The following is a 72,089-nucleotide window of genomic DNA, read 5'->3' as shown; positions in this document are numbered from 1 at the left end:
ATCCTCACCTAAGTGGGACAGAGAGGACGGAAAAAAGAGGGACCCAAGAGAGAAAAAACAATGGGCACCGAGGCAGGATGTTAATGCTGTAACCTTTAGTGATTATAGTCCTTTTAAGAGACGGCTGTGTGGCTACATGTACTGTACATGCCAGTTACAGGACCCTTTTATTCAGACTGATTTAAAGACCTAATGCACCACTAACTTATGATCTGGATATGTCTGCCTGTAGGCTTGAATGTAACAGACAGTCACTCGCACAGTTAGCTGTTTACATGCTCTACACCTGCTAACAAAAACTTTGTATTTAGCAAAATGTTACTTTTCGCACGATACCAAGCATACAAATGGGCAGAGAAGAGGTGGATTATGCAGCCTGAGAGGCTTGAAAAGCTTTTATAGACACTTTTACACCATGAAACTGGGTCGCTGTTGGAATCCATCAACTGTTGTGACTCTGTGGAGGAAACTGCAAACTTTCCAGAGCCACTATTTAACATGCAGGGGGCTGAAATGTCGGTGGAGTGTTCCTTCAAGTGTCTATGGTTCTAATGGTTATTGAGATGCATATGCGGGACAGGACCATCATTGTTTTTATAATTTCTGTTAATTATAAAGAGAAAAACACATCGCTTACTTTGCTGGACTACAATTTCATGCCAATGTAATATCCAATATAAATCAGAAAAGGCTGTTTTTAGGGTCTTAAGTTCAGACGAAGGTTTTGTTACGTCCTCTACGAATTGGACACTTTAAAAATCATAATTTACTGTTAAAAGGGTCATCAGTGAATGCATTATAATGTGATAGGCCCCCCGAAAATATTTGTACATTGAAGATGCTACAGTAAAGCTGAAATTTTGTACATCTAAAACCCTTAACACACTCCCAACATGGAGGCCATGGGTGCCAAAGGTGGAATTGCTTTTTCAACTCACTAAATTTGTTATATTTGCTTTGAATGCCCAAGGACGATACATAATGGCAAGCATGCAGGAGCAAAAAAAAAAAAAAAAAGGAAGATGAGGGGTGATGAGTGAGGCGGAGAGAACAGGCGAGTAAACAATAGTGTCTGTCTGAGATTCTCCGCTGTTTCAAGGCTCAGAGTGGCTCCATGGTTCGCTATGGCCTCAGCCAACCTCGTCTCCGTACAGTCTCAAGGCCCGGCTACAGTCGTCCACACACACACACACACACACACACACATATGCATTGAGGGAGCTATTGCCATGGGAACCAACCCCTCTATGACTATTCCCTCCTCAGGAGAATAATAGGCACCAATCTTTCTCAACCTCTCTCTCTCTTTCATCCTCAGTTTGCCTCTTTCTTCTCTTTTTCTGGTCGCTATAAGCTCTCGTCGCGCCTCTTCATCACTAGGACCGGCCCCCTCTTTCCCCTCCTCCTCCTCCTCTTTCCTCTCCTCCATGTGCAGAAGCAAACACTCATGTCCTCCTGTTCCCCTCCTCTCCTCTGCGCACGTCTTTGACAGTCATGAGTTTGATTTGTTATGCATCATCTATCCACGCTGGGATTTGTACAGTTCTCACAAGTGAAAAGCAAAACATTATCTCGACCCAACCTGCACAAACACTACGCTGGTTGTTTTCAAGCTGCAGCCACAGAAACATGGTGAAAGACGGATTGTTTGTCACTTCAAGAAAGCAGGAGTGAAACTTGGTTGCCCCTTTTGCTATATTTCTCTAAAACATGGAGGGGGTTTCAAGAGATTTCCCGTGAGTGACTCATTGCTTTCTGTGAACTTGCTCCAGGCAGGTCATTTTTTATTAAAGCCAGCCAAAGCCAAGATCTTAGGTTTTCAGATACGCTATCGACATGTCCGTGTTGAACATTACCCAATCAATACTGCTGCAATTTTCTTGACCACCCATTACAACAGGAGTCAATTTGCCTTATAGAAATATCAAGGGGGATTCTTTTTTCCCTTTTCTTTGGTTCGAGGCTAAGCTACTGCACAACTGGCTGAATATTGCCTCTTTTGTTTTCCGTCTCGCCTGGAGGATTCATCCTAATATGCCGTCTCAGGTCTAGGGCAATGCCAGAGGCTTGAATAACTTAGTATCTTCAAAAGCACGATCACTGTCACCTTGTAGGAGAGTAAGGGAAAAATAATCTTTGCCCGAGATCTTGTAACTGAGCGTTTCAGAGGGAAAATATGTGAGACTTGCAGCGGAGGCTGCAATCAAGATGACACCCTGTCATGAGAACTGCAAAACTCACGCCTTATCTACCAGAATGTGATTCAGCCATGTTAACTGCCCAAAGTTTATATTAGTGCCAATGATTATTCCAAATCGAATTTCTGTTTAACAAAGGACACCAGAGTTTGTATCCAAAGTGCACCAAAACTTAAGAAAATACCTGGAATTAAGCACTGAATATCTCCAAAATACAGATAACTCTGTCAACCAGAGACTTATATGTTGTATCTAATTTTTGTACTCCCTTTGATTTTGCAAGAGTAGACGTCACCTTCCGGCAAGAATCAAATCCTTCATATGTTTATATTTCATCATGTCCCAAATCATAAGCCTGTGCTGAGTTTTTCTCTGGCATCAAACAAGCGCCGCATGAAATGAGGGTAGAATTAAATTAAAATGGTTTAAAAATAACTACCTTTCAATTAGATGTAGCCTGAATTTTTCTGAGTATAAATGTTCTGGTATTTTGTTGTGTCTGTCTGTGGGTGTTTGTCTATACATACTGAGTGGAGAGGAGTACACATTATGGTTTATACAAGCAAACGCTTGCCAATTACCTTAATCAAATTTCACACCACACAGGGGGATTCACTGTGCCCGGATCAGATAGCAAACATAAGTTGATTAAAATACATGTTTGCTTAAAGACTGGAGTGAAAATCAACACAGGCTCAGAAAATACACAAACTGATGGCTGGAAGTAAGGATTCAGAAAGTAAATGAGTAACATCTGAAACACTACGACTGCTACTGTGTGTTGCAACAGACAGCTGTATGTCTTGTGTGTTGAATATACAAGAAAATAGTCTTGGAGAGAGTTTAAAGGGTCTTTTCAGCCAAATTACACATATTTTTTCACTTACCTCTAGCCGTCAACAAAGGTTATTATTATTAATAAATCATTAATAAAAGTTGTTGGGTTTTTTTGTTGTTAAAGATCCAGATATTTCAAGTCTATCTTAATATAATACTTATGTATAAAGTACATACATTGAGAGAGTTCCTGGTCGCTGTTATCATTCCTCCTGTCCATACTGGCCGTGAAGTGACTCCTTCCTTGCAAGACTACAGAGGAAGATTACAATCGCAGTGGGTCACTTTACCGCCAGTCTGGAAAGGAGGAAGGATTACATGTGTGAGTATTGTATGAAGTAGACTTACAAAACTCTGAACCTATTCTTTAATAACTTCTTGATAAAAGGATTTTAGTCCCAGTAAGGTCAGTGGTTGAACGGACCATTGGAGCAAGAACAAATGTCATGCATGAGGATAAATACCAGCCAGAGCGATTTTTCACAACCTGGCAACCCATACATTGTTGTTATTAATGGCTCATAATGGATCTACACAGCATTAGTAAATCATTTCTCAAAGCCACGATCTGCATGGCCACATACCATCAGAGATAAGGTTTTTTTTTGTTTTTTTCCTTTTTTTTGGTAATTTGGGTGAATTAACCCTTTAAGGTAATGGCCTCTTCACCTTTTGCCCTGCGTAATTATTCGTTTTTCAAAGTAACATTGCAGCGCAGCGAAGCCCAAACCACAATCACTTCCACATTTCTAACAGCCGAGCTGCACAGCGGCCAGTGTGTGATGGGATTTGTGTGTGTGTGTGTGTGTGTGTGTGTGTGTGCGCGCCTATGTGCTCATGACATGTGTATGTGCAGCATGTATGCATGTGTGGTACTGCATGTGTTCATTGCATGTTACACAGATTCACTACATTTACCCTTTGATATACACACTTGACAAAGAGCACATGGCTATCTGTGAATGTGTGTTTGTGTTTTTATTTGTATGTGTATTCATGTGTTTACATCTGTTTTCAATTTTTGTTTTTTATGTTTGTGAAGCTACATGTGTGCATACTGCATACACGTGCTGTGTGTCTTTTTACTGATGCTTGCCTTTGTGTGTATGAATTTGTGTGTATCATGTTTCAATATGTGTGTTTGCAGAGCTGCACATATGCTGTATGTCTTAATGTAATCTGTGTATGTTTTCCATGCATGCATATCTGTGTGTGTGTGTGTGTGTGTGTGTGTGAGACAGACAGACTGAGACAGAGAGAACTCCTGACCCACCAACACTGTAGAGCTAACGCAGACCGACGCTCCACAGCTCACCAGCTGGAACTAATTAACAGCAGTTGAGTCAGACTGAGCTCTCTCACTCACTTTCTCTCTCTCTTACACACACACATACACACACACACACACACACTGTTTTCTCTCCTCTTCCCTCGGCTTTTCCTCTCTCTCATGCCCTTGTCTTCCTCCTCCCTGACATCCCCCCCGCCCTTCCTTTACCTCCTGCCATCGCTGAACTTGTTTTTCCCTTTAAACCTCCTTCTCTCGTACACACACACACGCATGCTTGGATGAACTCATGTGCCAGAGCACATAGTATAAGCATGTAAGCATTCACTTGTACACACCGGCACGGACATATCGGTACGCATGCTGCACAAAACAAAAAACACACGTTGAAACCCACACTTTTACCCTTCATGCGTACAGTACAGTAGCTCACAAATCACACACTCCCCTCTCTCTCCTCGTAGTGGGAGTGGTGTGATACTGTACGCCGGGCACATCTTGAAACGCTGTCAGGGTTTGGTCTGTGATTGGATCCAGGTAGACATTTTTGGCATTCTCAGCCCCACTCTGTACCACCCATCACACATGTGACTTCAAAACAAGCAGACCTATTGATGTGCATGATGAATGGCCAGAGTGTGTGCAAACATGTGTGTGTGTGTGTGTGTGTGTGTGCACGGTAGCAGTGGATTCAGGGCTAGTTGTCGAACACACTGCTCAGAAGCCAAACTTGTGGCTTGCGGCATCGTCTAATGAATCAACTCTCTGTGGTAAACAATTGCCGCCACGCAGTCCAAGTTTAGAGTGGCTGCTGTCCAGAGAGTACAGTGACACATCTGTTCGGGAAGTTCAAATTCATACACATGTTGAGAAGCTCTTACACAAACAGGAAGCAAAACCTACCTGTTTCACAATCTCGTTAAAAAAAGTTCACTGCTTGGACGCGAAGGCAGCAACTGGACCAGAGCTTCCAGCAGAGAAACGCATTCTACTTGGAAGAAGACCAGCACAAAGAGGGGATGGAGGAACGGGTTCAGATCCTGTCCGGCAAGCTGACAGAGGTTGATGTGGAGCCGGCTGGCTAAAAGGAAACACAATCCTCCGGCAGGCAGCTGAGAAACCAGAGCGTCTGTCGGCTCTACAGGCACAGCAGCAGCAGCAGCAGCAGCAGCAGCTCCAGCGGTTTGCTTCGTCTTCCCCCCTCGCCACCTAACGGAGCTCAAACACACTTGTAAGCTCGGTGTGTTTAGGTCATGCTCAAAGTATGCCTGTGTACCGATGTTCTGCAAGCTCAGGGAAACCACATCCTGTCACATATTTACCTCCCTCCCCTGTCTCTCACTCCCTTTTCTCTCTTTTCAAGCTATCTTTCTGTGTGGTGTTCTCTCTCTCTCTCTCTCTGTCTGTCTGTGTCTCTTTTCCTGTGTCTCTCTCTCCCTCCCCTGTGATTGTCTGAAGCAACTGAGCGCTCTGACCCAGCGTCTGCTCAGCACAGCCTCCCTGCCTCTCTGCCTATCTCTCCGGCAGCCGCACCAGTTCCACTCGGCTGACTGAAGAATCCATCTGAGGAAAGGAGGGGGGAGAAAAGAGGGAGAGGAAGAGGGAAAGAGGGAGGGGGTGACAGAGGGGAGGTGTGGTGGGGGGGCTTCACTGGGAAATACCAGATTTAGCGAGAGGGAGGAGGAGGAGGAAGGGTGGTGGGTGTTGTTTGGGGGAGTGAAGGACTAAAGAAAGAAGGGCGGACAGAAATAGTAATCAATAGTTTGTTTGAGAGAAAGATGGAGAGAAGTAGAAAGAAAGAAGTGTGTGTGTGTGTGTGTGTATAGTCAATACACACACACACACACACACATTACACGTGCATGCAGTGTTTTTGGGAGCTGGTGATAAGTTTGACTAAAAAAAGAGTAAGGAGTACAAGCATGATGGTTGTTTTGTTGAATACAGATGTGTGTGTGTGTGTGTGTGTGTGTGTGTGTGTGTGATTCTCAGTACGTCACTTCTCTGTAGTGGTTATGCATATTTAATACGTCCGGGTCAGGACCCCCTATAGCTCTGTATTTATTATTTAAGCTGGTTTGTATGAAGGACCACCACTCTGGAGGAACACCATGACTTCTGACACATAAACTGTTATTTCCACAACAACAACAACTACAACAGCATTGATCCATGTTGGTACACAGAATCTTTCCTGGATGCGAACACAAATCTACACCACTGCTGACATCTGGGGAATAGTTACCGTCAGTGTCAGTCTGTACCATTAACTCTCTGCAATGCTTAAAATCTATTGATGGATACAGTAAATGACTGCATGGTTTGATCCTGTTTGAACCTGCCCAGCTCCAGTTGTTGGACCAACAAAGTTAGCAACTAGCTAGTGAACATTGTGGAGCATTTAGCAGTTAAAGAACCAGATATTTACCTCAAAGTAAACACTAATGTTGCTCCGTATCTGCTTGATGTGTAAGTACATAACTTAAAAGGTGATAATATGTCAGTGTTGTGTTTACAGCTTGTTTCTGTTGCCCCCAAGTGGCCAAAAAAATCAGTTATTGTAGGTTTAAAGTTGAAATGGATAGGAAAAGCATGGTTGGTTTATTTGCTGTTTCATGCTTTATTTTTGCAAAAAGAGTGCGTGTGACACACTGACCCTTGTGTCTGGAAAGAGGCTCAAGGGTTGGACTGGATCCCGGTGGGTGAAATGGTGAAAAAGGAGAAGAGAATGGAACAAAACTAATGAAAGAAAAGGGATTTGGATTATTATTTATGTGTGAAAAGTCTTCATCATCATTTTCTAAGTAAGTAACCATTGAGCTTGAAGCTTCATTCTTGATCTTGGAAACAGCAGTTTAACGAAAACAGGGTTTATAATCTCCCCCTCCATATACAACCACCTGTTGTCCTGCTGAGTAAAGTTCAAGTTTTAGCTTAACTTGATACTAACAGCAACATGTACAGTGTGAATCTCATCCTGCAGCCATGTGCAGCCTCTTTTCAGCCGTAATTATTGACAAGGACGATAAAGAGACAGATTTTTTGTTTCGCCACAATCCATTTGGTTCCATTCCAGCGCGAGTTGGCCTGGTCACTGATTCAGAATAGGTGCTGAATGAGGATCTTTTAAAATGGTGACTAACAGGCCTTGGCATCTGTTTCTCAAGGATGTTGAGAAAATATGAAGATATTTTTTAGCCATGCAAGCAGTGTCTGTCTGACAGACAGCAAATGAATCCTAATAATTTTGGTGATCCCCCAAATGTTCAGGTTAAAATTTTGATTTGTCCAATATTTTGGTTTATGACCAGAAACTTGTAAAACTAATGACTTTCCCATCAGCCTCAGCTGTGTTGTGTTTAGTGCTAATTAGCATATGTTAGCATGCTAACATGCTAAACTAAGATGGAGAGCATGCTGTGGATTATACCTGCTAAGCATGTTGGCACTGTCACTGTGATTGTGTTAGCATGCTCATGTTAGCATTTGGCTATACTAAGTACAAACTGACTGTAAATCTGCAACATCTGCATCATAACACTTAGACAAAGATGTGGTACATTTACCTATTTCCTTTCATTCAGAAGCAACCAAGTACTTATAAAGAGTATGAGAGAATTGTGAAAATCCTTTCAAGAATTATTTTAAGATATCCTGCAAGCACATCCTTCTTAATGTGGTAAATATCTATGTGAACTTAATCAGATGATGAACTGTGAATAAAAATGTTTCCTGGTCAAAAATATGAATAAAATAGGACACAGCTGATTAACAAGAGAGACAATGGATGACTTGCCTTTTGATGAGTTGCCATAATCACCGTTGAAGAGCACCGTGTACTGTGATTAGACTTACTAGCCCGACATAATGTGATCATGACATTGGGCTCTTCTCAAAGTCATTTTTAGCCTGACAGGGGATTCACTCGCTCATTTGCCAGGGTTGTAGCTGTCGCTGCCTATTCAAGGGGAGCCCTCATTGTGTGGCTTAGACATTGCTAGGAGAATCTAACTCCAGGCTGCAAATTAATGATATGTCTCTTTTAGAGATGGAGATTTCCTTCCTCTGTTTGCTGTCACATCAGGAGCCCCATTAGACTTTAATCACCCTTCCTGAAAGCACGAGCGGAACCTGCCAACACGTATCTAGATCTAGAACGTGTATCCGATTTTGGAAGGGCATTTTTCAGCATCAGACCACCTCCACATGAAAAAGCTTCAATGCTGGAAGGGAAAAGGGTCATTCTAGCAAGCCTTATCTTTGAAACACCCGTGGAGAGACCTGAGGTCGGAATTAAAGAACAAAAGAAAGGGAAATAGTTAACGTTGGGTGGATGCTTGACTGGTTTTCCAGCTCTTTAAACTGAATGAAATCAAACAGATGCCAAAATGCTGAAGCCGTCCTGACTGGCGCTGAGGCTTGAATGCCACTAATGATCACCCACAGTGTAATTGCCAATATGCTTTAGCTTTGGATAGCAGCTAAAAAACGTGCCAAAAAGTGAAAAACATACACATGGTTGGAAGACATTTACATGATGTCATGTTCAAAATCCTACATTTCAATGGGTTTATTGTTTAGGTCCAAATTACATGTGTTTAATGTTCTGTAACTTGGTGGAAACTTGACCTTACTGCTGAATGGGCACGCTGCTGAATGTCTTCTGCAGAGACTTTCCCACTAGAGAACTGTGGGACAACTGAAATGGGACAAATAATGTGAGACAAGTTTTAAAGATGGGCAGTCAAGCATAGTGTTTGTGCAAGCTGGTGTTTGTGGAGTCATCAGTCTTACATGAGTGGCTGAGGACTGAGACTGACAGCTGATTGGACGGGAGTGTGAGTGGAACAAAACACATCACTGAGGGAACCTAAATGGGTCTCTTCATTCTGCTGTTAAATGATGGCAATGTTCAATCACGTGGGGTCAATTATATTCAAGGTTTGACAGAAAGGGCACAGTCGTGTTCGGTCATCGGAAACCTCAGCCGCCTCCACAGCTCCTCTGTGACTAGAGATGTGACAGTGCCCCCCAGTGTTTAGTGTGGAAAGTGAGCTTTCTGTTTTAAAAATGAGTCAAATGGTAAAGAACATGGACAGGTCTTTCACTGTGGCCTCGCTTTTACTGTGCTGATTGTGTCTTTTTTCGATGTGTGTCTTGCTCTGTGTATAATTTGCTTCTGGGTTGCACATTTCAATTCGCACCAGATAATGAAGCATAATGATGTCCTGTACAGTAGATATAATGTTTACTTAATCTATGTAACATCCCCTTTTTATTACTGCTCTGCTTGCTTTCACTAACTGTTGGTGACTCCTGTACGTAACATCTGTCCAGGGACTACAGATGAAAATGGCCTTCATGACTTATGTGTCACTGAAAGTAATGATGCAAAATGACAATGACTCATAAGTTTATGCCTGAAATATGAGTTCACTCCACACTATAAAGTAAATCACGTACTGAATGAATTGGACAAAGCTCAAGTCGATTAGCATTCTGTGCTAAAATATTAAAATGCTGAAGACTAGCATTAGCATATTAGCAATCTTTTAACATGGATTTCAATAATGACCAACAGGGAAGGAAGCTACAGTGAGATCCAATTTGTGTGCATCTGTTGATTGCTTACGTCAAATGTCTCAAAGTTTGTTTGTAATAGTGTTTGTAATTATAATTATAAAGAAAGCTTATGAAGCTACAAAAGCTGCTTTATAATTCAGTGTTTCAGAACGTCTTTTATTATTCATTTGCATGTTGGCTGTATGGACTCTTGGGCAGTGTGCATGCATTCAGTGCTATTTTTCTTTTTGCCAATTGTTAGATACCTGAATTAAGCAATAGCGGTGAACAAGAAAAGATTTCCAACAAAAGACTTCAACCTTTCTCACATAATTTCCACAGTCATGCTGCATTAAGCTGTCAGTTTTCTGCCCGGGGTGTCCGCCTGTAGCTGCACTCAGGGCTGTCTAGCATTTTGTTTTATAATGGCTACTATTACTTTAAATGGTGTGCCTTCATACTTACTTTTGTTCCAAGAAAACACATATCTGCATGTATACAACGCCATTAGTACATAGAGTACTACACCCATGATATCCATCATCACATAGGACGTTTAGCACTGTTGACAGTGGAGAGCAAACTGACTGCGGTTTGCATTTGTATGCACACACATACACACATACGCACATCGCAGCTTTAACAGATATCTCGTGATTTATCTCTCTGGACTTGGCATTAAACTTGATATCTTAATTCTTAGCTGCGCTAGCAATGTGGATCTAGAGATGTCCATCTGTCCATCAGTCAGTCAGTCCACCACTTTGGTCGAAACTGAAATATCTCACAACTATTGGATGGATTGCCATGCAATCCAAATTATTTTGGTCATCCCCTGACTTTTCCTTTAGCGCCACTGTGAGGTTCACATTTGTGGTATTGAGTGACATACATTCATTACATTACATTATATTCATTTGGCAGATGCTTTTGCCCAAAGCAACTTTGTTCAAACAAGAGCTACGAACAAACAGCTATCAGGGTGTTAGAGAGCTATAGAGCTGTGTTTAACTCCCCAAGAAACTGGAAAGAGAAATATTTATGTGCCATCATCAGATCAAACTTTTAGATAGTTTGGTTTATGATCAAATACCTGCAAAACTAATGACATTCCCATCAGCCTCAGCTGTACTTTGTGTTTAGTACTAATTAGTTGCATGCTAAACTAAGATGCTAAACATCTGAGTCATCATCATTGTCATTGTGAGCATTGTTAGCTTGCTGATGTTAGCATTTAGCTCAAAGCTTTTTAAATCTGCGCAATTTTACAGTGACAGAACTAATTCTTTAAGGGTCAAGTAAAGAATAAACAGGTGGAAAATGCAACCAATGACAGTAATGAGACGATGTTCTCAATGTCTAAACAGTTCATAAGACTGAGAAACATGAGAAAACAAGATGACCCAAAAGTGAGCATGCTGCAGAAAGCAAGCTCAAGTAGAATTTGTCTTTGACCACTGAGACTGTTTGACTCCAACTACCCATTGTACTGTATAACGAATGACCCAGAAATGCATTAAGCAAAGAGGCGATAGCAGCATAATGCTTATTGTGCATTAAAACGCGTAATCAAGAATCAACAGAGAGGTTTGTCTTTTGTTCCGAACAAGCAAGGTCGCTCCAAAGATAAAATTCTGCTTAGTTCACACATACATACATCGTTTCTTACAGTGTCAGCAGTCCTTGTCATTTCTTTGTTTCACACAGTTAATCTACTGACAAACGATAAATTCATTCCTTATGCTTCCTCACAGCTACGGCTGGAAACGGGGATGATGAGAGCAGTGAGAGTGAACCAAACCCCCCCCCCCCCAAAAAAAACCCCAAAACAAAACAATGAGCTGAAAGACACTAAAATGTTTCGTAGAGCAAAGGAGGGCTGCGAAGTCAGATCTATTGTGGAAATATTGATTTAAAGACCTACTTTGTCTGTCTTATCTCTGCACAAGTTAAGAAGACTTAACTGATCATTTAAAAGTTTCACACCTGAAGCCATGTTTTAGCACCAGAAAACAAAACAAAAGAATATGTAAGTTATGTTGAAGTACCTACTCAAATGATCCATTTTGTCTGATCAGTTATATTTTTCAAATAACCTTTCCAAAGTTAGCAACAAGTCCTACATTTAAGTTTCTGATTATATAACTGCTATTTCAGGACAATCTTTTTGCATCTTCCTGTGTTTCCTTTATAAAAGCAAACAGGCCACACACACACACACACACGCACACACACACACACACGCACACACACACACACACGCACACACACACACACACACACACACACACACACACACACAGACTTACTACACTGGTTGCTCATGATAATACACATAGTACAAACAAATGGAAAACAATTATAAATCATTTTCTTGTCCCTTTTCTACATGTTGGTCAGAGTCACCTTTCTCATATGTTGCATTTTGTGCCAAAGCAAGCAATGGGTGCGTCTTCGGCCCACATGAGCTGTATTACTGTAATCCATTTACATACAGGACCATTCAGCTCTATCTTGTAATCTACCAATGCTCCTTTTTTTATTTACCTTGACCTCAGACATCTTTCCATTTTATGCTGTGTAAACTGGAGCCAATACATCAGGTAGTCAGTTAGTCACTACACCCTAGGGCTTAACTATTCCATGTTTACTCTCTGTCAGCTGCACTCTTTTGAAGAAAAAGCCTATTCAGTGCTGCATGATAGACTTGTTTTTGGTGTCCATTGTGTAAAAGCCCTGGATACTGCTGCATCATCTAAGACTGAGCTGGGTCTATAAAAGGAGGCAGACGAGGAGGCCAACTCACCTACACCTCCTGAAGACAGGAGCAGGTACGCCTCGCCGGTATTTTTATTACTTTCTTTTCTTTATATGCATTCTTTTTCTTTTCTTTTTTTTTAAAACTTTTTTGGTTGACAGTCCATTTCAGAAGGGACTTCAAATAAAAATACGAATACAATTATTCTAATAATAAAACTGGAATGATATGTCAAAGTACCTTGTAAAAATGTCTCAGTTAGTCTTTTCAGTAATTTTAACTTGTTTTTAATCTTTACTGTACACTATCTTCACTGTGGCATCTTCCTTTTTGTCCAGCAAAATGTTTGCACTCCTGCTTTGCATTTTGACTCTGCGTCAAGTGCATTCTGCCTGCAATGTGGTAAGTACAACCGTAAACAGGTTTTTGAATATTACAGGACACTGTTTGTCACGGGCTGGAAAGTCTGTTTACTCAAGTATTTGAGTACAGTTTTGAAGGACTAATATAGACATAAATATTGTGTATTTTACTGTTACTTCATTGAGTGTTTTGCAGAAAAAGGTTTCACATGCAAAATAAATGACCAGCTGATAAAACTCCATTGCAAGAGTTGAATCTACATAGATAACCAGATGAACTTCTTATTTTATTTGCTATTTCTTGGTATGGAAATATTTATTATTGATATAATCACTCTGAGCTGTGGTTCGGAGACATTACAGTTAAATTACATTTTCAGCTGGAATTCATACATTTTCAGGGAGCAAATGAACTCACTAAAGGTTTTGTAGTGTTAATTTAGACAGCACCAGAACTCCCACTATTCCAAAGAAATATATCATATATTGCCATGTCCTACTTTAAACTAGTCAGCAGTATGTGTAGCAGGAACAACTAATGTAACACTGTGAAATAACCTTTTTTTTTTTTTTTTACAATTAGTGCTTCAGATACTTTCTTTGTACTGCTAATGCTTTTAATTTTAGGTAAATTAAAATGTTCAGTGCCTGGCTTTGCTCTTAATGTGTATTTACATTATGGTACAAATACTCAAATACCTCTAAAAAAGAAAAGACTATTTGTCTCTCTCCTGGTTTACTGATGATAACTTCGATTTCTTCTCATTTTCAAATCTACTTTTCTGCGTGCCGCGGTGTGTCCACAGCAAGGTAAGCGCAGCGTTAAGTGCATCAGGTTTGTTTAACTTTACGGAGGTATTTTACTTTCCAGCATCAACTCAGAGACCAAGCCAATAAGTCTCCCAGTAAGATTATGGGATTTGGCACAATCCTCTCTGTATGTTCTTTTGTTATGTCAAGCTATTTCAGAGTAATTAAACCAGGATAAATTTGTGAGTCATATCGTGGGTATTAAGCCACCAGAGTAAATATCACTCTTTATTATGTCTTTAATCTGTTGTTTACCCGTTGGTTTTAAGTGTGCGTGTGCATGTCTGTACCTGTGTGCGTGCAGACATTTGTCCAGAAAACACGGCGGTTCAGGCTGAGATCGTTGACCAGCACAATGCCTTCAGGAGAGCCGTTCAGCCCACTGCTTCTAACATGCTGAAAATGGTCAGTCCTGCTTTCTACTCGCACAATGAAGGTGGCTCAGATAACATTTGCAAATATTTCTCAGCAGTTGTTTTCCCTCGCTTGTGGGAAGGAAAAAAAAAACTATTAAGTGGGTGAGGAGAGTTGATGCAGTGAACTTCCTCTAATAGATAAAGAAGATCAAAACCATACACTATATTGATGTGGTCTGTCACAAATGAACATAATCCCTCTAAAATGCCATTTTTTATGTTTATTACAATTGAGTAATTCATTTCCTTCATTGAAATCATCATCTTGTAATCTATTCAATGCAGGGAGCCAAGCCCAACCACTACAAATGCATTGTACACAGCCTGTCAGTCAACAAGAGAATAAAGATGATTTATGAGTTGGATGTTTTGGCTTCAGTTTTGGCTTTGGGCTGTATGAAAAGAACACCAGCTGGTCTCGAAGGGGAAGGCCAGTTCAATCACAACCTTTTCATATTTTAAGACTTCAAGTCTACAAATGATGTAGTTTTCAAATATACTGCGAGAGAATTGGTCTTTTTCTATATTGTGGGTGTCAGTTTGAAATGAAACTCTTGGTTTGTTATGTGATTTTTCCTTTTACAGAACTATAGCGAGGAGGTAGCAGCCAGTGCTCAGACCTGGGTTGACAACTGTGTTCTGGCTCATGGAGCACCCAGCACCCGCATGCTCAATGGTATATTTCTTCTTCCTTTATTCCTCCTCTCTCATTTTTACCTTGACCTGCATATTCCAGGACCATTAATAATACCTCAGAGAGACATTCAGTGTACAGGTTTCCTGAGAAGTGACTGACCTTGTGATTGATGGTCAGAGTCACAGCGAACATTATCTTATCTCTATCTTAATGCCTTCTTTTAATAATAAATTACACAGAGTAGGATATGTTATCATGAAGGAGATTATCATCAATAGGCATTTTAATGAATGAATGTTTTATCAGAATAACTTAATCTACTGGGACATGGAAATAAAATTGTGCATTTGCAGACACCCATTAATCAGCGCTGTCTTGTGTTTCTCCCCAACGAGCAGGATATGAACTAGGTGAGAATCTGTTCTATTCATCCTCACCTTACTCATGGACGGACGTCATCAATGCCTGGCACAGTGAGGTGTCTCGCTACCAGTATCCATATGGCTCCACCAACGGCCAGCCTATTGGTCACTACACACAGGTAACACCGAGAATTATCACCCTTTACAGAGCATCTTTCATCTCATTGTTTTGGTTCACTATCACTGATCTCATGGCACTGTTTTAAGCTGCAGCTGGCAGCTGTTTCAGCTAAACTCTAAAACAAAGTAGAGCATATAGCAGCTAAAGAGCCAGACATTTCATTTCACATTTCTCAGGAGTAAGTGAAGACCAAAAACAGAGCTAAAAAGGGGAGTGAATAACTCATTTTCATTCACTAGGTGACCAGAATGTGGCTTCATATCTGCTGGATGTGTAAATAAGAAGCTGTTTGCCAACAAGTTTGATAGTAGTCAGAGTTGTGTTCACAGCTTGTTATTGCAGGTTAATTGCAAATCCAATACATTCAGGATCAATATTCCCTCTGAGTGTCTTGTTGCTTTCTGTGATATGATATTTTTTGAGTTCATGACAGATGAGGATTCCAGGCTTCGAAGAGCCTTTTTCATTTTCCTAAATATTCATTTAATGGTGAATTAAAATGAGTGTGACCAATCCTGCTTTCACCGAAGGATTCATATCCTTTAAAAAAAAAAATGGAGAGGTAGCTTTTGTCAAAAGGCAGTTACTGTACCATCATAAACAGGCATTATTGTGTTTTTAAGAATATATATTTATTAAATTTAGTATTTAAGAGTTTCCAAATAAAAGTGGCAGTGAACAATGACTTTTTGTTTTTGTTGTCAGGTGGTGTGGAACAGCTCCTACAGAGTTGGCTGTGCAGTGAAATTGTGCAAAAACATCTATTTTTATGGCTGCCATTATTATCGAGCGTACGTGACCCTCATTCACCTTCCATACTCATAAAACCCATGACTGAGTGCTTAACTGTCTACGTATTTAATCAGAGGTTAGCTTCGAGTCAAGTGAAGCTGAGTAAAAAAAAAAGTTTGTAATTTGTTTAACAGAGGAAACTTCAGGAAGTGGCCACCTTATGAGAAAGGAGCCCCGTGTGCTTCCTGTCCCAATAACTGTGAGGACAAACTCTGCAGTAAGTAACAGATTCACACTGTGGGTTCTTTGTATGGCAAATAGGATGTATATTACAAGGAACAGAAAAAAGACAACAAGCTAATCTCACTGTTTTGTCTATTTTGTTTATTTTTCCTTTCAGCCAACCCCTGTCCTTACATAAACAAATACATCAACTGTCCAACCATGAAAGACTCGACTGGATGCAGCAATAAACATGTGAAGGATTGGTGTCCTGCTTCATGCAAATGCACCACCGAAATCATTCCAATAGCCTAAAGATAAGGCCCTGAGTCTGAATTGTACTTTGACTTAAAGTACTGAAGACTGACTAAAGAACTGTGCAGACTATTTACAGACTAAGATCCCATGACACAAGTAAAGAACATGTGGTCCAATGTTGATTGAATTAAGTTAAGGGATGTTTTGGGGGTGTTTTAAAATATTTATCTGTAATTCAGTAATCTGTAATATAGCCCTTTGGGACAATTAATCAGAGGTTTGACAAATATTCCCAGTGTTACATGCACATCATGTTGGATTTTACTTAACTTAAAGCAGGATATGTCATATATTTAGGGGGACATGTCCCACTCATTATTAAGATTTGTAGAAATGTGTCAGCACAAGCCAGAAATACAGTTTTACTGTTGATCGCCAAAAGTCCAGGATCATATAAATACAAAATATGAATTATACACATAATAATATAATAATAAAATAAGGATTAAAAGCAAGTTGTGTATGTTATGCTTTTTGTAGCAATTTGATGTCATTCTGCTCTCCATGTGCATATTAAGAAACTGTGCCTTTAAACAAGCTGTCAGGACTTCCGTATGGTTATGATGTAACAACTATACAGTCACAGCACTCAGCCACGCCCCCAGCAGGTCATCTGATCCAGGCACAGCACCACCCACCAAGTACAGGGCTGCTCATCCACCCGCTCAGTCTGTGAGTTATTCGACTGCTCTACAGACGGTGAACCGAGGGGCTGCATGAAGGGCCAGTATAAAATGAATAAGGACTTTTTTGAACTGTGAATCATGCAAAGCTACTTTAGTGGAGTCCCAGAATAAAAATATAGAGCTGAAATGAGCATAATATGGGACCTTTAAGAAAGTAAACATATTTGCATTTCCTCTGTATAAACCAATGGCAACAAAATAAATCAACTTCAAACACCAGATGAACCACCTGATGCTCATCTTTGCTTCAGTGTGTAAATGTTACAGGTTGCTGCTTTGAGTGGCTGTCGACCTGTCCAATGTTGAAGCTGCACTAATCAATGTTTTAAAGTAACAATGGGTCAAATGACTATGTACAAAGTCTTTCTGGAGCCCTGAGTACACACACCACCGCACCATGTCCCATCTTTAATATTACTATAAGCGAGACGTACTTCTAAAACTCATCATCTTTCCTTTACCGCCGCTTTACTTTCTCAAGACTGCTTATTTTAAATTTTATCTTCATCAGCTTGAACATTTTCCTGTGAAGACTGCAGTGTAATTTGTATTTCTTTAAATATCAATGAACAGCTATGCCATGTCATTGTGTCACAAAATATAAACTACACTAGATCAGTGGTCCCAAGACCTCCACAAGGGGTTGCCTAATAAATCTGAGGGGTTGCAAGAAAAGATAAAGATAAAGAAAGAAATAGCATATTTCTATAATAGGAAATTATACTTATATGTTCTCACAACCAGGAGACAAATAAAAAGGCAATGAAGGGTCACAAGTAGACATTGCTTGCTTTAAAGGGTCACAGGCCTTTAAAATGTGCCTAAAGAGAAAACTTAAACTATCAGTTTATTCTCAGAAGAAGACATAGAATGGATAATAAGAAAATTGCACGGCACAATAACCAAAGAATCAATAACCCTTGTAGATCAGCAGATGGCTCTGTTGTACAACGCACCATGCCTGCTGTTTTTGTGTCCCACACCATCAAGTGCCTTCATCTGAACCAGTGGCCTATGAATAAAATGCATTAAATCATGTAGAACAATGTTATGCCTCGTCACTCACTCTCTGCGTCTTGCATGCAGGGGGATTTAGTATCAGGCTATATGAACTACATGTATGGTACGTGTTCTACCATGTGGGAATAATATTTCAAATCTCCAAGTCACCTCCAAGAATTGATGGTTTGTGATGATTCAGTTTGGTCACATAGGTTACTGTGTGGGTTTATTTTCACAAGACACCTGATGCAACAGCACAAGAGGCTGTTATTCAGTGGAAGCTATTACTTCACCACTGAGATCAGTCCTTCGTCTCCATTCACTGTTCTCATAAAGACGAAGACCTCACACACTGACTGTAAACAGCAAAACAATTGTCATGTGAGCCTTTCTGGGAGATAATGGCTGCCCTTGAGAGATGTCATGAGTAGCTTCTGAATAAAGCTGATGTCACAATTCTAATAATATAGAAAAGATGTTGCACAGGCGTACTTAAAACTACTATTACCACCCTGATTTATACCCAATGAGGTCTGCGTTTTAACCCAATAAAGGCTTTTCATATAACTTTTCTCCTTGCTCTGCCTAAGAGTGCTTGAAGAAATTAGCTGTAATTAGCTTTTTCATCTTCAAGTTTCCTGCAATTTTTGGTGAAACTAGTAGGCCTCTTTTAATATTAAGAACATCTTTCATCTAGGCTATTCGTGGAACATGTTCAGAGACATTTTAAAAATGAACAAAAAATTTAAATAACATTTGAATCATTTGTATTTTGTGCTATTTATGTACTTTCTTGTTGACTTTTGTGTTGTTTTGTATGTATTCTCTTATTGACTTTTGTGTTGTTTTGTATGTATTCTCTTGTTGACTTCTGTGTTGTCTGTACTTTCTTGTTTACTTTTGTGTTGTTTTGAATGTATTCTCACTTTTGATTGACTTTTGAGTATTTTAAAGGCCCTTATCTTAAACTGTTCATGCTGGCTCATCGCTCCATATGCTATAGCCTTATAGACTTGTCCCTATGAAAATAAAATTAAACAAACTGGCAAAAACACAGATGACATCTACTGAGTGACCAAAGTGATTTGGACAAATGAACCATGTATTTGTGCTGCGTCCAAACAAAAGTCCCTCATATATCCATCCATCGTGTCCATTAAGCCACAGCACTTCTGGGGACACTGTGAACTCTGTGTGACATGCAGCTTCATTTGTTCTGAAGAAAAGTGGAAAAAAGAGGGCGTTTCTTGCCTGTAGATGAAAAAAAAGAAGAAGAAATGATTCGGTTTGATTGACAACTCATTCTGTTTTGCCTGTCGCGCGTTCACGAGACATACACAACTTTGTTCCTTGGAAACGACTTCTCTGTTTTTTTTTCAAGAAGAAGAACTTATGCGCGAGACACCTAACGGCAAATCACGGTTTACGTTATTATTATTTTTTTTTAGCGGATTAAATACTGACTGACGGCGGAGGAGATGTCCTTCTTTGTTTGCTAACCGAGCTAACAACACGGGCTGTATTGACTGGACTTTGAGTTGGCTGCGAGAACTAACTTCACCCAGCTAGCTAGCGAGTGAGGAGGTTAGCTAGCTAGCTAGCCACCTAGCCGAGCTCGGCACACAGCAGCTCAGGCAGCAAACGGTAGTCTGGCCGCTCAGTTGCAGCAACAACTTACGAGGAAGACCATCCTTCGCATGGAGAGACACGGCGGTTCAAAAGGCAAGTACACAAAGCCGCCGTACGTTACTCTAAGCTAATCACGGATTGTGTGTGCGAGTTGGTTTGACTGATAACATGCTTTTAATGTAATTTAACTTAATGTTACCGGCCACTGCTACGCTGAAGAGGGTCCCCAACGTTTAAGTACAAAAAAAAAAAAATCAACACATGTGGGGTGGTCTGTGGGATGAAATGTGCTTGAAAACGGCGAACTTGTTGAGAAATGCAACAAAGCCCGCACATAAAGGGAAGCACGTCGGTTGTATGCGTTTTTTTTTTTTTTATCACGTTGCATTTACGATGACAGCCTTCACTGACTGTAACTTAACATCCGCTTTCAGTGCAAACGAAATGAACGGTTCAAGCTTCGTGCCGTCTTCGTTTGGCTGTGTGCAACGCTGAATAGGTGCTACTATTAACGTAACTGCTGTTACTAATGTCATGTTGCCTAATTATGCTAATCGCGGTGGTTTCTCCTCCTTACAGAGCACAATGCACGGAGCGAGCCCCCCTGTCTGTAGGACCCTGACAGATATGTGCACCGAGAGATGATATTGCAGAATTACGTGCAAATGTTACAGCGAGGCAATAGGCCAGGCAGGAAATTGGTGTAAAGCTGAAACATAAGGCTTTGCTACCCAGCAGCTTGCCAGCTTGTGTGAGTGTGTGTGAGTGTGTGTGTGTGTGTGCTCGAAGTGCCTATGGCGGAGTTTGGGGAGGACGGCAGCCTGCCTCCGTTGGATCTTGGGGATACGACCGTGCCCAGCGACGAAGCAGCTGATAAGACGCATTGCGAAGTGTCGGTCTTGAATGGAGACTGTGGGATATCAGAAAATATGGTCGGTTCAGGATCCCTCGTCGCACCTGGCAGCCAAGCCGGGGTGGAAACCGCCAACACCTCTGTCGTACTGGATGCCAAATCTGAAATACCACGCAGGAGCAGCATTATCAAGGTAAACATTGAAGTTGAAGTCTCTGTGTTGTGCCATTCATTCTGAGCTAGCATGCACATCGACACTGCACATAGGTTGTTGGAAGTTACAACACAAAACCTGCTCTCATTTAATTTGTCTCTTTTGTATACATATCTTGCCTGCTTTTCAGTAACCTCGCCTATATCATGCTTATACATAACATTTCATTGAGATAGGTGGTTTCCACAATACAGGCCAGTGATGGGATCACCAGAAGCACATCCTGTACATTTGTCTGAATATTTTGCATAGAATTTGTATAGCAGAGCCTCTCCTTATTTGATCTTGAATGCCGTAATCTAGCTATATGTGTATGCCTGTAGAGATGGGATTAGATAAACTGATCTTTATTGGTCCCAGAGGGGGAAATACACTGTTACAACGGCATAGAAGTACAGGAAAAAAGCAGTAATAGTATATCTACAACTCTTATGTACAATAAGAAGCATGTGGTTGAAGGTTATATGCTCATTATACTAATATAGAAGGCTTAACAAATATGTTTAACAATGGCTATTAAAAAGGGACAATAATAAAGGATGTTTATGGATGAAAGTGGACTGAGGTGAATGGGATATGGATGGACAAAGACAGCAAATAACATAAAATAATTAAGCAAGAATGAGATGGAGTGTCTATAAAGTGAGTAGCACTATATACAATTGAGATTGCTCAGTGCAGCAGCAGATAATGTAGAATGATAGTAATAGTGGATGTTCTGTGTGTTGACCTCATGTACAAATTAATGATAGGGCCGCCTTAATTGTTAAAGCGCTGCCCACTGCAAGCCTACTATGAATATAGTAATGAGTAACACAGCAACATATCTCATATTGCTGGAAAAGAGACATAAGTAGTCAGAGAAAATCCCTGAGCAAGACACTCCTAACCTGCTCCAGGTGCTGATCCTGGGTGCCCCTATGACTCTGAAACATGTACATGTACGTTACAAACATACCTTTTAACAGATTTATATTTCTTAACTATTTGATCTTGGACTCACTGTGATCCTGACTTTCAGTCTAAAGCTTTGCATTTTAGTTTACTCGTCTCATGGGCATGGACGTTGGGCATATTGCTTAAGGGGTACCAAAGGCGATGACACTTCCTCACATTGCATCAATCTACTGTATGTCGAAAGCCTCTGAGAGATTGTCTGGAGCTAATGTCAGCAACTCTGTAATGTAAGTGTTGCTGTGGCTGTCATAATGTCAGCCGTAAGACTGTAAAGGAACACGTTTGAAAATGGTGAAGGGGAGTTACATGGCTATACTGAACAAAGGATTCATTATTCTTTACATTATTACAGTATTCTTCACATTAACTGTACTCTACCCCTATAGAACATTACCATAGCATAGACACCAAATGGGTCCTGAAAGAGATGTCAGAAATGTATGCCTCTTACTTTGATGTTGTTTACATTTGACTTTTAGAGGTCAGTAAATTAGCAGTCAGACTCAGAGATCTCATTCCCTCAAGGGGCAGCTAGATTTAAAATGCATGAGCTGCTGTAAGGAATTTGTTGAGAGGCACTTTTCAAATGGCTGTGTCTGGTGTGTTTGAGTGAATTTGGTGAATTTTCTTTTTTTTTTTACCATTATCATGTGCATAAGCAATACCAGTATTAGGTGTATGATTTGATGCCTCAGTGAGAGATCTCTGGCAGTGGACGGGGTTCAGCTGCTCACCTTTTCGCCGGCAGGTTTTACAGGCAACACATTCTTGGCACATTGTGGGTGTTGAACTTTGACGTGCCCTCTGCCTGGAGATTGATAGGGGTAATATTGACATTTCTGCCTTGTAAGGTTCCAAGTAATCTCTCACTACACAAGGAGCTGTCTCAGTTTCCAGGCCATTTGGGCACAATTTGTTTCAGTAGGATGTCCACTCCTGTGAGCTGTAGGCTCCATCGAAACACGTGGAAGCCTATTTGAATAAGAGAAAAGTCAATCAATTTTTGACTCCTTTTTTTGAATCCAATTTAGCGTACTGGTCCGGAGGTTTATACGTGGTGGTCCAGTGCCAAGGGTATTCATGCAGACAAGAAATCATTCTGAAATGTTCAATGACCTAAATTCAATTAAGTGCCATATTGGACTACACAATGAACGCCTTCATGACGAGGCATAAGAAATAAGTGGAATGCACAACAGGTCAGTTTGAAATGATTTTGTGTCATTTGCTTAGCAACACAGTACACAGATGGATAAACATCCAGTGAGTCACAGCAGATATGATGACTTCCAATAATTTGCAGCCAAAGTGAATGTCATGTTAAGTTAACATTAAGAGAACATGGACTCTTACCAAGGTTCGGTACAGGAAGTGGAGTTCTTTGTCAAGATAGAAAATATGTCATCCCTAATAAAGTCATAAATTAATGCTACTTATAAACCAACAAAACAAAAAGACGGACTTCACTGATGTTACACTGCCATATTACATGAACACTTTATTAATAATGTGGAGACAGTGAACATATACATGTCAGTAACATGATAAGTAGATATGGCTTTGGATAGAGAAAGTAAGTCACAATCACTTATTTTGTAATTGTGTGAAGGCAAAACTCAGCAATTCCTCTCTGAAGGCTATCAAGCAAATCAAGTATGCAGCGAGCTGTGCCCTTGTCTGCATGCCAGCATCTTTTTGAAGGCAGTTTTTGTTTCTGACAGCTATGACTGATCGAATAATGCACTGAGGTGGTTGTAAAGGGTTGGACCGGTGTTAACAAGGCAGCCTGTTTCACTCTGTCAGTCAGAGCCCTCAATTCTTGGTAAACTGCCTCTCTGAAGTGATGGGAGGATGTGGTTGGGATAACACCAACCACATTCTCATAGTGACATCTATAATACTTGGTTTACAACAACCAGGTTTCTGTTGAACATATTTGGTGGTCAGGGTGTGTATGCGTGTGTGTGTAGCTGGTTCAAGCTAATGGCACATCTAAACTGGCATGTTGAGACCTTTCTTTCACAATTGTACATGTCTGGAGACAAAATAACACCTTTGCAGATCTTTTAATTTGGTGGTTGCTGAATACTGAACTTGGAATGATACTCCACCTAAAATCTACAATCACCCTCCCAATCATCCTCATCCAACAAACTGTTGTTTTTAAAGATAAGATATCGCTAAATACACTGCTTACATGCCAATGCCAATGAAACACAGCAGCTCTGCTGAAGAAATGGAATGGATTATTTATGGATGTTTTGATTCTTTGGAAATCATTATAACTGACATGATTTCAAGTTGACCACAACCTATGACCACATCCTCTCTACGAAAGATGAAACTTTTTTATTCTTTTTGGTGTGGAGCCAAGGTTTTGTGGTACTGTACGTCACCATTGTGCTGATATCAAAATAATAAATGTAGAGATCTGTGTGGCCTTGCCAGAGGTGTGCACACATTGAGTGTGCACACCTCTGGCAGTTTGAATTATAACTTTTCATATACCTAAAATATCAAAAGAGGTAGTTGAACTACTGCATGAAAGGTAGAGCAGCATGTGTTTACGTTACATTGTGACTATGCAATACTTCAGCACTTGTGCATAGCTTGAGTAATGGCTTAGCTGTCCATTTTAGTCCATTTTAAACTCTGGCTTCACCAATAAATTGTAACCATGTTGCATGTGGGTGGCCAGTGGCAGGAGAAATAATGAGCCCATGGTCACACTTTTCTTCCCACCTCACGTCTCACCTCAGATCCTCTTGAACAAAGAGGATCTTTGCCTTGTTTGGTAAATAACACTTATTTCACAGCTCTGGTAGGGGATGAAAACAAACTCAGTTTGTGATATCACCCTGTTAAAAGGGAAACAATATGGTATTAATTATGGTGGACCAGCATTGCTGTGTTTCTCCATGGGAATCATCATATTATGTCATTAAGTCAGGCTCAGTGGCAATACAGCCTGCATTACTCAGACCAGTGCATCACAGCCAAGGTGTGATGCTTTGAAAGATTTCATGTATCCAATCTGATTATCTTGATTTGCAGCATCTGTAAATGGATGAAAGAGAACGTTTACTCCTGTTAGGTAACAGTAATAATTAACAGTACACACTGAATTGGTACTAGTTGTTCGTTATTTGAAATGAGACTATTGAAAATGAATTCTCCTCTTCAGTGTGCAAGAGGTGAACTCCTCAACTAGTGACGAGGACAGAAGACCGGTTAAACCTCAACATTGTGTATTTGTATTTAATATATACTGTAGGTGTTAGTTGTGTTCGTAGGTTTTCCATGAAGTCTTAGAAATGTAATTTACTCCCTGTCAGCATTTTCCTGGTGTTCCTTTTCAACGTTTTACCTTGAGCCAAAGTACTGCAGTGTTAAAATGTGTTATTGTTACAGTTATACTGTATATCAGGGACTTTGTGCTGTTAATGCTAAAGTAGTCATCATTGTTCACCATGTTTATAAATAGCTCCCAAACATTGATGTTTCCATTCTGCAGTCTGATTAATTGTGGTAAACAATTACTGTTGTATATGCTACAGTACATTTGTCCATGCGAGTACCTTCAGTGGAATGGGTAAATGTAGTCATTACTTGTCCTATTTTGTAGGAGCACATACAGAATTGAAGCAAGGTATAATGTTTTGGGGTAATGCAGTGTGAAACAGAATCTCTCCTGGAATGACTGTTGAAGTGGCCTTGAGCAAGAAACTTAAATAACATTCACACTGAGCATATATGTCCAGCAAATTCAGCAAAAATAAAAAAAGAATGTGGTGATGCAAATGTTGTTGATATTGCCTAGCATTGTCAAATCACTTATTCATAATGTCACTCAAGAAACTGCCACCTAAGCGTTATGACTGACTTCCCTACCATCATTTAGCCTAAATCTGCCAACCACAGATTGTTTAACTTTGTGCCGACTCATTCTGACTTTGGGTTAAACAACATATCTTTGAGCAATGTAGCTGTGTAATGAGTGTAATCCACTTCCCCAAACCAATACCACTGGAGTAATTTATTAAAGATCTTTTGACAGTCTTTCTTGATGCAGGGTCCTGCTGCTGTCTCACATTCACTCATTGTGGCTGCATGTGTTCAAGGCAGCTCGCAGCGGCACTCAGCTGCTTACCGGAATAACTGCCTATTCATTCATCAGCTCAGGTGTCACTGATTTACACAAGTGCTGGTTGCCTCGCCCAGTTCTTTCAAGGGAAGCTCAGATGACTTGGCAGTGATTACAGTTCTGCCACATTAATGGGGGAGGTGTTTCTATGTCCTTATGATGAGATGAATTAATATTTCACTGCAATGTGCAATGAAGCACAGAAAAGAGAATTACATATTTAAACAATTAACATGGAGTTTAATGAGCAATAATTACGTTTCTACCCTGTCATGTAATTGAATCCAGAGAATCAAGGTTGTGACTGTGTGATGTCAGTAAAAGATATTTAATAAGACCATCTGTTGAGAGAAAATGCAAAGCTGACTGTCACTCCTGGAATGTATGTTTATTAAAAAGACTGCCCACACAGGAAATTAACTTGAATACTTTCTGGGAATGGATCATGGAAACATAGTGTTTGCTTACAAAGCTCAGAGTTGATCTTGAAGTTTTATAATTGAACTGTTCTGAATGCATAATTAACATAATCCAGACTATTAGTGTGCTGATATGGTCTACTTTGATAGTAATTGCTGTAGATTAGAGCTGCAACGATTAGTCCATTGACAGAAAATTAAAAGGCAACAATTTTTTTAAATCGGGTAATTATTTAAGTAAAAATGGCAAACATTTGGTGGTTCTAGCTTCTCAAATGTGATTTGCTGCTTTTTCTTGTCTTAACATTAGACTATAGTGAACTGAATATCTTTTGAGTTCTAGACAAAAGAAAACGAGATGACGTTAGCCTGGGTTCTTGTAAATTATGTTGTAATTGTTGTGACTTTCACAGTGTTTTTGATGTTTTATAGACTAGACAGAGTAATCGAAATGAAATGAGATAGAATAATCTTTGTTGCAGCTTTACTGTAGACCAACTCTTCACTCTCCATTGTCTTATTAGAGCTTACATTTGGATTCAGTTTGTTTGTTGGTTCATTTCAATTGTCATTTCCTGCACGCACTAACATTTAATTAAGACTATCCATGTAATGCTCAACCATGAGGAAATGTGAGTGTTTATTTTATCCCTGACACTGTTTACTTGAGTCTTCTCTCATTCTAATTTGATCTAGAAACCTGTTCTTGTTGACTTTACAAACTGGAAAGCTTTGTTTGATGAAATCAACGTGAGACCATGTAACTGCTGTTCATCCATAGTAGGGGCCATAAATGAAATGATTGACATGATGAATGTTGAACAAAAAGTTGATGATCAAAATGATCAATTTTACTTTGAGTCATGTAACTGTTGTATTAATATAACAGTAACATCACATTAACAATCATGTAGCACTATGTTAACATTGTTAGCTTAATACACTGTTATATTAACTGTAGTTCAATCCTAGAGGAAACAGCCTGGTTTGATTTGACTGAAATAAAATTGACCAGTTAGTTGTTACTCCCAGTGCCTCAGCGTTGTCTTGCACTGCTGTCAAGCCTCAAGAGGCTCCTAGGATGAATCAGCTAAGCTGTTTAGCAATAATAACAATGTTGGCTGTGGAAATCTTATGAAATTGGCAGCTTATATGTTAATTGTACTCACAGCGCAGGCAGAGTGTTTGAAGCTTGCCAGTGTTCTGAGTCTGTCTCATCATGGAGGCCTTATCAGATGCTGAGCTGTGCTGATGCAGGGCGCTCTGCTCTCTGCTGTTAGTCTGAACTGTGACATGACAGTTTTGCTGGACCATTCCCCGGTTGAGGTCTGATCGGAATGCGAATAAGATCATTTTCAGCAATTGCAGTGTTGACCTGACTTCTGTAAATGCTTTGAAGCCTGACCTGATTGAACAATGGTGGTGTACACTGTGCTTCACAGCTGTTACATTGCACTCCTCATCAATAAATGGGTAAACATTTCGTAGTTGTGTTTGTTAAAGCTCAATTTGATGGAGATTGTGTTTGACTTTTAGTGCTTTGCAGGCTGGCCTAAATGTAAGGTAGTATGCATGGTTCCTCAGCTGTTAATAAATGAGATTAATCTTTGTCTGTCCAAGTTAGCTGGCCCTATGAAGACCAGTCTTAAAATGGCAGTAAAATGGCAGTCTTAGCTAATTTCATCTCACATTTATTTATGTATTTATGTATTATCCTTATTTACTCAAGTGGAAAATGTAGACACAAAGCTAGTGGTCTGAGGTATATTTCCTGTTTCAGTACTATTTTATTACTATTCAGTACTACTTATGCCAGCACTCAGGTGCAGCAGTTGACATCTCAGGGTTTTCCCCGCTCAACATGAAATTAAGGTGGTGGCTAATAGGCTACAGGTGGGCACTCAAAAAGGAGTTTCTTACCTTGATTCTGTGTTTTGAAAGTGTGAGCTTCACCCACACAGTAATACGGGTACCCTCAACAGCTCCACACTGACACACTTTAGCACTATTTGTCACAGGTTGAGGTTTATTTTGTACTGGTTGAACCCAGAAGGAGAACTGGGATGGTCTGACATCCAGACTCGACACTTACAGGTTGACTGCAGAACTGAATCGCAATCACATGCTTTCTAACTTTCTATCAGGTCGAATTCTGTCAAACTTTTCAATTTCCACATTCAACTACATTTTCAAAAAGTATTTGTATTAAGTACAAAAGGATAGGCGTAGGTCTCATTTTGTGTCAATTGATAATTTAGTATAAAAGCACATATCCCTCTACCGTGGCTATCTCCAATATCACAGTGGCTTTGCCTTTACAGTGTGGGTCTGTGGCTCATAACCCCAGGATGGCCTTAGGGAAGATTATTTGATATATGGGTGTTTGCATTGTAAGCAGAGAGGTTTTGTATCCTATAGACCCAGTGTTGCAGACAATCCTCAGGTGTGGTATGTTATGGACCAAACAGCCGTGTGGACTTAGGTTAAGGTGGAGTTTTATTTATTTTTTGCTGCTGAAATGATTAAGGGGATCAGCTGAGCACTCTTCCTTTATGCTGTCTCATTCTATCAAAGTAGGCCCATCACACTGATTGGGAAATTATGTGCTCACCATGAAATGAGAAATAGTTCTGGTAATGATTCAAAACGTCATTGTGCTTGGCTTGCAGGTGGACATTTCCCTCAAGGTCCCATTAAATTGTTTTGTCACACTAGCCATAAAAATGACAGGGAACCAGTTGTAGAGGGTCACACGGTCATGGTTAAAGCTGGCAAGCAGGACAAATGAGCAAGTCGCACACAGTGGTAGAAGAGGAAGTCCATTACCTTTCTTTTCATTGCCGATATCTGCAGATCACTGATGATTTTCACACACTTATGTTCATCAGCAGTTTATTGGTAACAACGGGTCATCCTTTCCAACGGCTGTGGACTAAATACTGTATGTTGTTTTTTTTCATTTCCTCTTCCCTATCCAGTATTTAAAAGATTCACATTTTTGTGAAGAGTAGAAGCGACCCGCTTGTGTCTGGGTATGTTGTATTGTGTAATTCCATGGATTGACCAGCCTGCCCTCATAATAACATGAAAAGTTTGGCTTTGGTGGTATTAGGTACGCTTCTTTATGCATAGGGCATAGTCTGCAACTTAATAAGGCATCAACACTGTAAAGGTACTTATTAATAGTACTGAATTAAAAAATGAACTTATTGAAACTGTGGTTAATGGCTCAATCAATATTTGAGAACATGAGAGATTCTCTCCCAAAGCCTAGAGCCAAACAACTAAGAGCTGATGATGTAAATCCTGGAACAGCTCCATGGAGAACAGTTTGGTGGAAAATTAACTCAGAACACCTAAGGCGAGTTTTCTTTGGTTAATGGTAGCCGATATTTTCCTTTTTATAACTGAAATACTACCATAATAAGGCTCATTTAAGATTTCAAAGACACATTTTATGGTTTCAGCGCTTTCAGTGAAGTCTTTGGTTTCTAGCTTTGGGAAAACGTTATTCATACTTGAAAATGTTGTGTCATTTAACTGTGCATGCTGATTTTGTTGCATGTTCTTGTCACTAGTGCGTATGGAAAACCCCTCAAATTTACAAACACATGGACTAAATAGTGACAGGACATCATTTTTGACAAATATACAAGATGGTAATAAACAAATGCAACCTGTGTAAAGAATAAAGGTAATAAATAAAATAATATAAAGCCAGTTAACAAAACATCAAAAACTGAGGGGAAGAGATTTTAAATTGACGTCCTTTTTTTATGTCAGCTCGCATTGAACTCTAGTGACTGATAATTTTAAGTCACAACCACAATGTTCCAGAAATAGACACGTAACTCTCGTTTATATTTGTTGAGGAAATGGTAGAGCTGTAAAAGTTTACTCCCAGGGTAGTCACCCTCTTCACACTTCATTTGACAGACTGATATCTCATGGTACAGAACAGAAGCAGCTGGGCCTTTACCGGGTTTAAACTCCTGTGGGATTTGACTGCAGTGCAGCTAGAGAACAAAAAGTCTCCATATGCTGATTTTAATCAAGCTCTTTACTTATTATTTATAACATCCTATTGTTTTTCAGTCTTGATTTATATAATTATGAAGTTTGTTCATTTAAACATATTCAAATTCATCTGGAGAGGTCTCATTGCATTTATCAAAAAATAACCTATGCCAACAAATGGGGGTGTAAAGGTACATTTACTGTACTCTTCCACACCTTTTTCCTCCTTCAGACAGGTGGCAGGGATATTCTGGTGATGTTCTTGGCCTTGAAAGATTCATTATAATGCGTTTTGCTGGAAATTTGCAGTTGTATAAATTAGTGGTGTTATCATGGTTGCAGTATGCTTAAAGTGAGTGTCATCACCATTTTTGAAAAGTTTTCCTAACAGAATGTGACTTATTTGTTTTTTTGGAACCAGCACGTTTTCATCAGAACTGGCTTTCAATACATTTATTTCCTCTTCTTTACTGTCACCAGTAAAGTTTCCTTGTGATTCATTTTGTTCTAGTTTTTGTTGGTTATTTTCCGTCACCGTGTTACTCACCCATCTCTCTGTTACACACATTAGATTTGTTTTCATCTCAGCCTCCTCTACCTGCTGATCATATCAGGTGTTGGTTTGATAATGCAACTTTGGAAGAAATTAGGAGTTCCTGAGTCAAGATAATTTATGCAACATATAAAGTGCAGACCTGCATTGTAGGCAGCCAGGTCTCATGAAGCCATGTGCTGAGTATAGGCCTAATGCAAACTCCACTTCATAATTGGCCCTTATATCTAGGCATCTTAGTGTTTGTCTCATTGTCAAGTTAAAGCCATAGATTTACCCAACCATCAGTATGTTGAATAAGACTTCCACGGAGAGAAACGTAATTGTGATGATTTAAATCATGATAGAATCTATAACTCATCAAATGTGCTGCTGTTTCTTTCATTCCAAAGTAAGTTTTAAAGGATTACTGTGTAAGAACCTCTTCAGGCTAACTGATTTATAGTGGCGACCAGCTTCGTAAGCCCTTTTGTTATTTCCTCTTTTTTTGGACTATTAGTCCTAAAAAAGGTACATACCCCACTGTTAGAGCTGTGGGATACGTGTGAGCTTCTTAGGTGACCGTGCTGTTGCCTCAGCTTGCTTGGAAGGTGGTGGAGGAGACTTGCAGTCTAGAGTCTAATCCACAGTTGGAAAATGATTCAGCATCTGACTGGTGATATCAGGACTGAGTGTTTATATTGTGCCACATCCAATTGTTTCCTGCTCCAAAAAGAATATGTGCAGGATGTCAAAATGTAACTTGTAGTTTTATAACATAGATGTTGCATGTAATCATAAACGGGCCTTAATATTTGAGCATTGAATAGGAGTGTTCATAAACATACTTTGTGCCTGTAAAACATTGAAACAATAGAGATGTATTTTAAGCTGACAAAAGTTCACTTTTGCCCAGTCTGGTTGCTGTTTCAGATTTGTATCTGATGAAATTCTGCTCATTGAATAGAGCAAAAGCAAATGCAAGTCTGGAGCTGAAAGTTGATTTATGCTGCAATGTGATTCACATTGTTTGTTGTTGGGGATGTAGGCAGAACAGTGGAGCAGAGAGTAATAGGTCCCCTCTCATGTCCTCGGTTGTACAGACAGTTCATAACTGCTCACTGGGCCAGAAAAAAATGTGGATTCAGTCCATTAGGGGATTCGGATTCCTACGGGATCTGTGAGCAGTTGGATACACTGTCTTACTTCTTCACTTTCTTTCTCGTTGTCTCTTCCTGTGTTTGCCCGTCTTTGATTCGCTCTCTGTCTCCTTCACTTCACTTACTCAGCACACAATCTCAAATACATATTGAAACGGTATGTAAAGGCATAAAAGTAATTTCCCCTGTAAGGGCGAACCTGACGGGATTAGCCTTGTTATTATCTCTTTATTATGAAACACCGTGAAAACATCCAATATCCCTTTTTATGTTCTGCTGACTTGCTTTCAAAATGTACCAGGGGTTTTCTTCTCTGAACATAGCTAAAAAGAAAAATAAACGTGGGAATGGATAATGAGCACTGTTAAGCCACAGTTATGCAAACATTTCCCTCAACAAGGAAAGAAAGACTTCGACCTTGATTCCCCTGACATGATATAAAAAAAATACTGTTTCACAGGTTTCAAAGAAGTGATGAGTAACAGTATTGTACGGCAGTGTGTTTTGGATGTTCTCTTTAGTGACAGTACTGATTAACACAAAATTATGGCTACACATCAAGTGGGGATTGGATAAGGTTGTTGATCAATACCAGTGACTCAGCATGTACTTACTTATGAAATGTACCTTCCAGCTCACACTTTACTACAACAGTCTTCTTAATAATTTAAAACATGCCCAGTCAAACTATGCAGGTGACTTGATGAGCTCCAGTAAAGGTCCAGTTCTGTTTTTGCTAAAACACAGCAACCTTGATCTTTATAGGACAGATCATGGTCTTAATTGAGCCTGTGCTGCTGACATTACTTGGACATTTCAGTTATTCCCATGTTAGAGCTTGTTTTGGTGCTGTGCTTTGGCCTGGCTAAAAAAAAACCTCTTGATTATAGTTCAGCTTGAAGAAAGAGGTTATTATTGAACTTCAAGAAACAGAGATTAACAGAAATGATAAATGATATTTGTGTCAAGAAGAATAGGTACCCTATAAAAGCAAATATCTGATAGAACCATAAATAGACAATCTGATGATGGTTATCTTGTCTTTTTAAGCACCATTTAAGGAATAATAAAACTATACCTATTGCAAAAGAAAACACCCTGGGCCATCTGACTTCCACCAGAGGCAGAAAAGGGAATGTTGCACAAGAAACGGTCTACTCAGGAAATAATAACAAATGCTAAGACAGAGATGGGTGTGTGCAGTATTGTTTTCTAGTTTTGGTAAAGGAAGCAGAAGGAAATCCTGAGGAGAATGCCTGGCACGGTGGCCCTGGCAATACAGCAGGAAACAAAAACATTTCTGTAAGATGTGGCCGTAAGTCAAGGTTAACATGAAGACTACAGGTCCACATTCTTGCCCAGATCATAAGGATTATCTGCAGTCATGCATTTAGGTCTTAAGCTCCTCTTTTATATAATGAACTCTTCTTAAGCAACCGACTGTGTGAAAGAATGTGACTATTATGTGGAGGGAGGATGTGTGAAAGCTCCTATATGCATTTATAGACATGTAGATAACGACACATGTAAATCATACGTGTAACCCATCAATCCCATTATTACATCACATTATGTGACATCTTTCTTTGACGCAGTGATGTTTAGGAGTACTGGTTCTTAAGGCATGTCTCCGTTTGATTACATAAGAGACTGTGAAGGCTTTGAGCATTTCATTAAACCCCAAAGGAAAATTAAGATCAAGGGTTTCTACTGGAGTGCAGTCTAAGGAATACTTAACTTGGCAAACTTGGCAAACTTGACAAAATGATGCATTCCTTTTGTATAAAGTGGTACCATTAAGCTGCCACATGATGATTAATAAAGGTTTTGGTTTGGCTGGTGCTAAATATATGAAATGAGTTTGAATTATCCAAAATATAAAATGATGTCCTTGTGCTGAAGAAACCTGCTGCAGCGGAAAGAGCAGGGTTCATCGAAAATGTCAAGAATGTGGCTGCTGTAGATGACTGGATTTGTGTGGGCGATACTCTCCTGAGGGAAATTTCCGGTTGTATCTCCATAATATACAGTGACAGGTACCTCAAGTCACCCAACAAAGTTGCTGCAGTGATTCTGCTCAGCAAATGTTCAGAGGGAACAAAGACGAACGAGGAAGGAATGACATGACATGACATGACATGACCTGCAAACAGTATATCAGGGCAGGCAGCCTGTTGTATTGTAGATATTTAGATAGATATCTACCTGAATTTGGTCTTTATGTTGAAAACATGAAGGCAGATTATTTAATCCTGAATCATAGTATAAAATACTTTTTTCAGATTTAAAATATTGAAGTGAAATTAGTCTTTTGCAAGGCAAAAAGGTTAATGCCAGTATTCAGATTTTGCAATTTGGTAAAAAATGTTATGGTGACCGGGCTAGAGGTTAGTTCAGGGAATGATGATGATGATGATGATTTAAGTTTGGGTAAAAACAAACTGCAATGAACACATGGAACAGCATTTTGTTTTGTCATTGATTAAAACAAACAAGTGTCCTTGTTCGACCTATTCACTAACAATGTATTGGTAGTATGAATGTGAAGTAATCCCAGGGTTATGTCTCTCCTTAGACAACATGTCATGCTGTGGTGGAGGAAGTATTGGGATCTTCTACTTAAGTAAAAGTATCAGTACCACAGTGATAAAACACACCATTTCAAATTATTCATTTTTAACAACTTAATGTACTGTTGGGTAGTTAAATGTATAACAATGCATATTCCATAAACTAATAATCTTAAATAAGATATAAAATAGCATAAATTGTAAATACTTCAGTAAAGTACAGTCGTTGAGTAAATGTACATAGTTACTTTCCACCACTGGAGTTATGTGTGTGAACTTAGCTGTGTTTTCTTTTTTGAGCCAAGTTGGTCTTATGTTTCTTTCTCTTCAGCTGTGAAAGATTGAAAATAACGTGCATCAAACATTACTCTTTTTAGACATGGTTGATTTGTTTAGCTAACAATGAGAAGCAAAGGCAAAACTCTTCTATCTTCAAACTGTTAACTTTTCGAGAAGCAAGAAGCAAACACATTGCCTCTATACAGATGAACAAATATGCATTCTATTCCTATAAGTTAAAACATTCACTTCATGTATTTGTTTGTTTGAAGTGTTCATTCATTATCTATGGAAGAATTTTTATTTATGCACTATGTTCTGTTTCTCTGCAGGATGGCTCAAGACAGCGTAAAGAAAGAAAGAAGACTGTATCATTCAGCAGCATGCCCACTGAGAAGAAAATTAGCAGTGCAAGCGATTGCATCAGTGCAATGGTGGATGGCTCTGAGCTGAAGAAAGTGAGATCGAATTCCCGCATTTACCACCGCTACTTTCTCCTTGATGCCGACATGCAGTCTTTGAGATGGGAGCCCTCAAAGAAGGAATCAGAAAAGGCCAAAATTGACGTAAAATCCATCAAGGAGGTTCGAACAGGGAAAAATACAGACACTTTTAGAACTAATGGAACCTATGATCAGATATCAGAGGACTGTGCTTTCTCAATCATCTTTGGGGAGAACTATGAGTCCCTGGACTTGGTGGCAAACACTGCAGATGTAGCCAACATATGGGTTACAGGGCTGAGGTACCTGATCTCCTATGGAAAACATACCTTGAATATGATAGAGAGCAGTCAGAACAACATGCGCTCATCTTGGCTGGGTGAACTTTTTGATGAGGCAGATGGTAACAACAGCAAACAGATAACAATATGTGGTGCTGTGCAGCTAGTCAAAAAGTTGAACCCCGGACTTAAGAATGTGAAAATAGAACTTAAGTTCAAGGAGCTTCACAAAGCTAAGGACAAAGCAGGTTCTGATGTGACAAAAGAGGAGTTCATCGAGGTCTTTCATGATCTTTGCACCAGACCAGAAATCTATTTTCTCTTTGTTCAGTTCTCCAGTAACAAGGAATTTCTGGATACCAAGGACTTAATGATATTTCTGGAGGCAGAGCAGGGTATGGCTCAAGTCAGTGAAGACACCAGTTTAGAGGTCATTCAGAAATATGAACCGTCTAAAGAGGGCCAGCTCAAGGGTTGGCTTTCTCTTGATGGTTTCACCAACTATCTTATGTCTCCAGAGTGCCATATATTTGACCCTGAACAAAAAACCGTATGCCAAGACATGAACCAGCCCTTGTCCCACTATTACATCAATGCATCCCACAACACATATCTGATTGAAGATCAGTTCAGAGGTCCCTCTGATGTGACAGGGTATATCCGTGCCCTCAAGATGGGCTGCCGAAGTGTAGAGCTGGATGTGTGGGATGGGCCTGATAACGAACCTGTTATTTACACTGGTCACACGATGACATCACAGATTGTTTTTCGCAGCGTCATTGACGTGGTCAACAAGTACGCCTTCGTTGCATCTGATTTTCCACTGATGCTGTGTTTAGAAAACCATTGCTCCTTAAAGCAGCAGAGAGTCATGTTTCAGCACCTAAAGAAGATCCTTGGAGACAAGATTCACTTAGATCACCCAAAACCTGAGGACTGCTACCTCCCCTCTCCCTCTGAACTGAAGGGAAAGATCCTGCTGAAGGGTAAGAAACTGAGCACGAACTGCACTGCTTCAGAAGGTGAGGTGACAGATGAGGACGAAGGGGCAGAGATGTCTCAAAGAATGAGCATTGAGTCTGCGGAACAACAGACTATCGCACCCAAGAAGTTCCAGCTGTCAAAGGACCTCTCTGACCTGGTGACCATGTGTAAGTCTGTGGAGTTCAAAGACTTCCCAACATCTTTCCAGAGCCAGAAGCACTGGGAGCTCTGCTCTTTCAATGAGGTCTTTGCAAGTCGCTGCGCCAGTGACTTCCCAGGTGACTTTGTTAACTACAACAAGAAGTTCCTAGCACGGGTTTACCCTAGTCCCATGCGGATTGACTCCAGCAACATGAATCCACAAGATTTCTGGAAGTGTGGTTGCCAGATTGTGGCAATGAACTACCAGACTCCTGGCCTGATGATGGATTTAAACATCGGCTGGTTCCGTCAGAATGGGAACTGCGGCTATGTGCTGCGTCCAGCGATCATGAGAGAGCATGTTTCATATTTTAGTGCCAACACTAAAGATTCAGTGCCTGGTGTTTCCCCACAGCTCTTACACATCAAGATCATCAGTGGACAGAACTTCCCAAAACCCAAAGGCTCAGGTGCCAAAGGAGACGTAGTAGACCCCTATGTGTATGTGGAAATACACGGCATTCCTGCTGACTGCGCTGAACAAAGAACTAAAACAGTCAACCAGAATGGGGACAACCCTCTGTTTGATGAGAGCTTTGAGTTTCAGATAAATCTCCCCGAGCTTGCAATGGTGCGCTTTGTGGTGCTAGACGACGACTATATTGGTGATGAATTCATCGGCCAATACACAATTCCCTTTGAGTGTCTCCAGCCAGGCTTTCGCCATGTGCCACTACAGTCTCTGACAGGGGAGGTTCTGCCACATACCTTGTTGTTTGTTCATGTGGCCATAACCAATCGAAGAGGAGGCGGCAAACCACACAAAAGGGGACTGTCAGTACGAAAGGGGAAGAGGAGTAGAGAGTATGCCAGCATGAGAGTGCTATTGATCAAGGCTTTGGATGATGTCTTCAAAACAGCCATGCTGCCACTGAGGGAGGCAACGGACCTCAGAGAAAACATGCAGGTAAGACATTTAAATGAAGCTCCATTAAGTGCCATCATGGCATCATATGCCAACAGTAACATCATGGATATGGTCACTGCATGACTTTTTCTTCCATCGTCCAGCATGGGAATGTTTTTCTGTTAAAGGGTAGACTGAAGAAAATTAAACCCCAATTATAGATTATAACCAGATTCACTACAAAGAATCTTGAGCATCTAAAAAAGACTCCCTCTATGGAAGGAGAAACACAAAACCACCAGGCTTGACTGAATCAGATTTGATCTAATCCTTGTGTGTTGCACAATAGTCAAAACAGATGCAGACGAACAAGTTGAGAAACATTGTGATTAGATTCCTGTTTGAATGGCAGATATTCATAGCTTATGTGTAAACTGGAAAAAGTGACAGTGGAATGGAAGAGGTAACGATCTCGTTGGAATCATTAAATGTTTTATGATGTTAAAATCACTGCAGCGACAGATGATGAACATGGCATGTTCATGAACATGTTTGAACCAAAACACCCATCCTGAACCTTTTTCTTTTCTGATATTGTGCAAGTTTTGCCACCACAGGAAGCATGAAAACAGTGGGTCTCTTTCATGTTCACATTTGTGGTCTTCAATCCTAATTTGAAGTCTCTGTAAAGAAATGTATGAACTTTTATGCGAAATGCTATACTTGAGTGTCGCAACACTTTGTGGTTGCTCCCATGTTGTGTTTCTTCAGGCATTGTATTAGGATTTATTTTGGTAGCCCTGTTTATATTGCAGTCATTGTGTGATAACAAGCCGCTGGCCTTGAGACTATAACACATCTCTGCCGTCCTGTCAGTTTGTCCCTCCGGTTGTTTATGTAGGGTTTAAATTTGGCCTTTCACAGGAAGGTTAGGATTTGTGTGTGTGTGTGTTTATTCCATTTCCATGTATTACTGGTGTCAGTCCAAAAGGATTGAGTGTTTATGAGTAGCTGACAAGTGCCAAAATGAAAGTTCTCACAGGTAATGAGTGAGCTTCCAGCCACTTCCTCTGAGAGGGTGCTACTCTGTGGGGTTGGTTGGGGTGGTTATATATTTACTGCAGATCAATGCCAGATTTTACATGGAATAGAGGAAAAGTTCTTCTCTTTCCAGACTTTTAATAAGGGCTATGCCATTAGAAATGTTTAGCTTGGCATGCCAGTATAAACCAGTATACCTGCATGCAAGCTCCGCTGTAATTTCTCTCTTCTTTCTGCAGAATGCCATCGTGTCCTTTAAAGAGCTGTGCGGCCTTTCAGCAGTAGCTAACCTGAAGCAGTGCATCTTGGCCCTTTCCCCTCGACTGACTGGACCCGACAACAGCCCCCTTCTGGTGTTCAACCTCAATGAACAGTACCCTAACTTGGAGCCCCAAGGCCTGCTACCAGAGGTCCTCAAGAAAGTCGTCACCACCTATGACATGGTGAGTAGTAGTCGGAAAGAGTTGTTCACTGTGTTTGCACAGCAATAACACCTGGAAGCAAAAGTGCTACAAGCAGATAAATTGCCATAAATAAAAACACAAGAGGAAGAGTGAATGACTGATCTGTGCAGGTAAAATATGAAATTTTACATTCACTTATTCAAACCTCAAAGAATACAATACTGAAAAACAAATCAGCAGACGTGATTTAATCTGCTGATGTTTTTAAGTAAATGTGCCGTTTCTTTCTTGTCCATCCTCATTGTTCCTTATTGAGAAAAGAAATCTCAACATAGCTTAAGGGGGATATGAGTTGATCTGTCTAGCTTTGACTCCAATCCAATCAATACATTTGCTTTACTGGACTTAATGGGGTCAACAGAGATGGTTAGGTAACGGGCTGGAGGTCTGTTAAGTAATAAAATCAATGTTCAAGTTATGCAACACGCCACTGACGCTATTCCCAGACAGCGCCATTATCCTTAACACATCCTGTTCTCTTACATTGATTCTCAGCACGTTATGAGCAAGTGGACTTTCTGTTATTTCTTCAGGCAGGAGGCAGAAATCCCCTGCAAAAATCCACTGGCAGAAGTACAGCAACAAATGAACCACTTTGAATAATTTTGCATCCAGTAATTATATTGTTTTATCAGATATATCTTCATCCTTTTGGCTGTAGCATTATGCCCCCAGAATATGTATTCAACCCTGTAAAATTAGATTCAGTGTTTAGCATTAGTGTCTGAGCCCAGCTGTTTTTGGTGTCCCACATTTACAGTATGCATAGAGGGAGAACACACTGTAAGGTGAAAACATATTGGCAAGGGCACATATGGTGTTGGTCGCACCATATTAAATATTTAGTTGATTACATTTGAGTGGCACCTCACAGAAAGACGAGAGGTGTGTACACCTGTGTGACGCAAAGAGTTGATGGAAATTTCACCTGCAATTTAGCTTGTTGTGGAAACAATGCATGGAGAAACAGTTTGTGAAGAGAAACAACGACACAATTAAGTGTTATCTGCACCCAACTGTGTTATTTTTTTATAGCACACTTTATCCCTAACATCTGAAAAGGGGGATGATGCCGAAAAGACTCTGATGCAGACCGATTAAGGTGAACTCTGCTCTATTCAGACTCGAGAGTGGAGGACTAGTTAATCCCTGATGGAAAGAATGGCAGGAAAACTGAGTTGGAGGAAAGAAAGGATATAACGACGGGTGTTTTGGGACCAAATTCGAATAAATTAAGAGCAAGGGCTTAAGTGGTGTGAAGCTACAGGCCTTGATCATCAGCAGTGTGCCAGAGGAGACGGGGAGCAGGAAGGTGCACAGCTGAAGAGGAGCTGACAAGTACAGAGGCACAAATGAAACGAGGAGAGCCTTAAAGAGTTGTAAATAATGTATGGAACAGTACAATTAGTAATTCAGGCACTGTGTCAAAATCCACCACTGGGAGTAACCAGGCTTTCGTTTCCTAATTGGCAAAAATAGAATCTAGGTCTCAATCCCTGCCCATTTGTGTGCTGAGAAAAAGGTGGAGAAACTCAGCACGATGCCAGCTTATGGTCTTAGATAACATGGTCTGATTTCTGTTTTTGTTCACAACAGATGAGCTAAGGGCACTGTCTGTAAATCTCTGAAACACTGAGCTGGAGGGGAATATGAAGCCCATATGTTAGTCTTTGTTTTGTCCGACGGTAACCAAATATTATTTTTATATTAATTTCTATGGCACTTGAATCTATTAGAACTTTATATAAATATTAGTTCTATGTATTTTTATTCATCTGCATATGTCCAATACCTTTGTATTCATAATGACGGTCTGTTGTGTTTAAAATGTATTCCCCTTCAGTTTTTACTAGTTACATGCATAATTCTAATGCTAAGCTAACATCACTTAAAAATAAATGAGCATTTCTGTTTTTTGTTAAATGCGGGTAATAATAATATTAATAATAGAACTAAACATACCACTTACAAGAAGTAGTCTTTAGTGTGCAAGTGGGGCAAAGTCCTCCCACTTACCTTTAGAAAGTGCCTTTAAATACATTTGAGATGCTGCGCCTGCCACCAAGACGGTAATTTCTTCTCCCATCAGGGAAGTAATCACAGCGTGTGTGACAGCTTTAAGTGCCGCAACTGCAGCTGCGGAGTGACACAAACAGCCACAATCACTAGTCATGACTGCTTGTAGCATAACATGGTGTTTTTCACTACATGCGATACTGTATCTGTCCCCCATACAGCATACAATATCAGGGGATGAAATCTATGGAATCGTGCTAGAAAAAGACTGCATGTTTATATTTGTCTTTAGAAAATCCCTCTCTAATTCTTTCAAAAATTACTTCTAGATCTAAATTGTGATGATGAAATGGACGTTTGAAACTCGTGGTGGTAATCATATAAGGTTTCATAGCACAAAAAACTAATTATACCAGATCCAGTGAGACTTGGTGAAATAAGAAAAAAGACGACCGCTCAACAACCAATTTATCAGAGACGGTCTTAGGTAGTAATGCCCAAACAAACCCAACAATGTGTTAGCCTGACTGTCCATACTTTCTGACTTCCTGATCCAGTCTGTAGCACTCGAGCCTATTGGTTTCTACTAATGACATAAATCTTAAAAAATGGGTCACAAATATATACAGTAGTCTTACTTACTGCGTGTATTTGGGATTAATACACATTTGGCGCTCTTGTTCTGTTTTCAGCAGCAGGATAGTGTTTGTAGGATTGACTCAAAACAAACTACAGTGCCCATGTTTATAGCAATGAAGGTTCATGCCACCCAGTGTTACGGTTTGTTTTTAATCGTTTTTGGACAACAATTGAGCTCTATGGAAAAGGGGAATACGGTTTATCAGGGCTTTGGATGCACAGGCAATACTTGTCAATAGGATCTGGTCTGTTCATGGGATTTGACAATAATAAAAATGTCCCCAGACCTAACCTTTAATAAAACTAAATTGTCCCATTGAGTAATATGAGAGTGTTAATAATTAAAGCGTTCCTTCACCTGAACCCCCCCTCCCCCTCTTCTCCTGCTGGCCAGCCACAGAGCTGGCATACTCCAGGGATTGATCTAAGGGCCGGGATGTTGGTCACTGCTCTTTTTTTTTATGGCAGTGGCTTTGTGGTACTGAGTTTGAATAAAATGGTGTTTTGCTTCCCCTCCTTTCCGTCTTGGCAGCTGGGCAGAGCAGCCTGGCTTCGTGACACGACCTCGCAATGCACTTAAGTCACTTAGGGAGTGTACAAGGAAATGTACAAGTCAATTACAACACAAAGGCCCCAGTACCCAACAGGCACTGATTGAAATCAAAAGCAGAGTGACATTTGGATATAGCTTCTTATGAAATAATTAAGCTATTGTTAAGATAATCGTAGAGAAAGATCCAGATGGTCTGTCAGGCACCATGTTCACTCAGTGCTTATTTACCTCAGTCTGCGACAGCCTACATATGCATCGTTAACCTCGTGAAACACCGCTGTGCTGTTGTCCTTGTATAAGGAAACCAAAGGCTTTTTCAGGGTGGTGTGGGGAGGATGCGGTGTTGATTCCCTAAGTCTTTGAGTCTGTCTTAATGGCCACCCTGAGAGTTTTAACAGTCTGCAGGTCAGCAGAGTTTGTGCACTCAATTAAGCCTCAGCATAACACCACAGGAGCTAAACTTAGCATCTTTCACAGCTGCAACTTCACTGATAACACGGTAGCAGTCTGCTTCAAAATGACTCACATGTTTACGTTTTACTCTTATCATAATCATATGAACTTGACTATCTGCCTTTTCTTTATAAAAGATGCTTTCAAAACCAAGTATCAGGATTGACAGTTATAGACAAGACACTGTTCCTGTTTGAAGAAAAAAAAAAGCAACTTTTAATAAACACCCTAATTGCTTGTCTCCTTCCCTCTAATTTTGGCTTTAAAAAATGCAGTTCAGTGCCCACGCCCTCCGACGTGCCTGTAATAACAGCTTGTTTTTCTGAGCCCTCCCTGGATAGAAACACCCGACCGCCAGACGGAGACTGCTCCCTGCTTTATTGTGGGAAAATAAAGGCAAATATGAACAATATGCTTGTCTTCTTTCAGGTGATCCAGACCAGCAAGACTCTGCTAGAAAACTCTGAAGGGGTGTATGAGAGAATTCTACAAACCCAAAAAGCAGGTAAGAGATCAGATGGTGAAGGAGAACAACCATAAAAGGCTGTTTCCTGACAACATTAAACAGCTCCTGAATGCTAACCATACCATCTCTCTGAAGCCACACGACACACAACTGATTATACTTTGCTTATTTGCATAAGTGGAATTACCATTTGAATCATGTTCAAGTATGTAACAGTCACAGTTTCCCTTTGAAAAGCTGCCGTTCAGACAGAGGTGTTGAATTCACACCAGTTACAGCCTCTGTGCTACATTCTAATTACAAGGTCTGGTTTAAGGTTCAGAGAGACGAGCGTACTGGAGCACGGCAGCATCAAAGCTAACAGATGGCAGTCCATCTATAGTTCTTCTCCACCAGAGACTCCATGCCAGTTAGACCCTCATATGTGTATTTAATGTGCTAATGATGTCCTGGCTTTCTGGCCTATTGTAACATAACGTCTTAATGTGGCCAGGGGTAAATAACTCCATTCAGCCTTTCTGAGAAGCAAAGTTTGATTGGCAGCTCGTCAGCGAAGGCTCTGCTGGATTCAAGAATATGCACACAGACACAGTCTCGAGGGGAAATATTGGCATAGGATGCTGTCAGAGGAGGGACAGCTCTCTTCCTCTGGTGCGTGTTCTCTTTCAGAGGTCAGTGTTTATTCTGCGACAGTTCTTGTGTAACGTAACAAGTGTCGCAGTCTATGCAGATGTGAGGGTAAAACCTGTTAATGAGAAGAAATTCAATTTTGACATTAATGTGCTTAATAATGTGGCACTTTCTGGCAATGATGATTCCATCTAAGCAGCAGAGAAGGAAAATGTATCACTGAGTAAGCCTGATGGAAGCGCTAAGCGAGAGCGGAGGGGAAGAAAAGACGGACCATCATTATCACCGCTCAGCTTTATTGGTTTCCAGATGGATGACTTATAAAATATTCAATTTCCATTGTCTTGGCACATCAGAGAGGAGGAGGACTGTGTCTTTTAACGAACGCAGATCAAAGTCTTTGTGCCGTTCGACCACCTTCCAGCCATTTTTAACAGTTACCGGCCAGTGACGTTGCGATAAAGGTGTGCGTGAGCTTGCTGGCATCAGAAAGATCCCCCTAAGCCTCTGCTCATGTCTGTGCACCTGGGAATTTTATTTTTTCTATTTATTTATTTTTTTTTTTTCTATTTAAATGGATACCGTACGAAATGTGAGTTGTGTCTGCGTTCATTTGTCACAGTGACCCAGTTCATCTGTCCAGCCTTCATCAGCATCTAATGTTCTCAAGACCACCTGCTGTTTTGCCAGCAGTTTACAGATCTGCAGTATGAAATGATTTACAATATGTACTGTGTGCTAATGCAAGTGTGCATTGCCAACTGTGCTTCTACCTGTTGCTTATCTTCCGTGGGACTTATATGAATCACTCTTTTGAAATAATTCAAAGTATTTAAGCCTGAAGGGGGCCGGAAGTTCTGCCAGACATCTTTTTCTACTTCATTACTTACTCGTCTTTACAAAATGGCATTTCATTATGAGTACGTTTGAGCAACACAGCAGGATCTGTTGTAACTATTGTGCTGTACAGTGAGTTCCAGTCCTTGTTGATAAGCTTCTTGTCGGAGTGAATCATTCTTTTATGAGACAATAGTCAAATGAACAACACAGCAGTGAAAATGCTCAAGTAGACCAAATCTTTTTTCAAAAGCCTCCACAGAAGCTTTGTGGGGCTTTTGGTCTCAGAGCGCCATTATATATGATTATCTAAAATCAGCTGGAGAAAAGTCAACAGCCAACAATTGTAAACTAGGACACAACAGATGGCAAACTGAACTTGAACATTGACTTATTTTCCATCCTGAACTGACATAATTTTACCCCAGCCGCGTGTGCGTGCGCTCATGTACTTGTTTGCATTTCGATGTGTGCATGCGGTGTGGTTTTCATGCGCTTGTCTGTTGTGTTGAAACTGGGTCAGTACAAACCCAATTCCCCCTTTACAGTAAGCAGAACGTTCCAGCAGCAACAGCTATTAAAGTTGTGAATAATCCATCACATCAGCTCAGACAGGCCCCACTCTCCGCTCAGAAAACCCCCACACAGGCAGTGTCAGAGAACACAGTCAGGTGTATGCAGCTCAAACATGGATGTCACTTCCCTCGCCCGGCACGCACTCACTTAGGTTCCAATTAGCATTCAGGGCAGCTGGATGACTGAACCTGCTGCAGACTAACAAGATCAGCACAGAAGATGTTCTTAAATGCCAAGTGAAAAATGATGGTGTTCTGCTGTGTAGAGTGGAGCTGCTGTGACATTTTGCAGAATACAAAGCAAAGAGCCACTGTTTGTGTTACACAAGTTAAAATACCTTTTAATGTGGATTCCCCAAGCATTCAGTATTTGGGGGGTGGATTTTCTTAATATCAAACATTTCATCTTTTATTTTTTATCTTTGTTTGCAAAACACTTCGTGCAACATCTGCACATGGAAGGTGCTATTATAGGGCTGCAACTAACGATTATTTATTTTCATGATTAATCAATAAATCATTTCGTCTATCAAATGTGAAAAATGCTTGTCACAATTTCCCAGAGCCCAAACTGACGTCTTCAAATCGCTTCTTTGTCCAACCACCAGTTCAAAACCCAAAGACTCTTCATTTACTGCCATAATTGACAAACAAATCCTCACATTTAAGAAGCTGGAACCAGCAAATGTTTGACATTTTTGCTTGAAAAATTAAACAATTCATCAATTATCTAAATAGTTGGTAATTCATTTTCTTTTAATCGACTAATCGTTGCAGCTCTAATACATTCTAGTTAATATTAGAACTGAAACGGTTTGTCAGTTATCGATTTGATAATCGATGAATTGGTTTCAGTCAGGTCTAAACCACAGATTCCAAACACTTCTCACAAGTGAGGATTTGCTGCTTTTCAGTGTTACGATACATTTTTGGGGTTGTTCAGGCAAAACAAGTAATCTGAAGACGTCAGTTTAGGCTGGGTGTGTGTTTTTTTTGTGATTAGTTAATTGAGAAAACAACCAGCAGATTAATTGATCATGAAAAGAATCGCTAAGATGTAGTTCTTATGAATCAATCATGGTTTACAGCTTCTCCTCCCCCTTTTCTCTAGTCGATACAATCATCTCATTAAAAGAATGATCAATAATCAATCCAAGGAATGATTCAGGTGCTCCTCTGATCTGCCACTCCATGCTGTACTTATTTCACACTGTGAGGCGCGCGAGCATCAGCCTTTATTGTACAGTCTTGCAGCACTACCTCACAGAGAGTCTGAAATGCCTTGCTGAGAATGAGCTTCCCCCTTTCTTGCCTGCCAGACTCCATAAAATGTTGCTAGGCAACCTCCAGTGTGTGTGTATGTGTGTGTGTGTGTGTAAGAGATAGAGGAAGCTGTGCACCTTCTTCAGCACAGTCATGGTTCACGTGCACAGCAGCAGCTCTACAGTTACAGGATAGCGACCTGAAATTGAAGAGAGAAATAATTTGACATGGTCGTTAGAACGCAGGAAATGGGGGAAGAGTGCATGTATGATTTAGGAGCAGTGGTGTGATGTCAGGTCCGAAGACGATAAATGTGTCCGATGTGTCAGTTGTTTGAGGCTATATTCACGCCTGAGATCTGGTGGCAGATTTGGAGCCTCAGCTGAGAGGCTTAAAAACAGCCCCACACCTATTATGGCGATTTCACATGAAGGGGGTCTCTCTAGCGTGCACGCCATGTTTCCATGGCAACAGCACCAACATGGGCCTGAGCAGGCTCTCTCCGATATCTTCAAGCAGAAACGTGAGCGTTCTCGGTAGGAATTTCCAGTGCAGAAGTGTGTTTGGCAGTTACGGGCTTTGTGCCGTAGCAGGAACTCTGCTCCGTCTCCCTTTTGGTTTATTCACCTCGAAGGCTGTGGTTGCCTGTTGCTGCAGTGTCTGTGCTGCACTGTAAAGCCAACTCAACGTTAAACATGTCCTTACTCAGACTCAGTCATGCAAAGGGAAAGAAAGGGAGAGGAAGAGAGGAGGTGGGAAAGCTCCTCAGGAGACAAATCCCTCCTCTGTTCGACGCCTTGATGCTAATCCACAGTGAAAGAACGTCATGTCTGTCTGCCTACACTGCGTCTCTCCTCTGCCTTTCTCTATGTTTCCGGGCTTCTTTCTTTTCCCTCTCATCCTGCCTCACTGCTTCCTTCCACTCTGCTTTTTGTTTTCTTCTCTGCCTTTGAGTTATCGTGCCTTTTTGGTTTCTCTTTACCAACTCGCAGGTTTTTCGCCTACTCCTATCCCTTGACATCCCATCAACACCTCGTGGGGATGTGCCACTGTGCTTTACCCTCTACTAACATTTCACTCCAGGATATAGATTTCATGATTTATGACGGTGAAGCAAGGCGTCGCTGAAGGAGGGCACACATGCTCAACAAAGTGTTCCCTGTTGATAGGGACAACACAATGAAAATTAATGCGTGGTTTGTTAAAACAAGTAGGAGACCCCAGAGAAACAGCATGCACCTTCCTTTGTTAGCTTTCAAATAACTGACACGGTCACACTTCAGTCAAATCTGCAACAAAATAGTGAGAAATATAAACGTTTTGATGGCAGGTGCTCGTACAGTTTCACGTCTTCACGTCTTAAATCCAATCCTCTCCTTAATTTGTTCTGAAATTCAAACCTTATTTCAGACCTGACATGCAGCACACCATCAATAACAGCTGCTGTTGCTAGCTATTATCACACTGCCAGCGTACAGTAAGCAGAGAGGAGTCCTCCTCCAAGCCGGAGTATCTCTTTACTTCCACTTACTCAACCCTTCTGCTGCAGGAGGAGGCTGTGAAATGTTGACAGTACATGCCAGTGTCTTTGCTCTAATGTATTTCCTCACAGTGACAACAGGCTTAGCACCCAGTCACATCTCCCAGACTCCAGTCACCTCACAGCTTGCGCTTCTGTCTCACAAACCACCATGAGCCCCCGCCACAAAGACTGACTCTGCTCTCGCTCTCATCTGTCTTTCTCCCTCAGCGATGGAATTTCACGAGAACCTCCATGATTTGGCCGTGAAGGAAGGGTTGAAGGGCAGGAAGCTGCACAAGGCAGTGGAGAGCTTCACGTGGAACATCACCATACTGAAGGTGAGATTCACAGCAGGCAGTACACTAGTGACCACTGTGCCGCTCCAACATACACTGTTTTCTGTATTTCTCTGTGTGAGTGGCGTGCAGTTGCCACATTGCACACAGTAATTTGAAATGTGTTACTTCTCATATGCCTGCAAAAACAACAATGATCAGAGGGGGGCAGAGGTCAGCGTCAATGGTCTTGGGCAGTTTTTCTTATGGACATTTCCAGAAGCTGCTGTAGGAATCTTACCAACGTTATTTCAGTTTTATGACCGCTCCTGTTTGGGCTGTGCAATAGACTGGTTTCCAAGCACAGTTGTCATAGGAAGCACGCACACAGGGGCTTGAAAACAAACCAGAATGACTGAGGGCTTCTGGGACACCAGAGTCTCTTTCCATGATCCCTTTGCAGCTGATGAATAATGAATTATTAAATCCTGTATTGAAACAGTTTCTTATGAGTGAGGTTTCCTGTAAATTGCAGATGGTTTTACTTCATTCGTTCAGCCTGACGTTATATTCACGTTAGCCGATTCCTTGTTGAGAGGGGGAGGTATTTTGTGTCGTTTTGTGTTACAGTCAGTAGTGAGCGACGTTTTGGTCCCACAGACGTCAATTTAAGCCAACACAGATGTGACAGTAGTCGTTGCTAGCAGTTAAAATGTTTCACATGGATCAAAAAAGTGTTGATTTAAGAGAATTTCTGTAAGTTGTCTTCAGCAATCTCATCCAAGCTTGTTCCTATTTTTCTGATGCTATTTTTCACGAATCTAGCTCGGTAGCTAGCAAGCTATGCAGGAAGATTATGTTGCCCTTGTGTTATGTTATCCTGCCTACAAGGCCCTGATTGGTCAACCAGCGGAGAAAGCCATCAACAGGTACAGTACTAGACCTGTTTGAATCGCTGAACAAATCTTGGATGTGACCAGTGATCTGGAACCAGGCTAGCAGGTTTCTAATACTATGAGCTTTCATGGCAAACAGCAGGAATTTCATACATGCTAAGGTTACTAGTGTGTCGGTGTTATTATCAATTCAGTGTTACTATTAGCTCTCATTTCTCTCTGGAATTACATTCATCATTCCATTTATCAATGTGTGTGTGGTGAGGCTTTCAGTGAAGTCTTACACAAACTGACCTCTAGAACGTACTTTTCAAGCAAGTTGCTTTTGTTTCTCAATATGCTGAAAATGTCCATACACTATATAAGCCATTATGACATTGTGGTCATGTGTTTTCTGCCTCCCTGCTGCACGTGCATCCTTGATTGTTTGTAAACCGAAACCCAACTATAAGGCTGATATCCATTTTTACAATATTAGCAACAATATTTCACATATTTCTCATGTATTTACCACACCTTTTTATTTCAACTTCCACTGCTGACACAAGGGGTCATTATTTAACGACCTTTTGCATGTGTTAATTAAGATTACCTCACAAGTAGCTCAGCTATAATTTATACTAATCCCCAGGTAATTGGGTCGAGTTGGGCGAGTGTGTGTAAATCATCATGTGTGCTGTATTTTCTGTCCATGTTTAATCTGGAGCTCTACTTACATGGATCTTATTGTTGGTAGGCTCACTAGCTAAAAAGACTTGAGATTTAAAAGTACATCAAGTTATCGACAGAAGGTCTTGAAGATTTTAAAATGGCTTCTATCCAACAAAGCTTTGAATGGAGTACAAAAAGTTTCCCAAAGCCCTTTTCATACATGGAGTACACAACACTGCTGGCTTCGTCTGGCTGTGAAAGTGGCGGCTTCTCGTATCCATTGTGTAAATGTTCCTGACGGCTTTATGCAGACATGACAGGACCTTTACGGAAATAACCACAATGCTTGCGCGATATTTGGCACCTGATGCAAGAGACGAAACACTGCTGAGGTGGCATCACGGATGCATCAGTGATGGTTATTAAAACTTATTTTGCCTTCAGCCTTACTCAGTGACCATTGTCAGTGCAAAGTATGCTCCCCTAATAAATTCTTATCAATTTTAAAATCAAAATTCGGCTGCCTGTTTTCTAATGTCAGACAACATAAGCATAGAATGACGAGACGTTGGGACTCGTCATACTCGTCAAACTTGCATGAACAGAACCTCCGCAGCAACTTAAACTGATTTTATTTTCATAGCATAGGTTAAATTTTAATTTTAAGTTCTCTCTGAGTATTTAACCTTGTGCTGCTGTGACCTTTACGTTAATATGACAACATTTAATTCAGACTGTTGGAAATGTTACCGGGTCTGATCGAGTAAGATTGCCGTCATGACTTTTATGTAAAAGTTATCGAGGTGTACGTCTGAAATGTCTTACAGCTTGCCTCCATGTCTCCTAATACTACGCCGTTGTCACCCCCTCAGGGTCAGGCAGACCTACTGAAGCACGCCAGGAGTGAAGTCCAGGAGAATCTCAAGCAGATCCACTATGCTGCGCTCACCTGTAACCTGAGTAAAGGCGGACCAGCGGGCGGCTCCTCCGGCTCCGAATCCAAGAGCAGACGCAGCCTTGACGCCATTCCTGAGAAGGCCACTGGGGAGGAGGAGCTCACTGACGAGGACAACTAAACACCCCCAGTCCTCCTCTGGTGCTCTCTCGGCATCCACATTCAGACCTCTACCCTGTTCCTGCCTCCTGACCTCAAAACCCAAAGCTCTCACTCTCTCTCTCTCTCTATCCTTTAGCACTCTTTAACCTGGCATCACCGCTCTACACACACCAGTGTTCTTCCACATTCCATCGTGTACATTCCTGTATCCCAAGCACAGCTGTAACCTCTCAGACTTCTGCCTTGTAATCATCAATAAAATGCCACAACTACTCCAGGACGCAAATCCTACCCAAGTCCAGATCACACAAAGTTTAGAGAGGTTTGGAAAATCACAGTCATTATTTATAAGTCTTAAAATGTTTAGAAACTGCACTGAAAGCTTGAAAAGCATGAAACATTTTAAACATTTGCGACACATCTGATGCTGCCAAGCACACATTGTATAAATACCAAATCTGAACATCCAGCAAAAATATAACTTTTTTTTGGGAAAGTTGAGTAGAGTTATGTAGAGATGCTGATGATTATCAGTGCCAGACATAAATCCTAATATTCCCTAGCTTAAGACTCATAAGCCTCTTCATCTTCAGTCCTAATGCATCGGTTTGTTGCCCTGTCTCTCATTTCCTGGGTGAGCCGGGAGAGCCATCGAGACACTGACCTACTGTTCAGAGACAGTGCACTTCTACTCAGCAGACGGGGATGTTACCCGAGGAGACGAAGAAAAAAAAAAAAAAGAGCCCTTGGATTGTTGGAAGAGATTTCTTAAAGCACAATTTTTTGGAGTTATGAATGTAACGGGACAGAGGGAGCGAGGAGGGAACGGAAAAAGTAAAGAAAAAGAGTGGACAAAAACAACATGAATGAGAGTAAAGAGCTGTTTACAATACTGCAATTGTCCATGTTCTTGTCTGCCAAAATAGTATAATATACTATGTGTATATATGGAGTTTCCTGTTACCTTTTTTTCTGCAGAGTGCATCATTTTATTATTGTATACTTGGAAATATAAGATTTATTTTATAAAAGATATATGAACATGTCTGTGGAAAAACAAAAAGGTTCATTTGTGTGTAGACATCTGATAACGAGGGATGTCACTAGAGAAAGTGGCCTCAGAGTTTTCCCGCCGGAGAGCTCCTACATGTCGAAACAGAAGGACTAATAATAGAATGTATTCATACTGTTTGTGGTGCAAACAACAGCAAAGTCTTAAAAATCACAACCAGCAACTGCATGAGAAGGAACCGCGACTGGGTGTTGATAACATGCACTCAAAAACAGTTTGGACGTTGACACATTTTCACATTTCAGCATTTAATTTGGGAATATGTCGGGCCTTTATTTTTGGGGCATGGTCCCCACCATTTCAGGGCACTATAAAAGTTTGAGCCAAATCAACTTTATGCTCTGTTACTGTGAGTGTTACTACTAATGTAAGAACTAATTTCTGTTACTTTTAGAAGTCTGCAACCCATAAAAAGGTGCCACATCTTTTTTATCCCCCCCGGTGTGCTCCCAAATAATTCCAGCATTATTTAAAAACGATGAGAAATCAGCTCTGACTGGTTTAAAAACTCATTCCCTTGTTTACTTGTAATCATTGGGTTCAGTTATTTTACTGAGCAGAATGATTGAGTGCGTCTCACGGGAAACCAGCGTGATGTGTCTGGACGGTCATGTACAAAAACAAAGACTATGGTTTCATTTTAACTGTGCAGTTTAAGCTATCAAACGTTAAAAGATGTGTTTCTCTGTCCAACATTCACGAGCTTTGCTGTGTTTCATCTTACAGTGAGGCAAAGTGCAGACCCGCCACTTACAGTGTTTGGATATTTTGTCTGGGGAGCCACTGTGCAGGCACATTTCGGACAGCTCAAGTGGTTCCCGTCCGCCGACACTTTGCTAACCCTTTGTAAGAATTTAAACTCAGGTCTGGTGAGATGGTTGAGATGGATCTGAACTTCAGAGTAATAATAGCTTCTTAACCATTCCTGGTGACAAAGTAGTATTTCATCCACAGTTACCCTGAGATGTTATTGTACCACATTACTGCTAACTGAAGCTGCTGTATCAGTTGACAAGTAGGAAGAGTTTTTGACTTTTAAAATGCCTTTCCCCACATGCTGCTTTCTGGCTTGCTATTCATTTAACAGTCCATATCCGTGTCTTCTATTTCAAATCTTATTTCAATAAGAAAGTTGTGCTTTCTTTCTACTGGTTGGATGCTTCAAAGTGATCCGTATGACACGTTTGCCATCTTAACATGATCTACACTTAGTTGCCACTTTATTGGCCACACAAATTAAACCAGTCTAACACAACAGCCCTGCAATAAATGCTACCCTCATGAAGGTCATTATGTTCATTGTCATTCAGAGAAGTGTTGATTCAATTTTATGGTCATTCTGGAGGCTGCAGTTTGTGGTGCCGTTGAGTTGTATTGAATTAAACTGAGAATTGTTTCTAATATTCCGTCCATCATGTTTATATCAATTAAGGTAAATATTAGATAGGCTAAATATTAGAAACATTCCTCATTATAAGCAAATACAATTCAACAGCAACCCAATCTACAGCCTCCAAACGGCCATAAAGTTGAATCAACATCTCTTTACAGCCGTTTCAACAAAAACTGAACCTGAACCAAAACCTTCACGAAGGTTTATTTATGATTTATTGTAGAGCTGTTATATTATAAGACTACATTATTATTAGCTAGGTGCGCTTAATAAACTGACAACTGAGTGTGTGTGGGCTTGCAAAGTAGGGCTAAACAATATGAGGGAAATATTGAATTGTCATTTTTCTGACTGAATATTGTTCAGAATAAGGCCTTTATTTGCGCTGCACGTAATATTGATTAATTGATAACTACTTAGGTTAGCATTGTGTTAATGTTATTGTTGAGAGCTGTGTGCTGTAGCTGCCTGAACTAACTAGTTTTTAAAAAGGTGATAAGCTTAAAGATCCACATCTTGCCATTTGAAAATTGCACCCTTTAAAATTGATTAGCCGTTCAGTCTAATACAGAGGATGTAATACTCAGTTAAAGGCCTACTTTAAGTCTGAATACATTAGAACACATTAAAAAATACATTTGGCATAACCTTTTGCCTTTAAGCATTTACACGGATTTTTGGGGGGCATGTGCTTAATTACTTAATTTAGTCAAAATATTATAAACAGCAAGAAATCAATTTCCAAACATACAGTAACTCTTGTTCTCTTGACACGAGGCATTTGGACTGTTGAATGAAGCCCAAGCATTTTTTTCAGCGTTCGTCTTCAGCTCTCTTTTGTCCCCCCCCCCCCAGTGCTCACGATGTTGTGCTCTTTGGTTTTAAAAACTGTCCACGCCTCCTGCAGATCACACGACCCACGACAAGACAAAAAAAAAAAAAGTTGTCCGAGTTTCAGTGCTGTGCCAGTCGGCGTGTTTATAATCGTTGTCGAGAGGATGAAAAAAAGAAGCATTTCAACTGTACTCCAGTCTCATCTCTTTATCTGTCAAGTCCAAAAAAAAAATCAAACAAAACAGAAAAAAAAAAGAAAAGAAACCTCCGAATAAACAGTGTTGGATAGATTTGTGTCTGATGTGCTGTGTGAGTCAACTGTTTGTTCTGAAAACTGATTCTGTTTTTCATCACTTTACATCCTGTATCGACTAAACAGATTGTGCTCGGGTCACACCAGCAGCTTCCTCCTGTATTCAGCAATAATAGTCTGTGAAATCCCATCTTCTGCCCACTGGTTAGCTCCCTCCTCCCTGCAGCAACCCGGTCGATGCTCCACTCGGCCTCGACTCTTCAACTCTTCTCCCCTCGGGCTGCACCATGTAGGACTGACCTTCCCGCCCTGCTGCTACTCTGTAATTCCCCATTGTAGGCAGCTATGAAAAGTAATTCACATCCCAGCGTCTTGCTCAGTCATTTTGTTTCCCTTCCACTTGCTCTTACTGAAAGACCAAGAAAATCGCTCTTGGGTAAAATGTCACTCTTGGGTCAAAGGAATATTTCATCTGTTTAGCTTTCCTTCCCTGTGGCTTTGACTCTTACAGTCCTGGATATTGGTTTCTAATCCTGAAATTAAAGTTCAGTTTCCTTCTGCTCTTATTCCAAGTCACTCTCAATTAAAACATTACAGCCAAGTGCGCAAAATGCTGAACGTTGTCAAAGGTTAGTGGCACGTGCTGTACAGCCACACGGAGTTTTGATTATTTATTTTCGAGGACACGTACACTTAGTCCTGGCTCTCACAGCTGTTTTTCCAAAGCTCGAGGAGAGCGTGCATCAATATCGATTAGCTCCCCGTGAGCAGAGAGGGCCTGGGGAAATGAAGCTTCAGCTCGCTTCAGACAGGTCTGCCTGCAGCATGCAAGCACACACACACACACACACACACGTGCAGAGGTAACAGGCCAAAGCAGGCACCGTTTTACGAACACGCCAGCTGTGTAGTTACTGGCGAGCACAGTGAAGTAAACTTTATTTGTATAGCGAGTCACGAAGTGCTTTGCACAGAGTACATTATGTTTAGGGTCTCTGACTGCCAACGCTTGATCATCATTTGACTTTAATCCAGACCTGGGAACAGTCAAGAGATTTGTCTGTGGATCCAAGATGAATTTGTACATTAAAAAAAAAAATAAATAAAACTTTTAATATAAGCTGCGATTGACCCAGTTTTTTCTTTAAAAGTAATCACTCAAGACTTCAAATCATCATCAGCTGGCAGCCGCTGTAGATTAAAAAATTTTTTTTTTTTTAAAAAGACAGTTAACTTTTATGATCTCTCCTGTTATCAAGAGGTAAAAGCCTTCCTGTCGTATCACTAAAGATAAGCCGTGCAAACATATACACACAAGACCTGTTCCTGCTGCACTGTTGCCTCGACAGACGGCTCTGCAATCAGCTAAATGCGTGTAAAGATCATGTAAACTGGCCAGAATGGTCCTCTAATGCACTCTTTAAAGAGCTTTTTGACAAACGTTAGTGTCTCACAGAATGTTGATTTAGTGAATTTAGTAAATGGATTTTATTAGCCGTGGGAGAGTTCCAATTGAGGGTTTCTGTTTTCACCCTTTAAACCATAGACTGTTCTGTAATGTCAATGCTGCAGGTCTTTCTCTAATGTTACTCTAGTTTTTAAAACACTTTCTGAACACCGTCTAGTCAACAGACCATTTCTTGTAGCTTTAAGCTTGTTTTATGCCAACACTTCTCACTTAAAGTTTACTAAACTAAACTTTTGTCGAGAAGTATTCTTTGTTCAACAGCTACATCACCTGCAATGTGACAATGTAAAAACGGCGGCTGTTCAATGTCAAAACATGTACGCCTCATTGTGTCAAACTTTGGTATTCAAGATTGCAGGAAAGCAGACAGCATTATCACCATCTTAAGGTTCGAGTTCTTAAATCGCAGAGGAGTCTGGCTAGCAAACAATACGAGAGTCTTTGTGGAGCGTTTCGACAGTAAACATCGTCTGGAATGAATCAGCCGCTGTCACAGAAAGCAGACGAGGCCTCCTCGCTGCTGCCAGGACTCGCACATTCCCAGAAGTAAGCAACAGAAGCGCGGCGGCGATGAACGGACGGACGGACGGATGGATGGGTCTGGTCCTGTGTCCGAAACTTAAATCACGGTCTGCGTGTTTACAGCAGAGTGGTGGCACTCAAATGAGCTGTGTGTGAAATGTTTGGACAGAGTGTAAGACAAAAGGCCGTGCAGCACATGTTCTCAGTGAAGACGTTTTCTGTTTAGATCATCCAAGTCGATGTCACAGTGTCCTGCTGTAGCTCCACCGCTGGCAGAACAGTGCGTGTTACTGCTACCGGTGTTGGTGGAGTTCTCTCTGACACGCCATGACAGCCTCCAGATACCTTTTGCAGATCAGTGTAAGTGATCAGTGAATGCATCACACTCAAACCTCCATCCCTTCCTCTCTCAAACACCCCGTTTCTTCTCTCTTCTCCACCTCCTTCACTCGTTCCCTCAGGTTATTGATCCATCCTCCGTCCCTTCCACTGAACGCACCGTTCTCATCTCAGGTACGTGGCCTGCATTTGGCCTCATCAGCCGGGAGTGAAATGACATTTAAAGCCAGCGGCGAGTCCGTGTGAAAGTATACAGCGCTGTCAGTGACCTGTGAGACGGGTCTGTGGACGATACGGTAAGAAAATAATGGGAAACGATAGCATAGGCTACATTTCCCCGTGGTGAAAAGGTTCAGGTGGTTCTGAAGTTTTTGATTTCCTTGTTCAACAAATAATGTTGAGAAACATCTGAAGTGGGCCTTTTTCAGTAGGTACATGAGATTATTTTCTCGATTCAATGATTCATCTTTTTGTCAATAAAATGTCACAAAATAGTGAAAAATGTCTATTATAAATTTCCCAGAGATCAAGGTGTCCAGCTTCTTATCATATCTGACAAAGAAAAGCAGCAAATCCTCACATTTGAGAAGCTGAAATCAGATGTTTGTTATTTTTGCTTGAAAAGGTTTCCGGTTCATTTTCTGTCGACCAACTAACCGATTAACAGAATAATTGTTTGAGCTCTACTGAAGTAAAACCTCACAAAAATCCAAAGCTGTAAATAAAAGGTTTGGTTGGCATTAGTGGGAACTCTCCTCAAACATTAACAGACGATTTAGTTACAATAAAAAGGTCACCAGGATTGTCTTTATCCAATGATGCATTTCTTTACTGATTTATTTAACAAACATGAAAGTGCACCAGGTCCTCTCATCTGGTCCTTCACACTGGAGCTGATCAGTGGAATTGACAACTATTTTGATCATTAATTAATCATTTAACTAATTTTTCAAGTAAAAATGTAAAATATTCACTGGTTTATGTTTGTCAAATGTGAGAATTTGCTTTTCTTTTTTTGTTTTATATCATTGTAAACTGAATATCTTTGGGTTTTACACAGTTGGTTGGTCAAAATAATCGATTTACCTTGTGCTCTGGGAAATTGTGATTTGCACTTGACATTTTATAAACTAAGTGATTAATCAAAAATACTAATTCACAGAATAACTAAGGAAACCCCAGATCCACTCAAGCATCAACGCCACAGGCTCTCAGGAAAGAGGCCATCATGCTTAGCCAAGGTTACAGTCACCTCAACCAAATGTGGTTCAATTGTTTTGATCCAGTGTAAACAGGAACAAAGATGACCTCAAATCCACAAACACTAACGCAAGTCCATATATTGAAAATGGTTCTTCCATCTTCCGTCTGGGTAAACATTGTTTAAAGTGAGACGACTTCTGAAGGACCTTTTAAATAATCGATAACCTTCATCCTCCATTGGTAGCAAGAAACACTTTGCAACATCATCAATAGATTCTTCAAGTCTCTACAGCACTCAGTGGTCAACAGCCACGTGAACAGCCATGTTTTCACAACCAGCGGGGGCCAAACAGAAATACCTGGTGAAGATAATAACTATTAGAATATGTATAAATAATACCATTAATACTAATATTTGTCGAGCTAAAAATGTCAGAATTACAGATCAGAAACCTCAGCAACAACACTATCAATCCGCTGCAGATATACTGCGGTCCTTTTGAGCTTTAGGGGGGCAGGCATCTTCCAAATGAGCCTTTCAAAGGCCCTCACACCAACCCGAGAATGACTGCATGCTTTTACTACATCTGTAGTTGTTTTCTGGGCCTTCTGCTCAACAATCTCTTTGCCTCGAGGCATCCAGGCCTGGCGTACATCCACAACACACACTCTGTGGCGGAGTTACCTTTTCGCCCTTCATATCTTTTCTTTGTGAATATTTCATGCTCTGCTAGTCACTAAACTGCCTGTCCCAGAGCGCCGGCTCTCCCCTTTGTGGGAAGCAAGTGGTTGCTCTTCAGCAGCACTTAGTGCCTTTGCCGCAGATTGAGCGCTGCCGTGATCATGACCGAGTCATGAGCCCCACTGCGCAGTTAAAGGAGAGACTGAGGAGGCTTGTACAAACAGCGTTCAGAGGAGCTTCACGGAACGCAGACGTGCACACGGTGATCCTCTTAAGGCCGAAAGACAGGCCTTTTCTTTCAAAGACAGCGAGGAATGTCCTAGAAATTGGGCAGCTGCCGCGGATAATACAGCAGCCAACAACACTGTTTCCCTCAGCTGGAAGGATGAGATACAGTTCGGCACGCTTATCTCAAGAGATGCTTAATGGAAGGAAAATTTATATCAGCAGTGGCCATCAGGGCACTCTGTTTTACAAGTTGCCGTGTTAAACCATGAAGTGTTTTATGTCCTCAAGCAAAGAGAGGTTTTTTTTATGTTGTCATAAGGACACTGAACAGTTGATTTGGCAGATTTCTTAGTCTTCTTTGAAAAAATATTGAATATCTTTAAATGTTGGCTGTTCGACGTTGTACAAAACATGACATCTGAAGACGTCACATTGGACTGCGGCCAACCCCAACATTTTTTTACTATTCTTTACACCAAATGATCAATCAATTAGTTGAGAAATCTGAAATGAATCATTTGTTGCGGACCTATTTTCATTTTCATATTCATTAATCTGCTGACTATTTTCCAATAAATTGTTCATAAAATATCAAAAAATACTGAAAAATGCAATTTATTCTGCGTGATCAACACTCCAAATTCAAAGATAAGATGTTTTTCATACGTGAGAAGCTGACCCCAGTGAACAGTAGGAAACTGTACATAACTCCCACTAAAACCCCAAATTGTCCCATTTACATTTCTGTTTATATAAATAGATAGAACATATTAATTAGTGAGCTTTAAAAAGGTGCTGGTAGGCGTATTTTTTAACTTCTTAACACACACACACGAGACTGATATTGATGTTCTCATCTCACTCTTGGTAAGACAGTGAATGAGTACATTTCCCACATTGCTGAACTACTCCTTTAACCGTTGGTACCTTTAGTCCAAAATAAATCCAACAAATTTCCTTGCCGGGAAATCGTTGCTCTGAAATAATCACCATGCATCTGATCAGTGGTGCTGGGAGAGGCTTCATGGAGGAAGTGGTGCTGAATGACCTGTTGTTACGGACAATGTCACACGGCAGCCCACAGTATTTCTCAGAGTGTGACACAATAACGACTTGTTCTTGCCATTGAACATTGTGGCTCTGTTTGGACTGGTGCCATAACTGCGCTGTCAGGATTTTGCTTCCCCTCGCCAGCTCCCCAAACAAACTCTGACTATACTCTGCCTCTCTCAACCACATAATGGCGCCTTCTTCTCGCACAATGCAGCCACTAAAGTACGTAAAAGTGACAGCAGCTGATGTAACGCTGCGGCCACCGAGGCCGCTCGTCTCGCCTGGCTTGCTCAGAGGCACGCTGGCAGGGTCCGTGCTGCTGATTTCTTCTCGACTGATCAGAGCTGCCTGTGTGTCTGACACCATAACTCATGCTCGCCTTGCCTGGATGTAATGGTTAAGAGGAACATTGTACGCTACAGCAGTAATGGCGGAGGAATGACATCAATTCTCAATCAAAGCAGATTGAGGGTGAGCTATCAGTTACGAAGAGGGATAGCCTCGTTTCCTCTGACTGGATTAGAGTGGTCGGCGAACCAATAAACTCTGGGACAGATATTAATGTAATTGCTGAAGCAGCTGGTTCCTGTCTGAGTTATGATCCATTGTTTGAGGGAAAAACCAGAGAGAGGAGGAGGGGGGGGGGGGCAGAGAGAGAGAGGGGAAACAGTATGGTACAATAACCATTTGTTAAGAGAGAGGAAAAAAGGAAGTCCACCAAACGGTGTTTGCACAACAGACAAACAGTGTGAAGGCCTTCAGCTTTAATCTCAACTAAATGCCCTTTTCATTGTTTGATAAATGCTGCTGCCTCCCCTTCAGTGAAATTGTCGGTGCACATCATACCTGAGAGCTCCCGTAGTCGAACATCAACAATCGCCCCTTGCCAAGGTCTTTCGTAAGTGACTGGACCCCTAATTGAATTTTCTTCAGCGTTCTGTTTCTTTGTCTGCAGCTTCGATTCAGACACACAGGATTGTTTTATTGTATCTTGTGACTGTGTGGCTTTGTTGCAGTGTTTTAGACATGAAGCTAAGTTAATTCAGTCCTGATAAGAATACCAAGTGTATTTGTTTATGAAGTTATGATCGCAAAATGTAACATTGCAGTCAAATGTCACTTAAAAAACTCTTACAAATTCTCATATTAAAAGAAGCTGTATTGTGAGGTTTCTGATTGCTCAGATCAGCTGCATTTAACCATTTGACGCTGGAGAGGTGGATGTTATTTGTGGACGTGTGCACTTTAAAGTGGTCGTCTACTGCCACCTGGTGGTCACAAAGGAGTAATGTACATCACAGGGGAGTCACGCTCACACTCACGCACAGCTGCACACACCGACTGCACCATGTCCACACAGCATTTCCTATTCTAAATAAAGCCATGACCTGTTTTAATGTTTAATGTTTGCTGTTTCAAGGGGAGCAAGGGCCGGCGTCAGCACATTTCAAACGCAGCCAAATGTCTGCAGCAGAGGTAGCCAATCACAGGGATCAGAGTAATACCTTGTTTTTTTACCCATCTGAGTTTGAATCTCTCCCATTAAAACTTTGTCCACAAAGAGATCATTCCTCATGGACATTTGGGTCCACTGGGAGCCAAAATAATGCCTCTTTTGTTGTATAAAAATATGTGCAGCAAGAATAGAGTATAATCTAGTCATTTGCATGTAAATGTGCACATAACTATGATTTCCACTAGATGGCAGGTCGAGCTCAGAGACTCGCCGCCTCAGCCTCTTTACCCCAAAGCCGCTCATGAGCTTTCCATCTAATCATGTCTTATTCTGCCGGGAGCTGCCTCCCGGAGTATCACACCTGCCCACTTCCTTTTTGCCTCCATGCCAGGGGAATGCAGTAACCCTGCTCCCACAATGCACTGCTGCTCCCCTCTGTGAGGAGGCACTGTTGTGGCGCTGTGAGCATATGGCACCTTCTTATAAAAAAAAGAAGTCAGAAATTAACCTTTACTATGAGATGCTGTATGTAAATGCTGACAGGCAGTGAGGCTCATGGGGAGTGAGGGATGCTGGAGTCTCTGGGGAGTCAGGTGACACCTTTTTTAAACTTTGCCTTTGAGGTTATTGGTGAAGCTCGTTTTCATATGCAAACACGGGTAAACTGGGACTTGAAACTTTCCACTGTGATGGTGACAAAAGTGAAACTCTTCAACCATCACTCCTCTGAGAGAAGTTCTATAGCTACAAACTGCAATTCATTAGTTCATTTGACTACAATAGAAAATATGAGATCTTTGCTGAATTTGAATCTTTATCCACAAGAGAAGGATTTGTTGATGTATTATATATTTTTTCAGTCACACCCAGCCATCCCAGACAAATGTAATTCAGCTTATTCATTGAATTAATTAAACAGGTAGAAGAGCAACAATGCTGGACTCTGATTGGACAGTTTCACTGCAGATTTCACTGATTCAGGAACATCTGCTGCTAAATCGGCTAAATCTTGGGCCTCCTACAACCTCATCTCTACTACCAGGCTACTGCAACAAACAGAATATTTGAACGATACTCCTCATCGTCAATCCTTCTTGATAAATATGACAGATACTTCAAATGATGTGAAGACTTCTAAGGTGATGTAGATCATCTTTGTCTGGACGGAGGAGAGTTACAGTATCTCCTGTCCTTCCTTTCTTATCACATCCTCAGCCCTTTGTTTACTGCAAACCACACTGCGCAGCATTGTTTGTCAGGCTGAGGGAGCCTTGATGGAATCAGAGTCCATTAACATGGAAGGCAGCGTCGAGGTGACTTTAGCTCCTAATTAAAAACAGATGTGTCCATTTAATAGTCTTAATACTTTGTGGGAGAGCGAGACAATCACCACAGAAATATCTATTTGCCTCATTAAATCGGGAGGCTTGATCATGATGAGAAGCAGGGTAATGAATGAAGACAGACATGTTTACCAGGTTGTTTAAACAGTATTTGCTGGGAGGAGAGAGGATGGAATCTAGATGGACTGCTGTTTGGTGGCGGGGAGAGGAGGGACTGATATGATGAATGGTACGTGAAGTCAGGTAAAAACAAGGAGGAGGGGACATAAGGAACTGGCTCTACTCTGAACCATCAAACTATCATTTTGTAGGTGCCTATGTGTTTCAAAAGTTGTTTCAAGGCTTCACAGGGTCACCGGCAGAGCTTTTAGGCCCGTGGCACACAGTGAAACTCTACAGTGAACTTGGTTGCATTTTCAAAGAGGTTCAAGCAACTGTGCTGTTACACATATTAGACATTTCAAACCAAGACGCAGCCAGCAGGGATGAAAGCTAAAGCTGAAGCGTTTGCATTTACATGCAGATGTTTGAAACACGCTGCAGACTGCAATTCAAAGCATCAACAGTCATTGACTTTCAACAAGCCTAAGGGTCTATAGCCATGCTAACATGCTACTGCCAGCATGCTAAGCTAACATGCTGACGTTTAGCCGGTATACTGTTTACCATGTTCACTATCAAAGTTTAGCATGTTAGCATGCTAAGATGTATTAATTAGCACTAAACACAAAGTACAGCAGAGGGGGATGAAGGATATCATTAATTTGCAGGTATTTGGTCAAAGTATTGGAAAAGTGTTAGTTTTGACCCGATGATGGCGCTAGATGAAAAGTTATTACAGCTCATCCTGAGGGGAACATGAATGACTGTACCAAAGGTCATTGCAATCCGTCCAATAGTTGTTGAGACATTTCACTTTCACTCTGCTGTCGAGATATTTGAGTGTGGACAAAGTGGCGTGCCGACCCAACCACCGGTGCTGCCATCCATAGCTGTGTTGCTGCTTGTGGCTGGAAAAAAGAACAATATGCAACTTTCTTTTCCTTCTGTGTTGTGTTAAGTCAATATGACTAGCCAATCACAGTCCAAATTTTAAATTCAAGTGAGGTCAATGGTGGTTTAATGCTTTGACCTTGACCTTGTTTCAGCTGCAAATGTCAGCGTGTATGATTAAGCTGCAGTTCCTCTAATGGCCTCTAGATGCCACAACTGATCTTTACTGTGTGTCTGAGTAAACCTGAATCTTCTCTCCTGAGATATAAAGCTTTGTTCTTCATTTATATCTTGATTGACAGGTCTCTCAGCCTATGATACACAGCCGGGGTGGTTGCCACTTGCTTATCCCCACTTAGCTCCATCACAGCTCCATCTTTTTTTGCCAAAATGTGGATTTTCTGGCTTCAGAAAGTGCCAAGATGGCAGCCAGTGGTGATCTCAAATCCAGACTTCAAAACTTTCTAGATCATCTGGGACATCACAGATGTTACATCCAGGTTTTCTACAGTGTATGTTTCAAACACAATTAATCCCTAACACCATGTGCAACAACACCTCTTACTAGTTGTTTGTCCATCACGTCATTAACTGTTCAACTTATCAATTAGCCGTAACCTACTGAAAGTCATGTGAGATATTATCAGCATTTTGGTTGGCTGTTACATGAACCTAGCTCAAATTAATGGCTGATTTAACTCAGTTCCATACAAGCACATTGACTGAAGAGGTTTCACCACCAAACAGGCCGATGTAGTGATAGTTTTTACTCACATGGCATTTCCTACGTGGATATGAAAAAATATTCTCTATGTTCCTTGAAGCTTCCAAGAAATGAAAAAGAAGCTAATATTTCTAAACAATCAACTCATCAAATGAGCAGTAAGTTATTTGACAATGAGTAAACTGTAGACTTACATATTAAAAGGATACCTGCCTTCATATTTGTACATAATCATGCCTGTAAGGACTATTGTCATTATTTATTAATTGGTTGATTACTTTTTTGATTAATGATTTAATTGTTTTGTCTGTAAAATGCGCTTTACAAGACCAAACATCCTTTTTGTTTTTTTGTCCGACAACTACCCTAAACCCAAAAGGTACTTACAATGGCAATTTACAATAATAGAAAACACAAAAAAGCAGCAAAATCTACAAATGTGCGAAGCTGGAACCATTTTGCTTCATAAATGACTTTCAGAATTATTCAGTTGTTTGCAACTAATATTCTGTCGATTGACTAAACGATTAACAGGCTGTTGTCAAGGCAAGTTCCCTTGTCAACTGTTTCAGGATTATTGTGGTATTAGTGTGCATAATATGCGTGTCAAGTTCATTTAATTCGTAAAACATCAAGCATTTAGTAAGGCACATGCATGCACACACACACACACACACAGACATAAGCATGCACAAAAGCAGCAATCTAAGCCCAGCTGACTGGCTGTGTGGTGTGACTGCGCTCTTGTTTGTATGACAGGGACAAAGATGTGTGTGGACACTTCAGCCTTGCTCAGGGATCTGCTGTCACATCCCATCATCAGAGCGGCACATTCACACCAGTCGCTGCTCCAGGACGGCTCACTAAGGGGGTGGCAAACCTTCTACGGGTCGACAGAGGTGCTCATGCAAGGATCGGTGTCAGCGTCACCATTACAGCCTCCGCATAGTGAAAAGGCCTGTATTATTTAACAGCCCAAACATTAAAACTGTTTCTGATTCATTATCAACTCTGTTTGCCGGTTTATTTGCAGGCAGGAGGAGTGAGATCGGGGATGTACAGCTCAGAAAACAGGAGGACAAACACACTGAGAATCTAGTTTCTATTGCACAAAGGCAGAACTTCCAGTGAGTGAATAAAAAGTGAATAAAAAGACGGAAGTACACAAAGAACAAAGCTGATCCTGTATCAATATAATCTTTGCACATTATTCTGTAGGCGTAATGGGTCGTGGTTTCCAAATTAACCACTGAGCATTTGATGTTTAATAAAAATGTAAAAGGACACAACAGACAGCCATGTCGGCTCCTACATGTTTAAGTTTAAAGAATGAACTGTGGCAGAATGGACCTGGCAGGCGGTATAGGAGGAAGAACCCAACCTAAAGAGTTACTAAAAAAGGGGAAATATATAAATCAGGTGGCATATTCAATGAACAGACTTTGCCATTTTCATTCTTTTTCATTTTAAGAAAACACTAGTTTCCATTTCTTGATCATGTGTGGACTTATATTTAAATTTTTCTAACTCCACTGGCTGATACTGGTGTATGAGACCGGTTATCATTCATAAAGCCAATGCGCTACAGGAGTCAGCTGCTCCCCTGTGAGGTTTCAGGGTAAAAACAAGAGCTTGGCTGCAAGTCACTCAGTCAGTCAACCAGTGCGGAGGTTGTTGGTGAAGTTGTTAGCGTAGATAATGAGATAATTGGCACTGGACGGATCTGCTGTGTGTGCTGGAAAATAAAAAGATCCCCAGAGGACTGAACTCACCTCCAGTTGGGAGATGGTGGGGCAAAGTGTGTGTGTTAGTGTGTGTGTGTGTGTGCTCTCAATGGGGTAGTTGCTAATGTAGCGGAAGAAACATGAGAAAAGGAAGACATGTGAAACAGACACATTAGCAAAGGTCAAAGGGGAAGAGGAAGGTTAAAGCACCAAAGAGGAGACTCAAAGGAAAATATGATGATGATGATGATGATGATGATGCATGAAGCTGGGGGCCGACAGCACATTTGGGACCAACACTGTAAACTGCGCTGGGTTGTCAACATTACAGCCAATAATAACACGCCCATTAGTATTTTGTGGACTGGAGTGACTGATTGCTAATATTTAGTCTCAATATTCATTATTTTTGATTTTGGCCTTTAGGTCAACATTTTTCCTTGAGGGTGCTGAAAGTTCCCACCAATTATGTCATACCTACTTGTAGTTTTAGTTTAATCTTAGTATTTTACTATTTGTATTAAATTAGTATTCGTTGGGTTTCAGTGTTTTTTAGAAAACTTAAGACAATTAAGTTTTACTCAAATTTGCACAACATTTAGTGCAATCTTTTTGTCAAGGAGTTTTATTAGTTTTAATCTTTACACTTTTCATCAAGCATAATTGAAAAGTAACACCTGCACACTGATTACAGAATAAAATGTATGTAAATGGCCGTTTCGATCCCAGATCAGGTCAAAATATTCCTCAAGCAGCCACATCATTTCAAAGTCTGCCTTAGCTTTTCCAGCAAAGCGCAAATTATACTTTCTGCGTCCGCATAGCCGTGACGTATCATCCCATCCCATGCTCATGTCCGGGAGTGTTGGATGAGTAAGGTCATATAAACAGAACAGTGTTCATTTCAGAGTATGTCTGGCCCTTCAGGAAGTTCTGACGCATGCATGTGGAAAAGATCAAATCACACATCCTTAAGCCAAGTGATGTCACTAGACACGGCTGGTGTTGGTTTATCACAGTGTGACAGATACATCCACATCTTTTGTGATATTGTAGTGAAACACTTTCTTATTCTTCCACACTCCTTGATGGTCATACCTGATGTACTCGTCTACAATGAGATTAGCTGGCTGTGTTTTTCATACAACTGACTTTTCAATTTTGAAGTTACTTTTGTTTACCGAGGTACATTTTTAATCCGCTGTTTTTTCTTCTGTTGTGGAAAGTTTTCATTTCAGAAACAGATTCAGAATCATTGATCCCCGGGGGGAAATTATACTGGACCGGTGCTCCCATTCAAGAGTAAAAATTGACAGCAGACTGCCGTGACCCGGATTCGAACCGGGGTTGCTGCGGCCACAACGCAGAGTACTAACCACTATACGATCACGGCTGGCCACCTGTCCGGTATAATTTGGCATTGACATCGACCTGACGCCACTCTAAATTTCAAAGATCCCTTGAGCAAAGCCTTATCAGGACTCAGGGACCCAGACGGAGTTGACTGTAAACATGCTGTGCGAGGGGGTCCCAACTGTCTTCTGAGGGGTAATTATTATTATTAGCACTCTGTGCTGCAGCGCGTCCCCACGAGGTCTTCAGAGCAATGAACATCCACATGGGTGCTGTGACAGGCGCTCATCTAGGTGTCAGAGTGAGTCAGGTAGACATTAATACCCAGGCTAATAATCTTACGGCAGCGGTGAGGGACAGGCAGGTGCCACCATGGGGACGCACTTCACTCAAACTTGGCCGTCCAGAGGCCTCGTCCTCAGGTTGTAATTAGTAGCCAGTGACAACAAGGCTCAACAGAGGAAAAGGAGCATGCCAAGTAGGTACACAAGGGTCTGTACAACAATAATAATTACCAGTCACCAAATCAATCAATGCACAGTGCTGAATATCGTATTACATACACTCTGTAGTACATTTTTTAGTAAACAACACAGACGGACATTCAACAACAACCAAAATGAGTGTATGATGAAAGGGTAAAAAATTATATTCATATTGTGTAATCTAATGCAATCCAGCTCAGTAGATTAACAACAATAATGCACTGTGACGCATTTAATCTTTCATTTTCTCAGACGGTGTCGGAGATGTGTTAATCAGTCTGTAGTTTATAGTGTTAAAAGGATAAGTTTAGTGACATTCAATTCTACTTATTGTCAACAAATGTTTCCACAAACAAGTATTGCCTGTGTTGGCAAAGCCTGATATATCCAATTCCTCTGTGCCATAGACCTCCATTAAAAACACATCAATGAGCCACTCAGTGCACTGAGTGACGATGAACACGGGCACTGCAGTTTATTTTGAGTTAATCCAACACGCACACCGTCCTGCTGCTGTACATACTCACTAGAACAACAAATCTGTATTAATTCATGGCTGAAAATAGTCCCCAACAAATGCACTATTTACCCATTTTTAAAAATGTAGGTCTGAAGTAGAAACCAATGAGGTTGAGGGAGAGAGCCACTGACAGGCTGGGCCAGTCAAAAAGTATTGAATCAGAATCAGAATCAGAGTCAGAAATACTTTATTGATCCCCGGGGGGGAAATTACACAGTTACATGTGCTCCCATTCAAGAGTAGAAAAGTAGCATACATTTAGAAATGAGAAGTATATACAAATAAAGATATAAATATATAAAAAATATATACATTTACAATATTTACGTGAAAAATCAAACACTGTTTTGTGAGATGGACTAACCCATTGTTGGTTTGGGTCTTTTCATGGGATCTGTTGACAGTAAATAAAATATATTCATATGGAATATCTCCAGCCACATCCTTTAAGTGAACAAAACCGAAGTATAAAAAGTACACAATAAAAGGGTGAGCATTACTGTATAATGCAATCCAATAAATCAACACTGTAAACAACAGCCTCACAAAATATCAACTTAAAAAAAAAAAACACGTTATCAACACCTCTCTGACACAGTCTCAGCAAAGCATCACACATAACCGTTACACAGATAGCTTTTGTTGTGACGTGTTGTTGGAGTCCTGTGACTCTGATTTTCTGAAGAAATTAGGAATCATTTTGCAAACAGCCTCTTTTTCTCCGCTTAGTGTGGAAGGCAGAAATGAGTGAATCGCAAGTGCAAATGTTTTAACAGCAATCTAAGAAAAATGAGGCAGGAGCCCATTATCCTTCCTCAAAATACATATCAGGCCTTTACCATGACACAATTTGTGTCCTCACTGATGGTGTAAGATGCAATTACCACACCCAATAAAACAGCACACATTTTCATATTTCATTGTCCCCAGTGTGTACAAGACCCAGTTGTGGAATTATTGACCTGCTATGCTCAACTGGCTGAGTGTAGTTTTAAATATGAATGCCACATGTCTTACGTGCATTACATTAGAATCCTCTCTGGCTCGTAATGTGGAAGTAAATGTGGTCTTAAGGACATCAAACATGTTTCAAACAAAAGTAGACAGGATGGGGGACTGACCCTGAGTCTTTTTTTCCCCAAGCGTGCTTTAATCCCACAAAATCTGTTTGAATTTTCTAATCTCATTTCTAAAAAACAAAAAACTGTTATTGCAAAGTAAATTTTCCAAGAAGAAAAGGGAACGAAAGAAGCAAGTGATTGGTATGTTAACATGACTCGATATGACGGATTTTCCACCTGGACATTCATCCTGTGTGAGAGCACACTTGACACTTTAAATTCAAGAAAGACAATTTTAAGTGAAATCTCTTCTAGCTTCCTCGTTTAGGTTAATATTGTACTGCTGGAAGCCTCCTTCTTCCATCTAATCAGTTTCTTTAATGTATTAGTCATATTTTGTCTTGTGAACATCTAACAAACCTGGCTCATACAGAAAAGTGTTAGCAAACATCATATCAGAATATTTTGTGAGCTGAGATATTTTAATTATTGATATAATATTGTTAAACTGACTTATTTAACACCTTACAGAAACATCTGTGAAACTTCATTTAGTACCTTATTAAATACAGAACAAATACACTTTACATACTGTGCATACACAGTACTATACTGACTGTGATAAAAGGACGTGCTAGTTGACAAAGCTCTCTGTTTGGAGACCTCCCAATGCGGCTGTTGCTGCTACACAGTATCTAAAGCCGACCCCTCGCTGCATCGAGCCCAGGGGCTGATGGGAGTTCTCGGGGGAACCATTAGCGAGCGGATCGGCAATGTGACGCTCAGGGAGCAAGCGCAATTCATGGGAGAGCGCCGAAAGAACTCACAACACTCTAACAACACCTGTCACCCCTGCGCCTAATGAGAAACACAATTAGCAATTAACAGTGCGATCTGTCAGGGCTAATACCTGCCTCCCTGCACACACACTCACACACACACACACACATATACAGCCAGGGGGAGAAACCAGACCCCGTTCATCAGCACTTCCTTGCAGGTATGAAATGAGCCCAAACAAGCGGATCAATTAGATAGGTGATGTAATGTTGTGAAACCTAAGCTGATGCCTCGGTGGCAGATTTCCTCAACAGCGTCCTCGCCGATGCTCCACAGTGACTTTTGAGACAGGAAGTGTGATTTTTATGACTCGGCAGGGAACTGAGCTGGACAAACTTCCCACTGGCCATAGATCATACAGCCTGGGCTATTAAACTGCATGTGCAAGGGGAAGTTTGTCAAAATGCACTTTCCTGGTAGATTTGGTGCTCTATTCTCCTGTAAAACAATTGCCGCCGTGGGGATGAACAGAAGATGAACTGGAGTGAACATAAACAGCACAGGCAGTAAAACTCTCTAAATCAGCACATTCTGTGTTTATTTGGATCCCTGTTAGCTGCTGCCTCATGGACACCAACTTTCAAGGATCGATTCAAAGGCAATATTGATCCTCACACCTTCTGGTATTTCTCACTGATTATCTCCGAGGGGACATTTGAGGACGCTTCCAGCCGTAAGCAGGTTTTCAGAAACGTCCTCGAGGAAATAAAGAGAACTGTGATGCACAATCTGCACAGCATCTGTTCATAATTAATAGTGAAGACATGCATATTATTGTTTCATGTGTAAAAGTAGCCCATATATCATGTTAGCATTCAGGACTTGAGCTTGTTTTCATGCAAGCGAAATTTTTTATTGATATTACTTATGCTGCAGCGGAGAAATCTGCTAAAACTTTAATGGATTTCAACAAACTGGGAATACAAAAAGGCTAGTGCTGTCAGTGGAGGACTGGACTAAATAAATGACGGTGCATGCTTAGCTATTTTACATATAAAGCCATTGATCTGTCCCAGTTTTTCATACTTGCCACATATTGGCACTGTAATTGTGCGACAACATGAGAGAAAGGTCAGAGGTCAGGTTTGGCTACTGATCACTGACCCGGGCACAGTCAGGGAGTCAGTATCTGGTTCAATGACACTTCAGCAGGGCAGATGACGGCCAAACAAAATGGCTGAAATCTACAGCTTTATATATATATCAGTTTAGCAATTATATTATGTGCAAGTCCAGTTTAAATTTTATTCTACTTTAGACACATCATGAAAACTTTTGCATTCAGGTATGAATTTCTAATAAAC

At 40.7% G+C, this 72,089-nt stretch overlaps 2 protein-coding genes and 1 non-coding gene across 3 annotated transcripts; 2 read left to right on the top strand and 1 right to left on the bottom strand.

Annotated features, from left to right (window-relative positions):
* Window positions 1–12,985: 12,985 nt before the first annotated feature.
* Window positions 12,986–16,680, top strand: LOC139290839 (cysteine-rich venom protein ENH1). Its single transcript, XM_070912707.1, has 7 exons — window positions 12,986–13,049; window positions 14,120–14,220; window positions 14,817–14,907; window positions 15,267–15,409; window positions 16,117–16,202; window positions 16,338–16,420; window positions 16,544–16,680. Exons 1-7 carry the CDS (start codon window positions 12,986–12,988, stop codon window positions 16,678–16,680), a joined length of 705 nt encoding a protein of 234 aa, XP_070768808.1.
* Window positions 16,681–20,927: 4,247 nt separating this feature from the next.
* On the top strand, window positions 20,928–51,536 carry LOC139289650 (inactive phospholipase C-like protein 2). Its single transcript, XM_070911252.1, has 6 exons — window positions 20,928–21,046; window positions 35,478–37,961; window positions 39,182–39,385; window positions 43,497–43,572; window positions 48,589–48,698; window positions 51,055–51,536. Exons 1-6 carry the CDS (start codon window positions 20,930–20,932, stop codon window positions 51,256–51,258), a joined length of 3,195 nt encoding a protein of 1,064 aa, XP_070767353.1. The 5' UTR covers window positions 20,928–20,929; the 3' UTR covers window positions 51,259–51,536.
* Window positions 51,537–67,847: 16,311 nt separating this feature from the next.
* On the bottom strand, window positions 67,848–67,919 carry trnah-gug (transfer RNA histidin (anticodon GUG)). Its single transcript has one exon. It is a non-coding gene; the product is annotated as a tRNA-His (tRNA).
* Window positions 67,920–72,089: the final 4,170 nt, after the last annotated feature.

Source organism: Enoplosus armatus, chromosome 9 (assembly GCF_043641665.1).
Source record: "Enoplosus armatus isolate fEnoArm2 chromosome 9, fEnoArm2.hap1, whole genome shotgun sequence".
Taxonomy (NCBI): Eukaryota; Metazoa; Chordata; class Actinopteri; order Centrarchiformes; family Enoplosidae; genus Enoplosus; species Enoplosus armatus.
Note: the sequence above shows the minus strand (reverse complement) of the source record. Positions and strands in the feature narration are given on the sequence as shown.

Excerpts from the sequence above, each read along its gene's own strand:
- LOC139289650 (XM_070911252.1), top strand. The coding sequence starts at position 20,930 with ATGGTCGGTTCAGGATCCCTCGTCGCACCTGGCAGCCAAGCCGGGGTG. Across the intron at positions 39,386-43,496 it reads TCGTCACCACCTATGACATG|GTGATCCAGACCAGCAAGAC; the intron begins GTGAGTAGTAGT and ends GTCTTCTTTCAG. Across the intron at positions 43,573-48,588 it reads TCTACAAACCCAAAAAGCAG|CGATGGAATTTCACGAGAAC; the intron begins GTAAGAGATCAG and ends TTTCTCCCTCAG.
- LOC139290839 (XM_070912707.1), top strand. The coding sequence starts at position 12,986 with ATGTTTGCACTCCTGCTTTGCATTTTGACTCTGCGTCAAGTGCATTCT. Across the intron at positions 15,410-16,116 it reads CTATTGGTCACTACACACAG|GTGGTGTGGAACAGCTCCTA; the intron begins GTAACACCGAGA and ends TTTTGTTGTCAG. Across the intron at positions 16,421-16,543 it reads CTGTGAGGACAAACTCTGCA|CCAACCCCTGTCCTTACATA; the intron begins GTAAGTAACAGA and ends TTTTCCTTTCAG.